Source organism: Lissotriton helveticus, chromosome 4_1, assembly GCF_964261635.1.
Source record: "Lissotriton helveticus chromosome 4_1, aLisHel1.1, whole genome shotgun sequence".
Lineage (NCBI taxonomy): Eukaryota > Metazoa > Chordata > Amphibia > Caudata > Salamandridae > Lissotriton > Lissotriton helveticus.
In genome coordinates, this window is record NC_136063.1 from 606,123,837 (window position 1) to 606,195,925 (window position 72,089).

Sequence of the window (72,089 nt, forward strand, 5' to 3'; positions counted from 1 at the left end):
TATTTAACAGGACTTTCAGAATGATTTTGGCGGAAGTGTTCTGCGGAGTTTAGAGTCGCCGAAGGACATGGGCTGGGATTCTGATGTAGAGAGCATTTCCATAATCAAGGCTACTTGTGATAAGAGCTTTGGTGACCATTTGTCGGGTCCTCAGTGGGATTTACTTGAAAATCTTGTGTAGCATTTGCAGGATTTGAAAGCATGTTGAGAACAAGGCAATGATCTGTCCGCTCATGGAGAGGTTGCTGTCCAGGATTATCCTAACATTCTTGGCATGGTTTGTGGGGTGGGTGGAGGGCCAACTTCGGAGGGCCACCAAGAGGAGTCCCAAGGAGAGTGGTTGTTGCTGGATGGGACTTCAGGTTTGTCTGTGTCGAGCTGGGAGGAGCTGCTTTTCATTGAGTAGTGACATTGCTCATGCACTTAGGCGAAGTTTGCTTTGCCTGCATTGGTTGAGTTGATATTGGAGAGGATGAGCTGTGTGTCATCGGTGTAGGATACTATGTTGATGCCATGGAATCTGATGATGTACACAAGTGGTGTCATGTAGATTTTCAACAGTGTTGGGCTAAACAGCGATCCTTTGATTAACTCCGCAGATGAGTTTATTGGGTACTGCGATGTAGAGGGGAAGTCTAACTTGTTGAGTTCTGTCTGTAAAACAGGAAGATATCCACTTGAGGGTCGGTCCGCAAATACCCAAGTGCTGAAGCTCTTGGATGAGTGACTTGTGGGAGACAGTATCAAAAGCTGCAGAATGGTCAAGGATTATGAGTGTGGCCATTTCCCCACAGTTGAGAATGCTTTCGATGTCATCGGTGAGCGATGATAAAGGCTATCTCTGTGTTTTGTTTGGTGTGAAAGACTGATTGAGAGGTGTCTAGGAGTTGATGGAGTGTTAGGTGGTTTGCAAGTTGTTTATTGATGACTTTCTCTTTGACTTTAGCTGGAAAAAGCAGGAGCGAGATGGGTCTGTAGCTGCTGAGGGTGTTGAGGTCCACTGTTGGTTTCTTTAATAGTGCATTGACTTCTCCATTTTTTCAGTAAAACAGGAAGGTGGCAGTGGTTATGGAGATGTTGATGATAGCGGTGAGTGCGGTGGAGATGATGTTTCTTCCAAAGTTGTATATTAAGAGGGGGCAGGGGCCCGAGGGGGGCTCCAAAGTGGTTGGTATTCATCAGGTTGGTGGTTTCTTTCTTCGAGAGGGGCTTCCAATTGCTTAGCTACTGTTTGGTTATAAAGGAGATGACCGGCTGGTTTGAGGAGTTTGTATAGGTATGCTGTGATTTGCATGTGCTGTAGATCATGCCAATCTTCTGTTCAAAGATGTTTGAGAGATCATTGCAGAGTACTTGGGACGTTGGCAGCTGCAGGTTTGGAGAAGTCCTTGACGATGATGAAGAGTTCTTTGCCATTGTTGGGGCTGTCTTCGAGTTTGAGACTTAGGGCCTTTTTCTTTGTGTCTCGGGGTTGTTTGTGGTAGAAGTAGGGGTTGAGGATTATTTTTTATGTGGATCTTGCAGTGGTGTATTTGTCGAGTCTCCATTTTTTTCCAAGTTGTTTGCAGTAGGACCTGGACTTCCTGAGGTTGTTTGTGCATCAGCTGGGCCATTTGTGGTTTTTGTAGGTTTTTTTTTGGTGGGAGCAGTGGAGTTGGCGCAGTTGACTAGCCATTTATTGAAGAGCTTGGTGTCAACATCAAGGTCCTTGGTGTGGTTGTGTCGGCATTCCTGAAGGGTCTTGGTCCACTTTTCTTTGGATATTTTGCCCAGGTCTTGATGGTGCTTTGGGTTTACCTGGTGCAGTGGCTTGGGGGTAAGGTATCTTGAAATGTATGATGTAGTGGCCGGACCATGTGAGGCTGGTCATGTAGGTGGTGGTGATCCTGTTGCTGGAGGGGAAAATAGGGTCAAGGATGCGAACTGCTTTGTGGGTTGATCCTTGGATGAGCTGGGTGAGTCTGAGGTTGCTGAAGAGGTTGAGAAAGGTAGTGAAGTTAAGGTCTGTGGTGTCTTCCAGGTGGAAATTGAGGTCCCCAACGATGATGTAGTTCAATTATCTGATAGAGAGGGGAGCGATGAAGTCTGCAATGTGGTTACAGAATTTTGATAGGGTTGAGTAAGGAAGGATTCCCTTAAGGCTTGTGTTGTCTGTATTTTAAATTGAAGGTGTTCCATGAACTTGGTATCCGAGTCCTTGGAGGTGGTGCATTCAATCGTGTTTTTGTAGATGAGTGCGAGTCCTCTGCCTGGTTTGTGGGTTGAGAATAGTCTATGAGTAGTCTTATCTATTTGCAATTATCTTTGCAATATGTTGGTCCTCAATCCTTGCTGACTCCTGGACACTTGTTCTCATCCTAATTACTCTTCCAATTGTAATGCAATGTCCTGCGATCTGCCTTCATCGACATAAAAAGATGAAAGAGCCCTGACAGTCAGAAAAAATCAAACTACCTTTTCCCACTTTAAGACTGGTCACAATGTCCCGGCCTAGCCTTGCTAATTCGTTGGCCCTTGGTCCCATTCTATTATCCTTTCACTTGCTAAGATTGACCTTGAATCTGCAGGTATTGGTGTTAGAAGATGAACTTTTTTTTTAGATCTGCTAATCAGGAAAAAGATCAGACTTCTTACTTTACTGCTGATTTCACTGTCTTGGGCTATGCTTGTTGATTCCTGGGCACTTGGTCCCAGTCTGCTGATCCACAGCAGTGCAGAGATGTCAACCGAAACAAGCCGTTAGCAGCATTTGAAGGTGAAGTATTTTGTGCCCTTACCAGTAGTAATTTTATACACCTCTGACTTTGACCAGAAATGTCTTGTCGCAAGGGTGTCTATTGGTGCATTCTTCATGTCTTGCCTTTAGGAGAGGAGCATTTTGCTTACTTGCAGTTTTTGATTAACATGTAAGAAAAATAGAAACTTCGAACAACTCTGAGCATGAAGAAATCATGATTTTTTTATTTTATAACATTAAAATAATGTTTATAACATTTTTATTTGACCTTTTTGTACAGCTTGTGCAACATTGATAAAAGGAAATTTTAAATTTAATTGTACAGAGGTCAATTAGGGGAGAGGAGTTGGTCTAACAGCTAAGGCAGTCTACCGCTATTCTGGGGAGGCTTCACATCTAACATGGGCTTCGATAGGAATTCATAGAGCATATTATCAAGCCCATTATCGCCGCTTTATCGTCAGTTTCCTGCCGATAAAAGCGGCGATAATGTATCGCCCGTCCTTGATAATATGCTCCATAATTCTTTACAAGCATCTCACTATCCATGCTGTCAAATACCATGTTTATGCTTTGTAAGATCAAGCAAGGAAAAGATCTTTCATAGAGCAGAGAGTAAGCTATCCAGAGAATTCTAAAGATTACTTCAATGCTCATTCCAAGGCCGTAATACAAGTAGGCAGATAGGCAAATTATATGAAACACATTTTGTAAGTATCCTACCTAAAAAAGGCAATTTGTTAGAGGCCTGTAATTGCCTGAGAGTTGGGTGTCCTAATAGACACACGTTGAATTGCAGTTTACCGTTTCTTCTAAATTACAATGAAACAGATCCAGGAAACAGGAAATAACAGACTTACAGGCAGCACTAAAAAGCATTGACAAATGCAATAGCATGAAAAGTGGTACAATTAAGCATTACTGTGTTTGCATGTTTTACGTTATGAGTACATAAAGCCAGATTCGAAGCAGGAAACGCAAAAGTAAAACAGAGAAATGCTGGAAACTTTTTTTTAACACTTTGTAATTAAAATGTGCATTTTCACCATGCACAGTTGTGTGCTAGTCGTACTGTGCATTGGGCAGAGCATGTCTTTGAACGGAATAAGAAGGGTCATGTAGTCTGAAATACACTATTTCCTGAAAATGTAGGAAAGTAAGTCAGCATTACATATAAAAGCGAGCATACCTACATTTCTTTTTCAAGACCAACTGGGACATGTTTTCCCATTGTTACTAATGAGTGCATTCCCAGTTGTGTACATCCACAATAACAGTCTAACCACAATTTGATTTCATCACGTGGGCCGGTCCTATATCTGCTTTCTGCAAGATGGCAGGTGATGGACACTGGGGCACTGCTAAATAGCTAAGAGCAGAATATCACTTTGATAAACGTGATTTGCATATTTATTATTTAGATTTGCATTCAAGCACTTTTTAAGCAGCTAATCTAGGACACGACATTGCGCACATTACCCCCGTCTTGCATTATCTCTCTTAACCAATTTTTCAATAATACATTTCATTATTAAGTACCAGCATTACACAGGAACATCGGAGTAATCAGGGTAAAGCAGGAAATCATAGTTGAGAGTTGAGTGGTGATGGAGCGAGATAGAAAACAAAATTTTGTTTAAACTCGCAAAGTCACATTTCCATAACATGAATAAAATTATTAATGATTTGTGATATGTCGTGCTAATACAACCTAGATTAAACTTTACACGTGGGGGGACTAACATGTGTGCTCATAAACGTGCATAAATGTTGCATCTTTTTGTTCGTGCAAAATAATAAAATAATTTATTGTTTTCGTTTTTGTCATTACTAACTGCTGCATATTTAAAATAAGCATGTGCTTGTTTTGCTTATTCTTGTCTGTGTGATGTCATTTCTACTATTCTAGGTGCATATGGGTCTCATAGAATAACGGAGACTGGTAAATATAAACGCTGCTTTATTTGTTTGCAATGGCTAGGTAACATTTGATTAATCGGGTGGGTTAATTAATTAGTAAACCATGGGGTGGATACAGAATATACTTTATTTCTTACATTAATACTTTTCTTGTGTTTGTTTTATACTAGAAATCATAAGTTGCCTGCTTTTGAGGCCTAGCTATTTGAGCCGCAAAATAAAAGCTGACCTATAATTCTGCAGAAAGTCACTAGACGCCCATTCTGAATTAAAACGTTTATTGAAGCTGCATTCACAAAGCAAGAACTGATGAGCTGACATCATTCTGTCGGACATGGCCAAGGTCGAAAGTGAACTTTTTGTCAGTCCTTAACTTGGCATCCGCGGAAGTTGCACTGTAAGACTATGGAAGCTGCGAGGATGACTTAAAACAAAGTTGCAATCGCAGGAAGCCTCTGGCTTCACGTGGAAGAGACAATGGTCTTTGTAAGACATGATTTTGTGGAACTTTTTAAGAATCGGGTGACATGTCACTTGTCACTCTCAGCCAATGGGACGTCGAGTATTTCTGAAAATTTTCCTTCGCTAGTTTAGTTAGCGTAGAAAAGTATAAAAAGTCATGCCCTTAGGGTTGGGCTGGCTGCTGCTTTCTGACTTTCCGATGAGGGTGATGTGCTGCTGGACTTTGCGTGGAGCACGTAAGAATCCTCAAAGAACTTTACTTTAATTTCTGTCTATTTAGCTCAGTTAGGGAAATAGGTTTTAGAAATGCTAAACTTTATATAATTTCTTTAAATTGATTCAATTGCTTAAATTGTAATTTTCTTATTTCTTACCATCATGCTTGCTTTATTGCTAATAAAATTCATTTATAAAACTTACAACTTATATACCATAATTTAGAAAATAAAATCTTACTTTTGACAAACAAGCTGGTCTTGGTTATTTAGAAGTATAGGTTACCTTTAGCTAGATCACGTCGCCTATAGTGGTCATTTAAATGATTGGGTTTTATTCTAATGACTATATTCTTTCTGCAAATGTATAAAATGTTTATAGTTTGTAAATAATGTGTATATAGATTTATTTGACCACCTGATTCAGTAGGCCCAAAAATATATCAGGTTCATAAATGGGTCCATGTATAGTTTAGAATTTTGTTTATAGGTTATGAAATTGGGTAGCGTAGTTTATGATATATTTTCTATAGCCCGCTGGATCAATTATCTGGTAGCAGAAATTGATGGTTGCTAAGCGGTAACCAAGGTAACATGTTGGTTGCTAAGGATTGCGTCATGGTATGCAAATAGGATTAATGTTTTAACACTCGTTAAGTTCGTTTTTCGTGCCTATCTGTAAGCTATACCGGTATAGATTGTGTGGCGAGAAATTAGTCACGCAAGCCATCTGTTCGTTTGTAGTGATATCGCCGAGTATCACAAGAGGTATCGCCGTGTACCATAGTGTTGTCGCCGAGCAGCACAGTTTTAGGGCTAGGTCTGAATCTTGTATAGTGAGGATTTTCTAAGAAATCAAAGCAGCATGAGAATAGGGACAAAGCGCCTTCCATAAAACTCACTGTGATGAGAGTATTAGTTATATCCGAGCTTGAGTGAAGGGTAAAATTTAACGTCGGTGCATGATTATCTATAAACAGGTTAGAGTCCTGTACGGGTACATGTTTCATATCTATAAACAGGTGAGAGCCCTGTACGGATAACGTCGTTATTTTGCTAACGGTGCATGATTTCTATAAACAGGTGAGAGTCCTGTACGGATTTCGTGTGTGTTTGAATTTAAGGAATTTTCCGTGTAAAAGTGCGAGTTTGAATTGTATTTTATGTTCAAGTGGAACTCTTAGAACTTTCACTTCGCGGTGGGTTCAGAGCAAAGCGAGTTCATAATTATACGTGTTAGAAGGGTGGGGTAAGGTTACTCTACTGACAATTGAATATTATCCTTAGTGTGAATAGCGCCGTCTATTCCGAAGTGTGGATACTTGAATGTATGTAAACTATCCTAATTAGTGAAACGAACAGATGTTGTCTTTATAAGTCATTGTTAAGAATTAATTTACACTGAAAAGTGTTCTTAAAATGGCGCTGTGAAAAGATTCTGTGAAGGAGGGGTAAGCGCCAGGAGTGAGAAGCGAGAAACCGCAGCTGCTGTGTACGTCACAGAGCCGCGCTGAGATTGGGTGACCTACGTCACAAGCTGTATTCTGATTGGCTCCTGAGTCTCTGACGGCCTGTGAGCTGATTGGTCCTTAGGAAAATCTCAAAAATTATTGGTTGAGCAGGAAACTGACGTAGCTCAACTGCCATTGGCTTGTTGGTGTGTTTCGCGCACGGATTGGTTGTTTTGCGGAACATCCCGGAAATATTTTACGAACGATTTTGTGAATTAAATTTAACTTTTAAAAATGAGTTATCATTTTAAACATGTTGAGAAAAAGACAACATTATTTCAGAAATTTAAGAATTTATTTTCACCTGACAAGAAAATCGAAACGCGAGGTGGTAAACTACTTCATAAGTATAAAACACCTGCAGCGTACATGGAAGGTGAATACGGATATCATACTGTCTTATGGTTCGACAGTTGGAAACGTTATACTAAAAACGATGGTGTTTTGGCTTGGCCTGATGATGGTTCATTTAATGTAAGAGTTTTAAGAAACTTACGAGAGAAAATGAATGCTCTTATTCCAAAACCGAGACCAACTCAATTTGAAGCTTTAGTTGAGTGGGAAGATGAGATGTATCAGTTACAAAGAGAAGCTAGTGGAATTAAAAGACCTTCTAAAAATCCATCATGGAAAAGAGAAACTCATGAAGATAGATTACGAATGTGGAGACAGGGAAACATGAGTGAAGGATTGTATTTAATTCATGAAATGGTAATGGGTTCTCCTACAGGAAAATCTATGGAAAGTGAATCTGAGGATGCAATTATGGAAGAAATATATACAACTGCTAAAAATAAACAGCCTAATCAGCCTTTGAGACCTCCTAGATCATGGTCTACTCCGGTGGTTTCTACTGAAACTTCACCGAGTGCACCTCCAATTAATGAAGCTCCTAAACTTTATCCAAATAATTGTGAAATCACTGAAACTCCTAGAAGACCAGAATTTGAGAATGCTCGAAATGAGGGTAGACATTTTTCAATGACTCCAAGAGCAAGGGAACCTCCAAAAGATTATACAAGAGAGACAAGAAATGTTGAGGATGATGATTATAATGAATACTTAAGGTCTAAAGAAGAATTAATTAAAAGAATGACAAAAGGCATGGAAGCTGTCACAGTTCCAGTAACAATAGGTCCTGTTCAACCTGTATTTGATCAAAGAAATACAAACAAAACTGGATTAACTATTCCTTTAAATACAGAAATTCAAAAGCCTGCTGAAAAATTTTATTCAGACTTGACAGAATTAAACACTTCTAGATCGAGAATGCCTGATTTAACCTTTAATGAGGATTTATCTCCAAAAACACCAATGGGTGCTATGTCAGATGTAGGAAGTCCTGAAGTTAGGGTAACCACACCAAAGCTTGATGTGGCCAAATTAAAAGCAAATATTGAAGAATTAATAATTGGAACAATTGGCCCAGATAGTTTAAATTACTATCGGGATGATGAACTATTATTCATTTGCAAAAGTATTCAATGGAAAACGAAAAATAAATATGATCAATTAGAGGATCTAGCTGCAGAACTTGAAATTGATGTGAGTAAACAAAAGAATTTTGCAAAACATTACAGATTAGATTTTTCAGAAAGTGACATTGAGAGTTTGAACTCAATGGGAAGAATAGTTCACATTAAAGATTTGATTGTCTATATCAAAAAGCTAGGAGAACTGAACAAATGGAGAGTGAAATGGACTAAAAGGAAGGAAGATGAAAGATTAGAAAGAATGTCAAAACAATTTCCAATGAGAGAAGTTGCAGGTGGAGGATATGTTCATGTCCCATGGTCGAGACAGGACATTCTGTTATTCACAAATGACTTTCCAAAATTAAGAGAGAAACCTGTTGAGTGGTACAGGCAAGTCGATAGATTTATCAAAGTGTCAAAAGTTCTGTGGATTGATTTGGATGGATTTTTTGACATTGTTGTTCCATCTGATCTTTGGACAGAATGTAAAATTTCTATTAGTTGGCCAAAAACAGAACCTGAGCGAATTAAAGAAACAGGTGCCCCAAATCCACTTGTAATGGATTTTTATGAGAAAGTAATTGTTTGGATGAAAAACAAAATTCCACCCAAAGAAGTTGATTGGGTTAAAATAGAAAGAACAGAGCAGGAAACAAAAGAATCAGTTCATTCTTTTTATGAAAGACTACTGTTAATCTTTAAACAATACAGTGGTTATGAAAAATTAGATGAGAAAGACATGAGTCATTTTATCTATAGATTTGTTTATGGACTAAAACCTGAAATTGGAGAAATGATCAGAACTAGTATTGTCGGATGGCAAGCACTATCTATTGATGATATTCTGAGAAAGGCAAAATATTGTAGCGATGAATTAGAAGTAAAACAGAAGAAGCTGAAGGAGAAAGCCATGTGGGCACAGGTAAAAGTGGCTGAGCAACAGATTGCCAGCATGGGAAATAAGAACACTAATTTTGTTCAAACTGGAAATACGAACCAGATACAAGGAAAGTTTAAAGGTAATAATTTCCAAAAGAAATTTAGCCCAAAGATAGAAGAGCTGAAACAAAGATTACCTTGTTTTAATTGTGGCGAAATTGGACATTGGAGGGACGAGTGTCCTCATCCTCCTAGAAATTTAAAGAATCCCTTATTGAATCCACAGATGCAGAATGGTGTTAACGTGCAGCAACAGCTACAGATGCAACAGGGGTTAAATGAATTTAATATTCAGCGACAATTACAACAACAGCCACAACAACAGGTGAATAATCGTCAGGACCAGTTGCCACAACCACCTTTTCCGAATTGTGGGGGAGTTCAAAAATATAATCCAAACGTGGGATTTCAGGGATGTGAACAGGTAATAAAACCACAAAAACAGCAAAAGCAGCAAAGGGTTCAAATGCAAAATGCTTCACAACAATTTTTATTAACAGAAAGCCAAGACAGTGATTCTGATGATTATTGCTGACGGTGCCCGAGAGAGGAGGAAGAGTGTGTTGTTGGAGCCACTCTTGAGGTTGACCAGTCTGGTCCTTATGTAAACGGGAAAGTTAATGATGTAGACATCACTTTTCTAGTGGACACTGGTGCTACCCGTTCTACTGTTAGATCAGTGGAAATTGAAAACCTACCTCTCTCTGGGGATACCATCCAAGTTGTCGGAGTAAGTAATCAGCAAATTAAAACAGACTTAACTGATCCAGTACCAGTTGAAATTGGAAATTACAGAGACAAACACAGATTTGTGGTTTGTAATAGTAGTCCAGTAAATCTATTAGGTAGAGACATCCTATGTAAAATGAATTGCAGAATATATTGTTCTCCTGAAGGAGTTGAATTACAAACAATGGAGGAAGATGGTTTGTACAGAATGACAATGATGATGATGGAAGCAGAAGAAACAAAATTGTTTCCTGCATTTGAAGAAAAAGATTTACCTGAAGAGCTAAAAGAAACAGTGAAATCTGAAATATGGGATTTTACTGGGAATGAGATGGGTCTGATGAAAAACGTAGATCCTGTTAAAATTGCATTGAAGCAGGGAATAGAATTTCCAAACACTCCACAATATAAAATGAAAACAGAGACAATTGAAGGTATTACACCTGTAATTGAAAAATTAATCAAGCAAGGTGTATTGGAAGAAATGAAGAGTAGCTCTTGTAATTCACCAATTATGGGAGTTAAAAAGGCTAACGGAACATTTAGGATCGTACAAGATTTGAGAAAGGTTAATCAAATTGTTATTCCATGTTGTCCTGTGGTTCCAAATCCAGCAGTGATTCTATTTCAGATTCCATATGATGCTGAATGGTACACAGTCATTGACCTTTGCAATGCATTCTTTACTGTTCCTCTACACCCAGACAGTTATGAAATCTTTGCTTTCAGATTCCAAGGTAAGACCCTTGGATGGACAAGAATCCCTCAGGGCTATACAGAAAGTCCTTCAATCTTTAACGAACTGTTAAAAAGATCATTAGAAGATTTAGACTTACCAGGTAGGTCTACGTTGGTGCAGTATATTGATGATTTGTTAATAGCTGCAAAGACAAGAGAAAATTGTGTAACAGACACAATAATTCTGTTAAATCGCCTTGCAGAAGAAGGACATAAAGTGTCCCCAGCAAAACTACAGTTTTGCAAACAAGAAGTGAAATATCTTGGCCACAGAATTGCAAAAGGAAAAAGACAAGTAACAATAGAGAGAATAAAAATGATTCAAGCAATGTTACCACCAAGAACACAAAGACAGGTCAGAATGTTCCTGGGAATGGTAGGTTACTGTCGACAATGGATAAGTGGATTTTCAGTAATTGCGAAACCACTACAAAGACTGACCAAATCAGATGTAAAAGATCCAATTATTCTCAATGATGTTGAGATGGAATCTTTTGAGAACCTGAAAAAGAGCTTATGCCAAGCTCCTGCTTTGGGTATGCCAAATTATGAGAAAGATTTTGAACTGTATTGCAGTGAGAGAGAAGGATGTGCATTATCTGTGTTAATTCAGAGACATGGAAACCTAAAGAAACCTATTGCATATTTCTCTGCAGTTCTTGATCCAATTGCAAAAGCATTACCAGGTTGTTTAAAAGCAGTTGCAGCTACAAGTATCAGCCTTGAACAAAGTGAAGGAATCATTATGGGATTTCCTGTCAAAGTTTTTGTGCCTCATTCAGTTGAAATATTACTGACAAGAGGTAAGACTCAACATTTAACAAGTAGCAGATTGACAAAGTATGAGAAAATCATACTAGGAGCAGATAATGTTTCGATTTCAAGATGTTTGAATCTGAATCCTTCTACATTACTGCCTGATTCTGAAATCGTTAATGACATTGAGACAGAACATGAATGTTTAGATGTCATGGAATTCTGCACAAAACCAAGAAAAGACATCAAAGACAGACCTTTGCCTGAATCGGATTTTGTCTATTTTGTAGATGGCTCATGCTTAAGATCCGAAGGTGGTGTCTTGAAAGCTTCATACTCAGTTTGTACAGTTGAAAACATTAAAGAAGCATCATGTCTTGAAGGAGTTCGTTCAGCTCAAGTAGCTGAAATGATTGCTTTAATTCGTGCATGTGAAGTATCAAAGGATATAAGAGTTACCATCATTACTGATAGTCAGTATGGGTACGGAGTTGTGCATGATTATGGACAACTCTGGTCACAGAGAGGATACATGACATCAACAGGGTCACCAATTAAAAATGCAGTTTTCATTAGAAGATTAATTGAAGCAATACAATTGCCAAAAGAAATTGCCATAGTCAAGTGTGCAGCACACACTAGAGGAACTGATTATATTTCCAAAGGAAATGCCTTCGCAGATGAAACAGCAAAGTACTGCGCAAGGAAAAATTATTCTTACAATCGGAATAGAAGTACAGAAACTGATTCAAATTCATTAATGCTAACAACTATTGTAGAAACATGGAATGAGATTAGAGATTTACAAAACGAAGCAGATGATGAAGAAAAAGATCAGTGGTTAAGATCAGATTGTAGACAACGTGATGAAGATGGAGTGTGGGTTTACAAAGATGGGAGAGTAGTTTTACCAAATTGCATGATTTCTGACATGGCCAGATTATATCATGGTCCTGCACATTTAGGAAGAGATTCTATGGTCAGACTGTTTAAAGAAACATGGTTCAATACCAAATTTAGAACCATTGCAGAATCTTTTTGTCAAAGGTGTTTATCATGCCAACAAATGAATCCTAACAGAAAATCAGTGGTGGGGACAGGAATAATTGGTCGAGAAGGTGGTCCCTTTACCAGGTTACAAATAGATTTCATTGAAATGCCATTACACAACTGTTTGAAATATGTACTTGTAATTGTATGCTTGTTCTCAAGGTGGGTAGAGGCTTTTCCTACACGACATTGTGATTCAATTACAGTAGCAAAATTAATGCTCAGAGAAATTATCCCAAGGTACGGTTTTCCAGTCACTATTGAGAGTGATGGAGGAAGCCATTTTGATAACAAACTGTTGAAATTAATTTGCGAAGCTATGAGTATTGAGCAGAAAATACACTGTGCATACAGACCAGAGGCATCAGGTGTAGTTGAACAAATAAATGGAACTATCAAAAACAGAATTGGAAAAATGTGTCTAGAGACAGGAGTTAAGTGGACTGATGCTCTTCCACTTGTTTTGATGTCAATAAGAAGTACACCAGATAAAAAGACAGGTTTGAGTCCTCATGAAATTTTGATGGGAAGAGTTATGAGGCAAGCTTTTGTACCTGTAGGTAAACTGTTGAGCATAAATGACAGTGCAATTTTGGATTACTGTAAAAGGTTATCTGATATGGTAACTTCTGTGTCTAATCAGGTGGGAACTGAAGCACAATCAAATGACAAAGTTTTGACACATGATCTGAGACCTGGAGACTGGGTCAGAACGAAAGTACATCGGAGGAGGAATTGTCTATCTCCTAGATGGCAGAAACCTAGGCAGGTAATCTTGATCACTACTAATGCTGTAAAGTGCAGAGGATTGAAGCGCTGGATTCATCCAAGTCATACTATTCCAATACCAACTCCTGAGAGTTCTGATGTTGAAAGTGATACCACAGATGACTCTGATTCTGAAGCAGAAGACAGAACAGAAGGTGAAGTAATTCCAGATTCTGAAGATCGACAAGAAAGTCGACATCTGGAAACTGTGCCAGTGAATGGAAATCTGACAAGAAAAGACTTAGAAATAATTGAAATAGATTCTGAAGGTGAAGAGAATCTGTTAAAAGGAAAGATAACTGAGGATTCGGTTGTCTATATTGAAGACAGAGAAGCTGAACCAAAAGAAGTTTCAGACCAGGAGAGTATCGAAAGGCAGAGAACAAGCTCTGAAGTAAGGAACAAAAATCCGAAATCTGGGAAGCTAGAGGTAATTGAGGAAGAGGAGGAGAACGAATTACCGAGTACCAGTGATGGAAGACAAAGTGAAGTTCCTGAAGGAGTGAAATTGCCATATAGAGAAGTTCCTGAGTCAATTGAAATTTCAGACTACGAAACTGAGGAAAGTGACGTGGAAGGTGGAAGTGAAAGCAGAAAGAAAAGGACTTGGAAATCAGAATCGAATAATTCTGAACCAAAGAAAAAGTACGTGAGAAAAGCAGACTACTGGCCTGGTGGAAGATTGAGAGTCAGATTGATTAAAAAGCCAATAGAACAAGTTGAAGAAATCAGTAGTCAAAAGAGTCCTGGAAAAGAGGTTGGAGTTGGAAGGAAAATAGAAGTGATATCAAGAAAAGGGAAGAGAATAATTAGACCAAACCAAAAATACAAGTCTCCTGAGTGGACTTACTTAGTAATTCCACCTGTAATTGACATATATGATAGTAGTGAAGAAGAAAACGAAATCCAAGAAATTAGTGACAATGATTGAAGTACAAAATTATTAAATTGGCATAAGGCTGAAGAAATCCTGTTAGTTGACACAAGGTCGAAGAAAAACTGTTTAGTAGAAGAAAAACTTATGTATGACATAAGGTCGAAGAAATCTTGTTTAGGGTTATAAAAAGAAAAATATTTTAAAAGGGGGGTGTATATAAATTTTAAAATTTATTTTTATTTTTAATTTTATTTTTGAGGCTAAAACTAACCTGAGAATGCCTTACATTAAGGAGAGCACTTCAAAATGCTCTGTTTTTAAAAGATGCTGTAAGATGACTCTGGTGTGTCTGCTCATTTTAGTTCTGCTCTGGTTGGTACTAGCTGTGATTATACCTTTAGAAATGAATAGAGAATTACACAAAGTTAACATAACAAGCAAAGCTCTGATTAGCCAAACTAAACATAGTGCATCTGCAAAAGTAATTGATCATCAGCCTAACATTCATCAAGATAAATCAATAGGTGATTTTTCAAGCAATACATTCACAAAGCTTTTGAGTGAATATGTAAAGGTAATGGATGCAAAGGATTGTTATGTATGCGTTAAGTTGCCCGCTTCTGTTTCTGAGGGAGTAACATATAATATGCTTCCTCTCACTTATGCTGTTACATGTAGTGTATTAACTAGTTTATTTTATCAAACTGGTCGTTTAGAATATTACTATTCAAATTATGATGAGATTTTTGCTAATGTCAAGATTGATAATGCTTTAAATAAGCATAAGAAAGCTAAACAAATGAGAGAATATTTCCTTGTTACTAACGAACTCACTTATGAGTATGCTTACAAGAATAATCTAACATGTAAATTAAGTGCTGAAGGGAAGAAATTTCTGAATATGGTTGAGGAGAGAAGAGCAATTTATAAGAGAAATGAATTAGTCAAGCAGACTAAGTCATCATTCTGGCAAAAAGAGGATGAGAAACTAAATGGCAAAATGCTTGAAAATATTGCAATTCATATAGACAAACCTGTTAGTGGAAAGCTTTGCATTAGAAGAGATAACACACTTTTTGATAATTATTTTGTAGGTGCAAGCAACTGTGAAGATACTTATCAGATTATGGGAGGTTGGGGATTTAAAGGTGGAAAAGATCCTATCTTTCCTGGAATTTATTTTGTTTGTGGTGACAAAGCCTACTACAACCTTCCAGACCATTGGTATGGAACTTGTTATGTGGGAATTGTTTTTCCTAAAGTGTTTCATGTTGACAGAGATTCAGAAGGATTATTTAAAATCCATAATTATGTAAATAGAGCTAAAAGAGAAACTTTTACTGAAGTTCTGGGAGATATTTTCCAAGCTGTAATACCTTTTGTTGGTATAACCCTAAATGCAGGGAGAATCAGAAAATTGTCCACTATAGTTGATAGATTATCAACTGACACTGCTGATGGGTTTCAATTAGTGAATGTTGAAGTTATTGCAATTAGATCCATGGTAATTCAAGACCGTCTTGCTTTAGACATACTCCTAGCAAAAGAGGGAGGAGTCTGTGGCATTTTACATGTCCAACATTGCTGTACATATATACCGGATGAAAGTAAAAATATTGAAATGTATATTAAGAATATTACACAAATGCATTCTGAAATAATTCCTTTAGAAGAAGAAGATTTTACTGGGAAACTTTCAAATAGGTTTCAAGCAATTAAAAACTGGTTTCATAATATCGGAAGTTCAATTCTTGGCAAGATTCTGGCACCTTTGATTATAATTATATTCATTTTTATTTTGACTAAAATAGGTTGTCTGTTGCATAAAAGAAAGAAGCATTTAAGAGAAAAGAAGAGAATTTATAAACTCAGAAAAGAAGAGGAAAGGGAGATTGAATTGCAGGAGTTACATAGAGAGCGTCATGTTAATTGCAAGGATTATGCTGAAACAGACTTTTAGGTTTACTAATACAATGAATTTGAATCGATTTCTTATAAAATAAATTTACCAAAATTTTGAGTGCTGGTGTGGTGATTTGTTAATCACCAGATGAGGGAGTTGATGGAGCGAGATAGAAAACAAAATTTTGTTTAAACTCGCAAAGTCACATTTCCATAACATGAATAAAATTATTAATGATTTGTGATATGTCGTGCTAATACAACCTAGATTAAACTTTACACGTGGGGGGACTAACATGTGTGCTCATAAACGTGCATAAATGTTGCATCTTTTTGTTCGTGCAAAATAATAAAATAATTTATTGTTTTCGTTTTTGTCATTACTAACTGCTGCATATTTAAAATAAGCATGTGCTTGTTTTGCTTATTCTTGTCTGTGTGATGTCATTTCTACTATTCTAGGTGCATATGGGTCTCATAGAATAACGGAGACTGGTAAATATAAACGCTGCTTTATTTGTTTGCAATGGCTAGGTAACATTTGATTAATCGGGTGGGTTAATTAATTAGTAAACCATGGGGTGGATACAGAATATACTTTATTTCTTACATTAATACTTTTCTTGTGTTTGTTTTATACTAGAAATCATAAGTTGCCTGCTTTTGAGGCCTAGCTATTTGAGCCGCAAAATAAAAGCTGACCTATAATTCTGCAGAAAGTCACTAGACGCCCATTCTGAATTAAAACGTTTATTGAAGCTGCATTCACAAAGCAAGAACTGATGAGCTGACATCATTCTGTCGGACATGGCCAAGGTCGAAAGTGAACTTTTTGTCAGTCCTTAACTTGGCATCCGCGGAAGTTGCACTGTAAGACTATGGAAGCTGCGAGGATGACTTAAAACAAAGTTGCAATCGCAGGAAGCCTCTGGCTTCACGTGGAAGAGACAATGGTCTTTGTAAGACATGATTTTGTGGAACTTTTTAAGAATCGGGTGACATGTCACTTGTCACTCTCAGCCAATGGGACGTCGAGTATTTCTGAAAATTTTCCTTCGCTAGTTTAGTTAGCGTAGAAAAGTATAAAAAGTCATGCCCTTAGGGTTGGGCTGGCTGCTGCTTTCTGACTTTCCGATGAGGGTGATGTGCTGCTGGACTTTGCGTGGAGCACGTAAGAATCCTCAAAGAACTTTACTTTAATTTCTGTCTATTTAGCTCAGTTAGGGAAATAGGTTTTAGAAATGCTAAACTTTATATAATTTCTTTAAATTGATTCAATTGCTTAAATTGTAATTTTCTTATTTCTTACCATCATGCTTGCTTTATTGCTAATAAAATTCATTTATAAAACTTACAACTTATATACCATAATTTAGAAAATAAAATCTTACTTTTGACAAACAAGCTGGTCTTGGTTATTTAGAAGTATAGGTTACCTTTAGCTAGATCACGTCGCCTATAGTGGTCATTTAAATGATTGGGTTTTATTCTAATGACTATATTCTTTCTGCAAATGTATAAAATGTTTATAGTTTGTAAATAATGTGTATATAGATTTATTTGACCACCTGATTCAGTAGGCCCAAAAATATATCAGGTTCATAAATGGGTCCATGTATAGTTTAGAATTTTGTTTATAGGTTATGAAATTGGGTAGCGTAGTTTATGATATATTTTCTATAGCCCGCTGGATCAGTGGCAGTCAGCTCTAGGTAAGAGCGAAAAAAAGAAAGCCAGGTACGGCCACCCACATCAGAATCATGCAATGCAAATCATACCCTTCCTCCGTGGGTTGACAAAGAATATTACTGTATTAAGAAAATACCCCAAAGCAAGCTAAGTAAGCTAGTGATGCAGCGGAATTCTAATGCAGAATTTTACCTGTGCCCATCATTTTCTTATTAATTAATCTAACTATCTTATTTAGTGTAGGCTTTCCTTCATTTGGTCCGCCGATGGATCTTGCTCATCTCATTGAGGGGTGATGAAAATAGGGTGTCAACTATTGGTCACTCACTGAGGACCATGAGTTGGTAACCAACTTATAAATTAGTGATCAAGTTCAAATACACCACACTCAATGCCATGCTGTAAATGTATAGGATGGCAACTGGAAGTTCAAATCTCCTGAAGAAGTTAGTTGGGTCAAAATCGCACAGATTAGCAGTTCAGCTACTGTCGTACAGAACAATAGCAATAGGACTTGCTGTTCTGAAAACAATCTGTGACTATCTTTGCTATACAGTAGAATCTAGATATATTATGCACAGTTTCTGAGGAAAGAACATTAGTAAATTTAAAAGACTCTGACGTTTAATATTTCAATTAGTGTTGTATTAAGCAGTAATATAAATCAAGGCAATAATCAGCATTCAAAAGGTTCAGTCAAGAATCTCAGAATACAATTACAATTATACATTGAATAAGGGAGCAATTCCCAAAGTCCATATGGAAAGTACTCTAGAAAAAACACATTTATGGGGAAATCTCACAAGGCATTTGTAAAGGTATGGTACGGCAAAGGAGTTCAAGGAAAGTCCCCTAGTCAAGGAGTTCCTGCCACCAACAAGGGCAGGAGAAAGTTTGCAAAGTTCTTTCAGTGGGCATAGAGTCTGGTCAGAGGCAAGGCATGAGGGAACTAGAAAGCTAGCAAGTCTGCCAGCATGAGTCCAAGTGGTAGGCGAACCAAAAGGAACAGCAACTGCTCCGATTTCCAAACTTAAAATGTGCCCATCCGCCTCCCTCCAGGAAAGTAGTCAATAATATAGTTCAGCAAGTCCAGCGATGACGTCAGCTGTGTCATCATTAACGTCAGGTACTCATAAAGTCATCACTGCTCACAAGATCAAAAAATGGCAATATTAGCATTCTTTTCCATGGGAATCAGTCGTCCATCTTGGGCACACAGGTTCGTCCACATAGAACAATTCATTACTGAACCTTCTCATTTGCTAGTAGCAAGAGTTCTTGTCACATGGTAGTATGCATATACAATTTGTAATATGTGTCACTTTGGTTCAGAATGCCGTGGAAAAGCAGAAGAAAGGTATATGAGTGTGGACTGAAGTAAGATTCTTTCTCATCCTCATGAGAAAGTACAGGCCTAAAGAAATTAAGTCAAGTTAATGGATTAAAGTCAGTATATGAAATATATATATGCATATTAGATATAAGCAAATGTGATTCAATTAATACATTAGTCAAGGAATCACGTGTAATAAATCATTTCATGAAAGCATTCTTTAGCGAATGTGGCCTACTATTACATTTTCAAAGTGTATACATGCAAACCATACCCATATTTTAATATACATTTTTAATTTTAGGAAATCAAAGCCTCTATTGTTATAAAGGTTAATTGTGGAGAATTCAGCTTTCCAACACTTGGGGATATACTTTGCATCAACTTTTCAAAGTCAATTGTGCATTAAAATGAGAAGAAAAAAAGACGGTTTCTTGAGCATCATAAATTCATAGTCGTTATAAGAATTCAAACGTTTGCAATTGAAACTCAATAATGCATCAATGATTACTTGGCATATATTAATTTCTTAATAATTCCATAGGTGCAAAAAAAATTTCATGAATTTTTATTTCAATATGGTTAAAATATTCTACAAATTATTTTTTAACATTTTTTTTTTGATAGAATAAAAAAAATCATACAAGAAGGCAGTTAAAAAAAAAAATATATACTGATACACTTCGTACTATGAATCCTTTTCATTAAAGAGAAAATGTAATCATCACAAATGTTATGTATTAGAAAGCGATCATTTCATATAGACTAAATTGTAAGTGCTAAAGTGCCATAAATCCAACGGATATATTTACCCCTAAAAATCCTTTACCATTTGATCAAAATACAATTCGTACTATACTATCCTTATCATTAAAGGAAAATGTAATCATCACAGATATTATGCATTAGAAAAAGATCATTTCATATAGACCAAGGTGCAAGTGCCATAGATCTGACAGATATGTTGCCCCTGGAAATCCTTTTCTATTTGATCAAAGTACAATTCATTCTATACAATCCTTTTCATTAAAGAGAAAATGTAATCATCATAAATATTATGTATTTGAAAAAGATCATTTCATATAGATTAAAGTGCAAGTGCTAGCATGCCATAGATCCGACGGATATGTTACCCCTAGAAATCCTTTTCCATTTGATCAAAATAAAATTCGTACTATACAATCCTTTTCATTAAAGGGAAAATGTAATCATCACAAATAGTATGTATTAGAAAAAGATCATTTCATAAAGACTACGGCGCAAGTGCTAAAGTGCCATAGATCTGACAGATATGATACCACTGGAAATCCTTTTTTCAATTTGATCAAAATACAATCTCTTTCATTACAGAGAAAATGTAATCATCACAGATATTATACATTAAAAAAAGATTGTTTCATGTAGACTAAAGTGCCAGTGCTAAAGTGCCATAAATCCAAAAGATATGTAACCCCTGGAGATCCCTTTCCATTTGATCAAAATACTTCCAGACTGAAATAAATTTTCTAGTAGCTATCACCCTTTTCGCATAAGCTTCTTCATAAGTTCTTACTCGTTTAATTTGGTACACCATTCGAGAAAGGTTGGAGCTTTAGTTTTTTTCCAATTCTGGAGAATCAGTGAACGTGCGACCAAGAAAGAGATTGATACAAACATTCCCCCCCCTTGTTAAAACCTGGATGGCACTGTTTGTAAACCAAACAATGCCAACTCCGGCTCAGGTTGTATCTTACTCCCGAGGGTATGACTAAGGTCAGCACACATTTTCACCCAAAACTGGCTCAACCTTGAGCATGTGCAAGAAACATGTAACCAGCCACCCTCCCCAACCTGCTGGCAGGGAAAACTCCTATTTTCAACCTCAGGATATATTTTATGCAAAGCATATAGTGTGTAATAAGCCGTCCATCGGGACAGAAACGGCATTCTTTTAAAGTTTGCGGCTCTCAGTGCCTTACTGCCGTGTTGGGAAATAGTTTGCCACTCTCTGATTGAAAAATTGCAAGACAATTCTTATTTTATTTTTTCCAGATAATTGGTAACGACTAGGGGCTCCCCTTGATTTCGAAAAACTCCATACTAATTCCCTATACCTCACCGTTTAGTGCTAAACATAGCAGCAAGGATCTAAGGGTTACCCATATTTCCTGGGGGTATATATTTATTTATCAGTGACCTAACCTAGAGGAAGCTAAAAAAGAGTAGCCTGCCCTGTGTACCGCATCTAGCCTGAACTACCTCCCAGTTAACACATCTACCTCCTATTATAAAGTGACTTTGCTTCTTAAAGCCTTTTAATTCCCAAAGTTTAACATGGCTATTGCGAATGTAAAGGCCCAAACTTCTTGCCACTGTCAAGCCCAGATATTCAAATCCCGAAGACTGGGCCTTTTGAGAATAACTTTTCTGAAGTTTACTAGCGGGGGCTTGAAGCATCTTGTATCTTACTTTTGTAGGAAGTTTTGATGGTTTTAAGAAGACCGGAAGATGAGTTCCAGCTTCATGGACCATCTTACTGAGGATAAAGCTATCCAGAGATCCCTTATTATCAAGCAGCCGAACCACTATATCCATAAACGCTGCTTCATAATAAGTACGAATATGAGGGACTGCCAGCCCACCCCAGCTAGTATCCAGTTGAAGGATTGATAGTTTTAACCTTGACGCTTTTTTATTCCAAATAAACTGGCAAAATAATTTTTCCAATCCTCTAAAATAAGCTGCATTGACTTTGATCGGGATATTTGAGAAAATAAAGAATAATAAGGGTAGCACTAACATCTTTATCAGAGCAACACACCCTATCAAAGTAAGAAGAAGTATCCACTTTTCCAATAAATCTTTAATTTTACTCAATGTTGCTTCATAACTTAACCTAAATAAATCCACATATTGGTTTGAGACGTAAAGTCCCAGATAACGAATGGGCTCAGGAGAATAAGCTTGTTGTTTTCAATTATCTGGGAGAAAATTGCAGCAGACATTTAACGCCAATACTTCAGCTTTTTTATGATTGATTTCAGATACCCAATTGCCTCAAACTCAGGGAATTCCCTTAAAATCCTATCAATATTTTGTTTTTCCGGTTTAAGATAAAGTATGACGTCATCTTTGAATAATTTTACTTTTGACATCTCCTCTATTGGAGTTTTAATATCTATATTATCCCGAATCCTAACGGCCAGAGGTTCAATGAAGAAGGTAAATAAAACTGGTGACAAGGGGCAGCCCTGCCGGGTCCCCTGTCTAATATTTATTGTGCCTGCCAATTTTAACTTTATCCTAATCTGAGCCTGAGCTCCTTGCTATATATTCTGTAGCATAGCAATAGTTTGCGCCGGAAACCCAAACCTTTCAAGGCCATAAAATAGCGCACCCCAATTCACAAGGTTGAATGCCTTCTCGGCATCGACCATCATTAATAAGGCGGAAGTTTGATGGGTGTTAAAATAGTTAATTGCTTGAATTAAATAACCAGTGTTTGTCGACATTGACCAGCCTACCATAAACCCAGTTTGATCTGTATGTATTGCATATTGTGCCACTGAGGTGAATCGATTGGCCCATATTTTCATCAGTAATATATAGTCTACATTCAAGAGGCTGATTAGCCAATAAGAGCCAACCTCCCTAGTACTTTTGCCCTTCTTAACAAAACTAACTATCGAGGATTCTTTAAAGACCGATGGAACGTCACCTCCCACTTTTACATGATTGAAAAGCTTGAGCAGGAATGGTATTAGCTCTTTCGAAAAAGCCTTATAAAATTCAATTGGGAGACCGTCATTTCCACAGGCCTTACCTCCAGGCATTGAGGCCAGAGCCCTGGAGATTTCTTCTGCTGAAATATCGGCCATTAAAGCATCTTTCTGCCCTGTAGAAAGCTGAGGGAGAACCAGATCATCAAAATAGCACTGAATAGACAACGCAAGAAATCTCGCCATCATCTTGGACGCCTCGCTCACCAGGAATCGCCAGATCAATGCCGCCTCATCATCCTGCATCCACGTGTTACGCCTGCTCCAAAAGTTCTTAAAGTGAGTCCAGAAAGACAGTTATCCAGGCACTCATCAGCAGCAGACTCAACAACAGCAATTCTGCCAGCATCACCCAGAAACTCCTCAAGAAAGTGCAAAGCATCCAGAAAGCCTCCGCCAGACTCATCATAAATATCCCCTGCCGCAGCCACATCACCAGCCACCTGAGAGATCTCCACTGTCTCCTAGTCAACAAAATAATGAACTTCAAACTCCTCACACACCTACAAAGCCCTACATGACACAGGACCTGCATACCTCAACTACGACCTCGCATTCCACAGAACCCAGATGAGATCTCTGCTCCGCCCATCTGGACCTGGCCACCATCCCACATATCTGCAAGACATAACGGGCCAGATGTATGACCATTTTGTGCAGTTGCAAAGGGGCATTTGGCCCATTTGCGACTGCAAAAAACAGATGCGCAATGTACTAACCCTATTTTGCAAGTCGATAATCTATTAGCGACTTGCAAAATTGGGTTAGCGACTATTAGGAAGGGCTGTGCCAAGGGCATCCCTTCCTAATAGCGAGTGCTAATGCAATGTATGAGTGTTTTGCAACCGCATTGCATAAAACTCGCAGTTTACCACCATCTTCAAGTAGGTGGTAAACCATTTGCTAACAGGAAGGGGTCACCCGGGTGCGCAAATGTTTTACAAGAGCAGGCAGTGGTCCCAGAGACCACTGCCTACCCTTAAAAAAATTTAACTGAAAAGGTTAATTTTTTTTAATGCATCCCCTTTTTCTTTAAGGAAAACAGGTTGCATTTTTTTTTTTAAAACTACTGTATTGACAAAGCAGTTCCAGAGAAGGTGGTCTGCTGACCCCTGCAGGCCACCATTCATGGAAGTGCTAGCCATTCTTAATGGGGCCACAAATTACAACAGCCTCATTAATAATCATGAGCATAGTTCCTGTTGGACTTGGCCCTTTTGGCAGGTTTACCCCGTAACTTTTACCATTTGCCTAGCCTGTTTCAGTAACCTGGTGTTGGTGATTTTAGGCCTCTGCGCACTTTTTTCACTGTGGTCCAGTGTAAAGTGCGTGCGCTCTCTGTGTATGTGGGTGAAAGAGGCCTGCCCTCCCATAGGAATGCATGGGGATATGTGTGTCCATGGTAGTTCCTGATGTATGGGGAGTGCAGGGTCGGGTTTGGTATGTGCGAACTTGTGAAATTGAATGCTACGCAATGATGTGTGCGGATTTAATGTGTCTAGTATGGAAGTGCCACTTCTAGAAGTTGGCATGTCTGTGCAGTAAATGTGAATTGACTGTCTGGCTTGTGATTGGCTGGAGCTGGCTGGTGTGCCTGGCTCCAGGAGTCAGGATGGGTCTGCCCTGGTGGTGAATGGAGAGATCTGCATGTTGATGGGAGGGAGGAGTGCACTTGGAACCTGAATAGGACTGGGCCTTCCCTCCACAATGCTGGCTTCACCCCCTGTGGTGTATCTGATGTCCCTGGCCCATCATGTGAATAGGCAGAGGGACTGAGCAAAACAAAGTGCTCAAGTACCAGTTGCATCTTGTTCGCCCCTTGCCTGCACCTTTGGAAACAAGGGAAATGGTGTATAAAAGAGGGACTGTGACCCCATGAGAAGGTTCTTGTTTCCACTTGAATGTATGTATGTATGTAAGTATTTGACATTTATAAAGCGTGTGGCTACCCGGGGGAGTCCCAGCGCTGAATCTGCCAGGGGCATGCTGCTGCTGGGGCCCAGGGGAAGGCTTGCCTCTCTGGGCCCTGCCCAGCCCCTGGATGCCTGGAGGACTTCTTTCTGGGACCCTTTGGCGCTATTTTGCCATTTAGGGGCTGGGTTGCTGTACCTTTAGAGCCTGGGGCACTTTCCCTGCATTATATCCGCCTTTACTTTCATTTAGCAGTTCTTGCAGGTGCCCACCCTGCTTTATAGCCGCTTGCCTTTTATTTAAGGGAGCAGGTGCCCACCCTGCATTTTGCCAGTTTATTTTTGCTTCTCCTAAGAAGGTGCCTACCCTGCTTTATGGCCACCGTGCCGATGCTTATGTAAATTACGCGGGTGCCCACCCCGCGACTTCATCCTATTTACATTTGTCATTATGTCAGGTGCCCACCCCGATGTTTACTTTTGTTTACGAGGGAGTCTACCCCTCATTGTGCCCCGAGAAGTCACCGCCGCAGCCCGCGGCAAAACAGGAAGTCAGGCACTACGGTGCCTGACGGCGGGCGGTACTTCCAGTTTCTAAAGGAAGTCCGACACCCAACGCCGGAAGTGGCGTTTCGAGGGAGAAGGTCGGGAGCCCAGCCCGCCTCCTCGAATGCCGGGTCCCGGGGCTCCCAGGAGGGGGCCCGGGTGAAGAACTAAGGCGGCTGTGGCCGCCAACGGCAGAGCGAGGATCCCAGGAGCGCAAGTGCCTCTGCTGGTGTGCGGTACTCTCCTAGTGAGGAGAGAGCCCAGCAGATGCCCGACACAAGCGAGAGGAGCCCCGCCGCCTTACGAGAAGTCCTGGCCCTCGGGAGAGGGGCCGTGTGAAGAAAAAGTCCTCCACTCCAGCTAGTGAGTGTCTGAAGGAGCCTGGGGGGAGAGAGAGACGGACTCAGAGCGGCCCTGTATGCTCAGAGAGCCGCTCCAACGTGGTGACATAGTTTTGAAGACCCCCATGGGGGTCCCAAGGCCTCGTGGGCCCATGCTGCCCATGGTGGGCACTTTCCTCCGATATTTGGGGGCCCATGTTCTTTCCACATTTTTGGGGGCATATGATTATTTTCAGAGCCCGTGCGGTGCTCCAACGATTGGGCATGATAATTCTAAGGGCCCTGTGTGGTCCTATGTTTGGGGGCATGTTTGCTTCAGGACCCCTAGGTGGCTCCCCCACCCCCATTAGTTTTCCAGAGCCTAGAGGGTTCCAGATTTAGGCGCAGTTTTGTTCCTAAAGGCCTGTGAGGGCCCATGCCGCAGATTTGATTTACAGTTGCCCAGCAAGTAGTGGGCAGCTGCACCGTTTAGGCTTTTCTTTCAGGAGACCTGTTCTTGGTGAACCTAGGAGAGAGTCGCACTCCTTCGCCCTACCTTGGCCTTCCACAGCTGCGGAGCACTTAGTGCCGGCTGCTGCGTTTAGGCCCTGTTATTGCTCTCAGCTGCCCAGCAAGCAGTGGGCAGCTGCACCGTTTAGGTTTGCGCAGATGGCGCACCCCTGTCTGGCGCTGCATTGGCAGCGCGCCCTGACATTTTGGACACAGGGCATTTGAGCCCCTTCTTGAGGTGGCCAGTTGGCCAGGGGGGCTGGTACGTGTATAGGGCGCAAGGCACTAATCTTATTTATGTGCGCTAAATGTGGTGCTAGGAAATGTAATACATTTAGTATGTTTTACGCACCCTGTGTTTGATACCTCTAGAGATGGTTTTACCTCTGGAGGTTTGTTAGTGAGATTGTACTTCACTGTGATTTACGCCCCTAAATGTGAGTTATACTTAGGAGGTAGGGTCTAATGTGTTTAGACTAGTGAGAAGAGTACATAATGTAGTTTATGTTACAGGTTGAGGTGGAGTACAGTGATTACCAGTAGTTGCTGGCTGTAGGTTTATGATTTATTTTTACTTGTACCAATTTCTGCTAAGTGTTGATCCTGACAGTGGCCCACGTGGCCCTGTCCGGTGTAAATAATCCCTTGTGAATATTGCCCATGCCAGTTGGCACAATGTATATTGTGTGATTACTATCTGATGTCTTTTGACAATACAAAAGTTATTTTTATATAACCTTGTGTGGAGTTCCTTTTGTAGTGTGCCTGGGATGTTGCTGCTATGTGCGTGCGCAAATGCTTTACACATTGCCTCCGGGATAAGCCTGTCTGCTCGTGCCAAGCTACCAAGGGGGTGAGCTGGGGTTATCTTTGGTGTGTAACTCCCTTGCCCTGACTAGAGTGGTGGTTTCTGCCTGGCTTTGGCGCAAGCCTTAGCCAACCAGAAATCCCAGTTCTAACAGTTCCCTTTAAGCTGCTCACCTGAGCACGGGCGCACACTTGCATTTTTCTCCGCGCAGAGACCTTCAAACACTGCGCACCACAAAGGATTCCTTTGCACTTTTAAAGTGCTTAATTCAAGCCTTTGAAATGCGGCCATAGTGATTGAACTGCGCTGCTGAATGCATTTTTAAAGACGTGTTTTTGTCTTTTAAAATGCTAATAGAGACGTTTCAACACCTGCAGTGACGGGCAGTCCTGAAGCAGCAGGAGAGCAGCCACAGAGCCTTCAGTGCGGCCCAAGAGTCCAATCTAAAGCATAAATTGGGAATTGTGCCAGTTCACAGATATTAACATACTCCGGAAGTTGGGGCACACATCACCTTTCAGGTGTCAGCCACCAGTAACATTCCAGAGGCTGACACTTCACAACTTATTGAGAGCCATCAGTTTTGGACGCTTATAGTGTTAAACCTCACTAGCTCACAGAACTGTGTATTTTCATTGCTCAAACTTCTTTTAAAGAGCGACATGGATAGAAATTGTGAAGCAGGTGCAGTGGCACCAGGTACCAAGTCTGCAAAGTGCCATCTTGTAGCTCTTTGGTTAATATGTGATTACAAACTCCTCAGATTTTCACTGCTGCAGATTTTCATAGATTTCAAAATAATCAGTAACATTAATCCTCACAATCCTATTAGGTAATTTTGTTTTCATGGCCTTTTTTGGCCTTTTATCCAAACTCACAGACAGGTTACAGAGAGGAGTACCACATTACTATTTTCTTATAGTCAGGGCAACTGGAATTGAGGCCAAGGAAGACCAAAATATGTGTCCGGGTTGACTAAATTATGAGGCAATAAAGGCAAAATATGCTGTACAATGCAGCAGATTTAGTGATAATATTGCTTCATATTCTGGCATTTTTTCACAGGTTACCACTATCTTGAAAAAGGGATCACCTTATCAGTAACAGTTCAGCACCCAAACACAGCAATAAACAACAGAAGAGGACCAACAGAAAAAGACGAGTCCACCTTTGCAAAGGTCCCTCTGCTGTGTGACAATGTGCGGTGTCGCATTTTTAGTAACTTATTATCTGTTTGCGCTAGAAACAATGGTCTTTCTGATTTCTAATGAAATTTACTACTGTGAGAGAGAATCAAACATTTTATTCTCATTTATAATTCTATAACTTTATGCACACTGGGTATGTGAGCTTTTGCGCAATGTAACGGCTATGGCGTGAAGCCAAGGGAAATGACTATGGGCCAGATGTAGGCAATTTTAATTTACCACCTCTTAAATACCGAAGCATACCGAATCGGTATTTAAGAGGTGGTAAAATAGAGGGGGGGAGATGTAGGTATTTCAGATTCGGTAAATACCGAATCGTTAAGATTCGGTATTTACCGATTCTGTAAATACCGATTCGGTATTGCCCATTGATTCCTATGGGCCTTGCAGCCCATAGGAATCAATGGGCAATACCGAATCGGTATTTACAGAATCGGTAAATACCGATTTTAGCAAGGGTGCAGGGGGTGTCACTTTGACACCCTCTGGCACCCCAAAAATAGGCATGTGCGCCATGTGGCACACAGACATGCCCTAAGGGCATGTCTGTTTGTCACATGGCACAGATGTGCATGCACACATGTGCATGCACACCTGGATTCTGTATTTTACCACCCAATTGGATTGGGTGGTAAAATACCGAATCTTAAAGCCCTGTGGCACTCTGACATGTGCCAGCTACATCTGCATTTACAGAATCGGTATTTTACCGAGTCTGTATTTACCGATTCGGTAATTTTACCGAATCGGTAAATACAGAATCGGTAAAATACCGATTCTGTAAATGCATGCCCTACATCTCAAAATCCAATTACCGGTCGGTAACGGCCGAATTCGGCCGTTACCGACCGGTAATTGGCCACCTACATCTGGCCCTATAGACGGTAAACATCGTTTACAAGGCAGTGTTTACACCGCAGTGCTTTTACAACGCAAGTCGTTACTACGACTTGCGCTGGATGGCGCTGTTGGACAAGGAATGTTGTAATTTTATATTTCAACACCTTCCCTACTGTTACGTGGACTGGTGTTGGAATATAAAATTATAATATTCCACAATCCGCGCCCTCCAACGCAAGTCGTTGTAACAACTTGCGTTGTAATGCCCGCGTTGTCAAGTACCGCGATCTAAAAGATCGCGTTCTACTGACATACATCCCTATAGACCTGATTCTTGTACTGGGACACGTTATGTCTGATGCCATACGTCTGATCTGTTTATTATAAAAAGATATGACAAAGGCAGTAGGCCTAGCTTGATTATTGTGAAAAGCATGTTTTAAAGTCAGTAGGCTTATACTGGGGATTGTTATAGTACTTACATGGAATTTAACAGAATACTGTAGTAGGCAAGGTTTTTGGTATTCTCCTCACTCGGTTGCGCACACAAGCTAGAAATGTGTACACACAATCATTCTGTTACCGCACATAAGGAAGAATAATTAGAGGGAACATTGTTCATGAGGCATGCAATTTGAGACCCCATTGGAAATCGCAAACAGAGTCTGAGACACTGTTGTTCATTGACGTTTTGGCAATTTGCGGGTCACAAAATTCAATGGTCGTACATCTGGTCTGAAGATCTTTCTCCGACCTGGAACACTTTGCCTCTCCACCTAAGGCAATCACTGTCACTGCCCCAATTCAGGGAGGACCTCAAGACCTGGCTCTTCGAATGAACAACAGTGCCTGTAACAGATCAGCAGTCCTACCCACCCCCCCCCCCATCACCTTGAGACCCTTACTGGTGAGTAGTCCTGCTTTACAAGTCTCTTGATTGATTGATATGTGTCAGGACGAATGTGCCATGGCCAGATGAGATTGGGGATGAGGAAATGCCAGATGATGATGAGGAGCCTCGGCAACCTGGAGCATCAGTTGCAGCAATAAGGCAGAGGGAAAATATCATCAACTATTTACTAAAGCATGATTGTCCAACATCATAGGAAACATTGATGAACAATAAGACATTGTACATCTATCTGTAAATTAAATGTCAGAGCACTAACACTGTATAAGCATTTGTATTCGATACTCACACTGTATATCAAATTGTTTCCACTAATATATTTCATACAGATTATGTATGTAGTAATGTGTATGAAACAGCCTTGGACTCCATCTGGTACAAGTCAAATAGTGTGCATGCCCACTACCTGTAGCAGATAGTCCTCCATTGCCAGCCACAATTACCATGGTATGGTAACTTAGATGGTGGGCAATGACTGTGTGTGTGTCTATCCTGATGCTAGGAATGTGATAGGCCGTATACTTGTGGCTGACCATAGAGGCCACTCTTCATAAGATGACTTTGCAGTGTTCCACATGTGCATTGAAACACACTACCAAAACTACAGTCTACATATGACACAACAACAAACTTACCCACATGTCACATTCAAAAAGTTGCCTCAATTAACACATACAAAATTTACATATCATTCTTTGCCAGTGACACAGTGTTGCATGTGTACCCAATGCACACCAAAGCATGACTTGTGACCTACCATAACACAATCACCAAGATTGAGGATCATGGTGGCCACAAATGATCCCACTGTTACTGTCCTGTGTGGTATGGCCCTTGTATACGAATGGACTTATGCAAACTATTGACTAGCACCATCCATACATCCCCATCCAGGTGTCTGCAGGCAATAGCTGCACATCTCCACATTTTAACTACAACCTGATGCTTCCACTGTGCTCCACAGCGCAATTTGGTTGTAGGATGAGTAATCGTAGATGTGGTTTCACTGACCCTATGGCAGTGGTAGGCTCTGGCATCCATGGGGGAATCTGATGCAATGTCAATGGGTAACATTAAGAACTTAGCACATAGAGTGCCTCTTTGAAGGAGTGCCATTGTGCTATCACAGTGTTTGCACACTATGCATAGTATGATCCATTAACCCGATAATCCCACACACATGTATCCTTCCCTAAACACATATGCCACATGTGCAAACAGTGTAAACAGGTCAGTTCTACCCATCACACACAAAACAGCATGCACTGTCAATATTTACATGGCTAAAAATCCCAAAGCATAACAAAACATAATGTAGACATCTGACGTAATAAAAAATAATACGCTACACTGTTTAGCGTGAAATATTTCTGCTGCTGCATTAGTAAAAAAATGAAGCTTCCCCATGGACCTGAGATGGACATTTTTTTTACATAGCTAGGCCTTTAGTGAAATAGACGCATTGAGCAGTAGAGTAAAAAAACGAGGCAAAGCCATAAAATGTGCTGCAGCTGCCCAGGAAGTGAAGTAATGGATTAAGGTAAGTGATATAATAATCCTGAATGCTGCAAACCAGGAACTGTGAAGTTACTTTCGCTTTCACAATAAGTCACGGTTTTACTGTCTGTGCTTGGGAGTTGTGGTGTATTAATTGTGCTGGACAGTGGTTTGGGAGTATTTGCACTTTGCGTGTTTTGTCTGCTGTCCCAGTTCTGTCCATTAAGACCTTTTTCTGTGTTTTAGTGGGATATTGTTGCTTATTGTCCTGTGTGCTGTCGGGTGTTTGTCTCTTGAGGTATATTTGCTTAAGGAATATTATGGTGGTTTTTTTGTAGTGGTAGGATTGTTGGTGGTTGGTGGGATAATGCAGGAGCATAGCCGTAGTCGCCCCATGAATTTGCAGGAGTTAGGGGCATTCATGTGGCTGGTCTGCCATTATCTTCCAAGCACGATAGCTCATGCGGGCCGTGTGCTCATGGGCTACCCTGTCAAAATCAGGAATCAGAGATTGTAGAGCATATGGCAAAAAATGCTGCACATCCATGGAGTTGACCATGACATGCCTCAATTGAAACATCGCTGAGCATAAGTGGTTGGCAGAGGAGTCCGACTTACTACAGTGCATGGGCATCGAAGTTGGCGGACCAACATGTAACTACACATAATCTTTCTGTTCTCATATGTTTTTCATGTGCACATAGATGTTGTTTTGAACCATTCAGTATGGCTCACAATAATGCTTTGATCTAATTAGGCATGCCCCCATGCAAAATGTGCAAATGCCATGCATATAGTGCTGGCACAATATGTGTACCAGTGCCTTCTGTGACACTGTCTGTCTATTGTCACTGTTACCATATGTGACAGAGATGAGTCCCAGGGAAGCATGGAGTTGATGTACATTGCCATAGCCAATCCAGACAACTCATGTGATGACCAGGCAGGTAGTGCAGATGTGCTTCACAGCTGCTAATTTCTCAGTAGGCATTTGTCATGAGCAGTTGTGATGGCGCTTCACGGATGATACCTCATACATAAAGGGGCTCATTTACAAGGTTTTTGCACTGCTGGCATTTTACTTCTGATAACGTCAAAAGAGATTCAACGGCTGCACAAGAGCCTTGTAAAGAAGCCCCAAAGTGATGTGCAAATGATACTCCTTGGCATACCTCCCCTGAGTTGTCTATTATCAATGAGGCCTGCCATGTCTTACTCTGCTTAGCTCACCTCTGAATGTAATATGTAGTAATCTGTTTGGGGATGCATTGAACATAAGTTTACAATATGATGCACTCAGCAGTACTGCCAGCTACAGCGCTCATATTACTGAGTGGACCAGTACCACAGCATCATCCAAGTCAACTAGCTTTGTGTAGTTAGGTAGTGATGAGGGCCAGCACATGGTTCTGCTACATGGCCAAAAGGTGCATGTGTAAGGCATTCACATGTATGTTTGACTCAGCCAGCCTTGCCAATGTGTATCCTCTAGGCATAATCTTAACAAAAAGAGAAACAGGTCTAGGATGCACTCCTCTTCCCCAAAATAAGATACTTTTCACAATAAAGGAGTGACCATAGGTGCCAAAACACCAGAAGGGGACTAGTGTTTGCAACCTGAAACTAAAGCAAAACAAAATAAAGACAGTGTGTAATGTGATATTAGTAAAAAAGCATTTAAGTTTTTAACCTCTTCCATTCTCATGACGAGCTGAGCTCGTCATGAGGCACGCCGCTCCGGTGCTCATGATGAGCTCAGCTCGTCATGAGCCGTGGAACGCTCACACGCGGGGATAATTCCAACGCTGTGCTGAGCGTTCCATGGGAACGGGTGTGATCATGACGAGCTGAGCTCGTCATGAGCACATGAGCGCCGTGCCTCATGACAAGCTCAGCTCGTCATGAGCACCGGGGCGCTACGTGCGCCCCCCCTGCCCGCCCAGCACAGCGGGGGAATTACCTCCGAACGGAAGGGGTTAAAAGAACCGTCACTCAACAACCTGGTTGGTGACATGCTTCATCATCGGGTTCCCACCGAGAAGACCGAATGTCTTCCCGGTGTGCTACAACACCTATAATTACAGTGGAGCTGTTTTTTTTGTGTGACGCGAGGTTGTGAATAGTGTAATAAAAGAGAGCAAAATGTTCCAAAGATTAATTTTAATAAAAGGAAAAAGTAAGCAATTGTTAAAAACAAGTGAAGCGGACACAAGTAGGCTATTAAACTGAGCCCACTATGTCCTCAATGTGCAATAGGTCATCATGTTTCTGCTCTTGCATGCCCATTAGGCTGAGCTTTAATTAAGACTAAAAAGGGGGAACAACCACCCGGCGGTATACACATGCTGAGGGTATTCTAACCTCGGGGGTGTAGGTGTATCATAAGATAGAACTTACGATTTTAACCGGACATTCCTGGCATTTCCAGGCGTCCAGGCCTGTAAGGATAAAAAAAGGACATACAGACATAACACATTTTTTATTTACATTTGTAGCAAGCGCCCTCTTACCATTTGCTACCACTTGTGTACTGTCGTGGACCAGCTTACAATTCACCACACCGTATGCACCCATTAGTGCTCACAATAATCGCCTGTTATTTGCAAAGTACAAAATATTTTTTATTTGAGAAATGATTATAAAATGCCTGTCTTAATCAAGCATGTTCGTCATGCATGGGGAACCAATTCAGTAAATCCCACCGTTATTGCATGCCCTCTTTGGTGTAGTGCACGAGTAAACCTATTTGCTCTCGTGTCTTATAATTTTTATCTACTAAGGATGTGCTTTGGCCAAAAAAAATGCCTGTAATGTTCTGTAACAAGCTATTAACAATCTGTTTAAAAACCACCCAAGCATGGAAGACAAAGGAAACTTCAAAAATAAGAATATAATGAAAATTACGTGAAAGCACGTAGCCATTATATTTCTTAAGTCTATTTGGATATCCAGGGGCAGATTTATGTTGGGAATGCGCCACGTTTGCGTCACGCAACTGCGGCGTAAACGTGGCGCATCCCTACGACCCATTTACAACGTGACGCATCTAGGCAGATGCGTCACTTTGTAAAGCCCTGCGCCACTTGTGGGTGTTCCGGCGCAGGGTGGGCGTTCCGGGGCAGGTGCGCCTCGCAAAAGTGGCTGAGTGAAATCTATAAGATTTCACTCAGTCACTTTCTGGCCAATGCTGCGTCAAAACCCTGCGCCTGCTTGAAGCAGGCGTAGGTCTTGACGCAGCATTGTAAAGATGGGGCACCCCCGAGCCTTGCTGGAGCTGCGTCGCGCTTGCGACTCAACTCCAGCAATGCGTCACCTTTACGGCACAGATGCGTCACGCATCTGTGCCGTTTTTGCCCCATGGTGCGCCGCATTGTAAATGCAGCGCACCATGGGTGGCGGAGCAGCGGCGCAATATAACTGGCGCATCCCTGGGGATGCGCCAGTTGTCATAAATCTGCCCCCCAGTTTGTCTGACTGCATTACAAGTGCCTTTGTTCTGGCTTGTAAAGTATGTAGTAACGAAATGTAGAGACCATGCTCACTGCACAAATCTCCTGCTGAATGCTCTTTTGCTGTTTCTATACTAAGCTTTGGTCTTGGTTCTGTTGCTTCTGTATCTTAATGCGGGCGGTCCAAGGCAGTATCTAGCAGTGTTTGAGTGGATTTACTAGTGATATCGCTCTTCCCGTGTGGTTCCACATCGTCCTTTAATATTACTGTGCATTAATTTGATGTTAAAATACGATTGGCGTTTTGTTTTCCCTGTCCTTTAGTTATCCACTCCTGATTGATCGTTTTTTTCTTCCATAGCCTGTAAGAGTTCACCGTTACCTGTAAGAATGATAGATCTCAACCAGGAGTTTTCTATGTCATCCGATTGTACAGTAGCATCTGTATTTAACCCCTGGGAGATCTACTGATTTACGGTTACTCTTGGCCTGGGTTTTATCCTGTCAAGTTGAGACCTGTTTTTTGCATTTTTGTCAAGCTCCGTGTTTTCCAATTATCCACTTTTGAGTGTATTTTTTAAGTGTATCTGTTTTTATTGTTTCAGCGATAATTGTGTCTTCTATGACCAGAGGGAATCCTGAAGCGTGTATTTGCGCCTTTGTGATTATTAGGGGCTTATTTACAAGCCTCTTGCGCCACCCGTACGTCATGTTTCCCATGTTAAAAATGACGTAAAAGTGGCGCAAGAGGCTTGTAAATAAGCCCCTTGGTTGTTTTGGGATCTCACTGACTGCCTTGGTGTCCCTGTTATTTGTTAATAGGGTGTCTAATCCCTCTATCGTCTCTGCCCCGTGGCAGCTTCCACTACCCGCTTGATATTTTGGTGTGGCATATATTATTTCTGATGATAACTGTTTCGCTTGCAGACTTACTTTATGTGGGGCCAGAGGTGTCAAGAAACCTGTTACATTTTCCGGCATCAAATAAATGATGGCTCCTGGATCTTTAAGGAAGCTAAACTTGAAGCATGTGTTATATTTTCCAAACACAGTTAATAGTGGTGATATGGGAGGGCTCATTTGAGTATCACTTGCCTCACACGTTTGGATTTTATTTGTAATCATATTCTCTTTTATTCTTCAATGTGCCCACTTCTAGTTGGAATTCTTCTGCCCAGGCGTCGGTCTTATTTTTCCTGAACTCATTCTTTTGTAGTTCTCTTGACGCCTCTCCTACTATGTTTCTGGAGTTTTCTAGTCGAGCCCCTGCTACTTGTGCTTGGTCCTTTAACTAATTTCTGTGTTTACCTGCTGCAAGGGGTTTTCTAGCTGGAGCATGGCTCCCCAGAGGGTCCACAGGCCAAACCCAATCCTGGCTGCGTCCTTGCTCCTCGAGCTTGGTTCTTTTACTGCTTTCAGTGTTTACCTGCTGCAGGGGGCTTTTTGGGCTGGAGCAGAGCTCACAAGAGGGTCCCCGGGCCACTGGCTGTCACTTCCGTATCCACCTGGGTGCCCAGTCAGGGGCTGACTACAGCTGCAGCGCTAGTTATTTTCTGCTAAGCCCCTGTTAAATTCCTGTTTGCGTTGTTGCCTCGAGGTAATCTGGTCTGGTGGGAGAGGGGTGACAAAGGAGGGAGAAATAGACATGAGGGGGTCAAGAGATGTGGTGAGCGGGCCCTCCTTCCCAGGGGCAAGCTGCACCTGCATCAGCACCCGATGGGGAATCCGCACCTCTGTACCTCAAAGGAGCATGAGGCGGACGCTGCCCTCATCAGCCCTCTCCTCAGGCAGCTGCAGGTGTAGTCTGGTGATAGTGATGGTATTGGCTGCCGGCCACACTGGGTTGAGGGCACGCTGATCTCTCGCTTCCTGTGTTCCTAATTTCTGGCTTCAGAGTCGGGAGCCAGGGGGCTGATTACTGACCGCCATGACTGGACCAACTCCACGACCGTGTCCGCGCTAAAAAAACATGACTTTGTTTAATAATTTGTACATTTATGAAAGAAGCGGCATTATAAAAAAAATATCTAATGTTGCTGTGCTGCATTTTAATCCCTTTTCTACTATTTAGCATTAAACTGTGAATAGGCTTACCATTCGAGGGGACTAGTAGACTGGATCTAATGTGGTAGCCTGAGATGTTAACCTCAGACTGGAAGGTATTATGATAAGGAAGTATAAAGCCATTTTACCATAACACTCTTTGGATTATTTGGGCCAGTAGATCGAAACCAAAGAGGTAACTTGAGAGTCAACATTAGTGGGTACTCCACTCTGACATGGGAGGGTCAATACCACACAGCACAATGCACTTTGGGCTATTTTGGTCACCCATGGGAATGTTGTAGCGGAAGTAACAAAGCCACATGTATAACATTTTCTTCAAAGAGCACTTTGTTACATGGAGCACTTTTTCCCTCTCAAGGCTCTCAAGAGAATAGAGGACCTACAAGTAAAATGGGTGGTGTCATAAAAATGGCCTTATTTATGGACACAAAAATTGAAGGTCAGGTAAAACCCAGAGGCACAGTTTTGTTGCATGAAGCACTTGAGGTGAGTACTTCCGGCTCTCATGGTCATTGCGGAAATGGCATTCACAGTGGTCCGGCAATGGTTAAGGTAGTTACATATCTTTGGAAGTTTGCAGGGGGAGGTGGGCAGAACATATCGTTTTGTGGTGTCCAGGTTCAGTTTGAAGTGATGATTTTTAAGCATATATATGGATGATGTGATGTAATGATTTTAATGAATTGAAGATCATGCCCAGGTTCTTGCTTGGATGAATTTTTTTTATTAGAATTATGTGTGAATTGATGCAATGATTTTAATTACTCGAACATCAATATGTGGTTTGCAAAACTTGACTTTAACATATTTGAATTTTAACATTATTTCTTGTCCACCAGCAAACAGTAAACTATTCTAGAAATGCCATATCAAAACCAAATTCATGACTTTATCAAATTTACACTTTTAAAGGGCACATAAACAGATGCGATGAAAATGTTGTTTTGGGTCTGATGGTACACTCAGCAGCGTATAAGTATGTAGTAGCACTGTTGTTAAAGTTTGCATTGTTTCAATTAATTTGTTTACAGTACAGTGTTACTCCTAGGTGACTAAAGTATGCAATGAAGAGAGCTTTACTTGGGAACAAAACATGAGGCAAGATATTTTCTACATTTTATGGGAACAATAGTAAGTATACTTACTTGCAATTGGCTAAAGTTCCAGAATACATACTGTGAGAAATCGGTCAAGCCACAAAAGTCACTAAATTAACCTGTTCTTAATCGTCTGGTAGCTTGGAATAAAAGCGGTCAGGCTTAGGTTAGAGGCAAAGTCTAAAGTATTGATGCAGCTCACAAACAGAAATAAAGTTAAAACGCAGCACAAGAAAATCCCAAACCAATCTAGAACAATAGAGTGAATTTTAATAAAGAAAATGATTCCAGAACAAGAAATATCCAACCAGTGGAGCCAGAGATATTCAATTAAAAAATTTAAGTGACAATAGCATATAGAAGCACAAAGCACCAACTGTGGTTATCTGGTCACGCCAAACCGGGACAAAGTCACAAGTTCAGTCAGACTGCAATGGAGTGCAGGCCAGATACAGGGACCCCATTAGTCCCACTGAGAGTTGTACTGTATGTCCTTGATATCAGGCTTTGCATTGTTTTGCATTGGTGCCTATCGAGAACTGCACAGTGCTAAATATGAAGTCCTGTGTTGAGTTGCATCGCACTGCGTCAGTTTCGATGAGGAGCTAGGGGGCTGCAATGTGCGGTTCTGTGTCAAGTTGCATCACACTGTGTCTGTTCAGATGAGGATCTGCAAGGGCTGCGAGGGCTGCGACATGAGTTCCTGTGTCGAGCTGTTTTGGGCAATGGCAGATAATAGGGCAAACCCAATAATCCCCAAGGGCACTGTGTACAGATATATACCAAGACACAATTCCCTCTGTAGGAGGATACATGTTTTTTCTTAGGTTTGATTACTCTAGGCAAGGGATTTAGTGTTAAGCAACATCCAATCGACATACAAATGCAACACTAGTATTATAAGAAGTGTTTCTATATAATCCTATTTCTTTTTTAATTGCCAATACTTCACACATAACATGATTTCCAGAATTCAGAATAATCCTTCTTGTTTAAATAGGTAGATTCGTACTCACATATCCAAGATTCATTAAGACCTTTTGTGGTCAGATTGAGGATTTGTTGACAGATAGAAGCAGTGGGGGCAGCAGACAGTTTGTATTGCTTAGTTCACACATAATTTCTGGAACGTAGCCAGTTTTGTTTTGTAGCAATGCTTTTTCCCTTGTCTTACGGTTTTAAAATGACATTCTCTAGTGATGTGAGATTCTTTGAGGGCTCTGTTGCTTAACACTAACATCCTTGACAAGTGTCATCAAATCTAAGAAAAAACATATTTCCTCCTTCAGGGGGCAATTTGTGTTGAGTTGCATCATGCTGCATCTCTTCAAATGGAGCTCACAATCAGGCAGAGACAAATACACTCTGATGGCAACCAAGGGTCCAGGACCTGGGGAGGCACCTCTTATAATCAGGAGCCCACTCCAGCAGAGGCTAACAGGGCTTATGCAGGTCCAGTTACAGGTCTAAGAAGGTCCAGCGTAGCAGTACAGCTGGGCAGTTGTACAGAGACCTATCCTTGTGTTCCTGTAGCTCACACAGGAGGACATCCAACCAACCCTTGGAGTCACCCAGGTTAGCGTTTGATGAAGGGAGCTGGTCCAGACTTCCTTCTCAGAGAGCAAAGCAGTCAGCAAGCACCAGGCAAGTCCTCTGGTAGCAGCAGCGCAGTTGTCTGGTGGCACAGCAGCCATTCTGAAATGTCCACAGGTTCCAGGAGTGTAGAGGTGTGTACTGATAAATATCTCAGGAGGCCCAATATTTATACTTCCTTAGAAGACAGTAGAGAGCTGATGTGCTGGGGATCCTTGAAGAGAATGTTTGTTAGAACTTCTGTAGACTGGCACTCTTTAGGGTGTGCCTGGAGTGGAACTCCTTACTCCTGCTGGACACACAGATGTTCTGCAAGTGACCATGAGTCAGTAGGGATTGGAGAGTGCATGCAGGGAGTTTAATCTGCCTTGAGGGCAATAGGGCACTGCTGAAAAAAGACCCTGGGACAAGGAGATTACATTCTACTTCTGCAAGGGTGCATCTCCCTGCTGGAGATGCAAAGAAGCAGGCTATGAGGAACTAAAAGGGCAGAAGGACAGGACTTGAGCTTTCCTTCATTGAAGGGAGAATAGATAAGAAATCAGCTGTAAGAAATGTTGCAAAATCCTAGGGGTCTAACCGCCTCAAACTATCTCCTGGTGGCTGGAGCACACCTCGAGGAACAAAATGCAGTAACCCTCATTATGAATAGCCTAACAATCCTGAGATTAAATCATTTAAATGGGCCACTTTTGTATGGGATTTATGAGCCCCACAAGGCCGGAGAAAAACCTTAAAACATTGAATGGTTTTAGAGCTAAGCCCACAGGGAGTACCAGGGCTCCAGCTATAGAAGGCAACACCAATTCATAGCGTAGTTTGCAAATGACAATTCCGGGCAGGACCAGTAGTGATCCCTGAGAAAGGCCGATGCCCCATGGGAAATGAAAACTTGCTAGTGCAGCACCGCCACTACTGTGTCTGCAGATCCCCAGGAACAGCTAGAATGCCAGGAGTTTGTGGAGGTCTGCTGTGCTACCTTTGTAAGAGTTCCTGAGAAGCACCACAGGCTCTGAAGCATTGCTATGCATCTCTCTTGATTCCTATGGCCATGTCTGAAGGTATTGGTAAGCACACTGCTCTACCATTCTCTACAGCAGTGACCGCAAATGGGAGAATGAATAAGTAGCTGGCTCCCCCACCAGTAATGAGAACAGTGCCACACAAGCAGGGAACAAGTAGAGACTGCACGAGCTGTGGAAGCTCCTTCAAATCCCGGAACATGAGTGGGCTGGTGCCGGGGTGCCTAGAAACACAAAAAAAAAAAAGATCACATTAAGAGTGCTTTTCAGAAACAAGAACTAGACAGGTTACATGACTGTAGCTGTCATATCATAGGAATGAATCCCCAGTCACAGAACATCCTCGAATCCTGAGTGGGGACTCTTAAATTTGGGTATCTTTTTTGTTGCTACCTGAAGGAGGTCAGGTGCACCATCAAGGATATTACTGTAAGTTTGGAGCTACAAAGAAAGCTGCAACTGCACAGAGCCTCAAACCCTCCCCCTCACAGCCATTGCTCAGGTTGTCAAGATAAGTCTAGTTTGCCACATCCCCTGTTTTGTATCATGCAACTCTATGTCTTTCAGGTGTTTCTCCTCATTCCTGCCTCAACCCGGTTCTCCAGCTCCTAAGGGCCGTCCTCTCCATGTTCTTGCTCTATACCTCCCTCTTGGTCATGTCTCAAGGGGCTCCCCTGCCGTGAGGGCACTATAGGGGTGGTTGTTCTGGATCCCTGATCATTGCGTTTCATCTCCTCCACCAGGATCTCCCATGCCTGAACTCTCTCCATTTTACCCAGGTACCTCCTCGCATCCTTGAGTAAAATGCTGCCCTCGCAAACCGCCCATTTATCCAGCTCCAGCTCCCACCTACCAATGCTGAGGCCATTCAGTGCCTTCAATTTACTAGTGATGTTGTGCTTTGCTAAAATGAAGGCCAGATCCTGGAATTTTAAGGTGACCTTAGTCTTTGCTGTGTGAGGTGAACAGGTTAAGCAGACAGTGCATGGCGTACAATGCACTACTGAGTCAGTTATTCGGGCCGTCTAATTCATCACCTCCTGCCAGCAATGTGTTAGAGACTAGCAATTCCACATCATGTGGATGAAAATCACCCACCCCCTCTACATCTCGGGCATTCTGCATCGTCTCTGTGGAAGAATTGATTGATTTGATCCGGGGTGATGTATGCCCGATGCAGTGTATAGAAGCTAATCAGGCAAAGTGCGCATTTCAGGAAACCTTAAGTGTCCCTGTGGTATATTCTCCTAATCCTTATCTTCCAGAGGCCTACCTAAATCTTCTACCCAACGATTCCTCAGTGTGTCAAGGGGCTTTATAGAGTCCCAACCTATTGCCCTATATAAGCATGTGACTGCCTTTATGGTGCCGCCGCCAATCCTATGTATTTGCAAGTGGCATGTTGCGGTGGCTCTATCGTGCCTGTACCCCAGCGTCTTCGTATTGCTCCCGTGACTGCCCTATGGAGCAGAAACTGGCCCTGCGGGATATTCCAGTCTGTGCTGAACTCTTCAAAGGTAAGTAATTCTCGGTCTCTGTACAGGTCACTCACTCTTATCACCCCTGCCTGTTCCCATTCATCCAGCCCCCCTCCATTGTGCCCTATGTGGGAGTGCCCTAAGTGCTATCAGCAGTAATTCTGGCGGGTATGGGCGGCTTGTCCTAGTTCTCTGTAGACACCTATTCCAACACCTCTGAATCAGCCTATGTTAATTGGTGTGGACATGATGTGTCTTCGCGGTCCCCAGGAGGGTGCTGAGCAATTCGTCCCTTTCCGGGGTTAATGAAGGCATCCCCCTGTCCGGCGTCAATTCACCTGCCACCCATTGCGTGAATATATGAAGTTGCCCTGCTAAGTAATATGCCTCCATCTCAGGCAATGCCAGTCCTCCTTCTGTCAGTGGTTGTTTTAACATAGTCAGGGACACTCTCCGTCTTCCCGTCCCCCATATGAAGGCTGAAATGCATCATTGGTAAAATTGTTATAGTATTCCCTTGCGTGCATTGTGTGGAAAAAAGTGCCTTTGAGAAATCAGGACCTGTTTGCAGGGTCCCACCTCACTACCTAAACTGAAAAGGGAGGGAGAAAATGATAATGCTGAGATGAGGTTTCAGTTTAAAATTGGTTCTGTTACTGTAGAGATGGGCCAGTTTCCCAGAGGAAGTGACCTTAGCAGGAGGATGTAAGGCAGAGTAGGCCCTGTTGTTGTACAGCCTGATTTCTTCCCTTTGTTCCTTGCCTTACAGACCAGGGAAACTCTCCTAGGGTTGGGCTAAGTCTCCTGGGCTGTTGCCTGGGAGGGGGTTGTGTGAGAAATTAGGACATGTTCGCAGTGTCCCCCCAATGTTTGCCCTAATTTTGACTACTAGGTGCTGGTTTTCTGACTCAGATTGTGCCCTAGGCCTGCTATCCAGACTCAGGACCTGTACTCTGATTTAACGTACATGGTTAGGTATACTTATATTTGGCAATGACAGACCCCTATAAGTACCTAGCATATTATAACGTAAGGGGGATTTAAACTACCTGTAAGTCCCTAATACATTTTAGGGAAGGTAGGTTTAGAGGCTCAGTAGATTTTCTGCACTAGAGTGTCCACTACAGTGATGCCTGCTGTAATTTTAAAGGCAGCCCTATTTTGCAGACCATTTAAAAAAATAAATTACATGTAAATTCGTCTTTGGAATTAAAGGTCCTTCCAAAGTAGTAATTTACCATATTTGTACATACAGTCACCCCTAAGGTCTCCCCTAGGTGCCCCAGGGGTAAGGGCCATGCAACTATAAGCAGGGATATTATAAAATATGTTTTAAAATCCGTGGTGAGGGAAAACCTGCTGAATTTGGAATCCCCACTGTAGATAATTCACTCTATAGGCAAACATTGGAATCCTTTTTTTAGTTTTCAAATATATATTACACAACAGTGCAGTCATTAAGCAGAACATCCGATAATTTAAAGTATAGTTATACATCACATTAGCCATTGTCACACTCTTACATTCAACATCACATTATATTGCAAACCCACAGGGCCTTGAGTTAGTTCATTTCTGAGATTTTTGCTTAATTCATGGTCACGGGTGACATGAGGTAGGCTGTAACTGGTGCCCATATGTTCTTCATATGTGTCTAATTGATCTCTACAATATGCCACATCCTGTAGCCGATGATTTATTTAGGGACTGCTTTTACCCCCCAGTGCAGTGCAACTTGTCGTTTGGCCAGTAGTGTAGTAAAGGACACAAGCTTGCAATTGCATGGCTGTAAAGATTTAACAAGACCAAGAAGGCATATTTGGTGGGTGCATTCTACCCTTTCCAATACCATGTCTTTCAGCACCTGGGCTACCTGTGTCCAGAATCGGTATATTGATGGACAGGTCCAGGCCAAGTGTATAAACTCTGCATCAGTTTCTTATCTGACACACTGGTAATAGGCACTCAGCCCATCTTTGTGTAGTTGAAGAGGTGTGCAGTATATTTGATGCAAATATTTAAAGTGAATTAGTCTTTGATTACAGTTGGATGTGAGTCTCCCCGTGAGTGTGCAATATTCCCTCCAGCCCTTTTGTGTTAGCGGCATGTCTCGCATTGCGTTCCATCTGTATAGGGGTGTAGTCGGGCTATCAGGTATTTCCCTCGGTGAAGCATTATACAATTGTGTTATGAGGCCTTTATGTGAGCTACATGCTGTCATCGCCTGCAGTGCACCTATTGGTGTCAGTTCTTCCAGGAAAAGTGGATAGAGAGATCTCATAGCTTCCCTTGAGCCTTAACTATGTAAATACCACTAATGGGGTGCAAGGTTGGGTTGAGGAGAATGCTTCTAGCGTCAGGAACGTTCCCTCATGGTATAGGTCTCCCAGTGTTGCAAGCCCCACTCTTGTTATTATGGCTGATGCTTTAGGCTCTTGGGTGACGGAGATGGCCCGGTGGCACTTCAGGAGCAGTACTGATGCATATAACGGGAACATATCTGCCCTTACACTCAACATATGCCAGGCTTTTGGGGTGTTGTGTATGGTGTTAATTTCTAGTTGTGTAATCTCTGGTCGTGAGAGGTATTGGGTGGGCATCATCATATTCTGTCACTAGGTGTGCTAGATACTATGTCGGAATGTACTAATAATGTGCATACTGCACCTGTGCACACAAACAATATAGGTACATATCCGGGCAACATAACCCACCTTCTTCATAGGGTTTAGTTAGTTAGATTGCTTTCCAGTGTAAGACAATGCTATCATGCAAGTTTTGAGGGTGTTAAAAAATTCATTCGTTAACAGGATAGGAAAGTTAAGAAATAAATACAGAAAGTGGGGCAATGTAACCATTTTCAAACTGCCCCTCTGTCTGCCAGACACTGAGGTATTCCAATCAATCTAGCTACATGTTCTTCCAATTTTGTAATTGCCCACACATAATTCTCATTCATATCTAACATATTTACATATAAGAGGTGCCAGAAGAACTTCAGGGTTGTGTACAAGTAGCACCAAGGGGGCATTAACAGAATTGTAGTGCGGCTGCTGCATGTCTCTGCGTAATCACGCACTCCAATGATTCTAAGGCAAGGGCAAATAGAATCGGTGACAATGGCCAGCTCTGTCTTGTGCCCATACATAATCTTGACCACGTCAGAGACACAGCCGTTGATGCGCACTTTAGCTTCTGGGGCTGTATATAACAGGCGCATCTATCACAAAAATGCTGGCAGCATTCACATGCGATGCATCACTGTGAACATATACTCCCAGGATATAGAATCGAAAGCCTTTGCCCTATCTAGTAACACAGCTGCTGCCTTAATCTCCGGGTCCAGTAAATGTAAAACTGCAAAATAATGTTCGCTTGTTGTGTGAGGTGGAGTGCACAGGTACAAATTCTGATTGGTCTGGCAATACGAAGCTTGGGAGAAGAGTCTGCAGCTTAGCAGCTATTATGTTTGCCAATATTGTGGTGTCTACATTGATAAGGGATAACAGTCTGTAGGATTTGCAACTCTCTTGTGCCTTATCTAGTTTCAATAGCATTATTATCAATGCGTCGAAGAGTTTCAAAGGCAGCACCAGCTTTATATGAGCTTCCACGCACAGTGCAGGTATGGTGCCAACAGGTCTGCATACATCTTGTAGAATTAACTAGATCACCTGATCCTTTCCCATCTAGTAAATAGCCTCTTTCACCTCATCTATTGTGATTGGTTTTGAGAGAGCGCAAACTGACTTAAATGTATGAGTGCACCACACTTACCTGTAGTAAGCACAAATCATGAAGAGAAATGCCATGAGTGCTAATAGTACCTGCAATTATATTCTAAATGTATAGCTAATGTAGAGATTTAAGTAGAAGTGGAACTAATACAGAAATGTGTGACATTATATGATTTTATTAGATGTGATTACTTTTGAATCTATGTCGTGTAGCTGTTAAAATGTAAGATGGTCTGTGGTTAAACGCAGAATGTGGTAGGCCTCAGGGCCAGAGCTGGAGCTAAAAGGGAAGGTGGTTCTTTTCACGACACAGATTGCATTAACGTTTGGTCATTGCATTAATGGGCCATGATTTATAGAAATGTTTACTGAGTAGTAGAATAAGAGTATTAACATGCTTTAATTAAATGAAGAAGTTGAATGCTATAATCATAATGAGAAATATTGTAGGCCTGAAATGTTTTAACGTTGATTTACACGTACATGTCTGGGCTGAGAAATGTTGCAAGCCTTTTTAGAAGTCTATGAGAGTTGGGTTCTTGGCGGCAGATATCTGTCTGCAACAGGAAAGGGGGGATCCAATTATAAATGAATGAATAGAGGTCTGTTCAGTGGACGGCCCAGACATGGAGGAGGGTTCTGGAATGTTTAAGGGGTATCAGCGGGCCGGAGAAGAGCCTGAGAAGCAAGGTCAACTCTAACGTCTGAGGCCCAATACAAAGCATCATGGAAAAAGCCTGAAGCTACACCACGTGAGAGGCGTTTCGCAAGGGGCGTCTCAAATGTTGTTGACTGTTTTGTATTAGGGACAGCACCCCTGGGTGGAGTTAGAGCAGATACCTGAGGACCCTTTAGAGAGCGGATGGGTAGGCAGAGAGGGGTCATGACTGGAGAACTATAGGTTTTCACCAAGAGACTTAGAGTGGGTGACTTCCCTTGGGGGTCATTCACTGCTGACACCTTTGTTAGGTTGGGATTTGGTTAAGTAGGGATACCATCTAGAACAGGGTAGGGACGCCTAACCTGTGTGTTTTCCTCCAACCTAAATGAAGGAGAGATATGCGTCTATGCTAATAGCTTTATTATTCTTAGAACTTGTGTTAGTGATTTCTGTTGCTCGTCTGAGGGCTTTTCGAGAGCACATGTATGTAATTGGACCTGTGTATCTCGTGAATCTCATTCTGAGATGCCTGTATTTGCAGCTTATCATTTCCTTACAATAAACTTTTGAAAGCTAGAAGTTGTCTGTGATCTTTGGGAGTAGAGTCCTTTATTGGGTGAACTAACTTGCAGATGGGTGTACTGTTTTCCTCCAAGACAGGCAACAAAGGTTCAGTCGACCAGATCGAGGTTTAGATCAATAGTGCTAAGTTATCGATCAAAATCTCGCCCTTTCAGTTGGTAGCTATAGAGGATGGTTGCCTTCTTGAGGACGGTGACCTAGGCCAGGTTAGCTTACCCCAAGGCCCCTAGAATTCGATGATTGGAAGAACAGCCCGCTGAAGAAGATCCGGATGACGTGAGACAGAAAAAGCAGCAGTATCGGTCGAGAGTGAGTATAAAGGGTTATGCGTGTTAGATTGCGGTGTTTTGTATTGCATCTATGTTGTAATGTTTGGCGGAGTTGAATGTCTGTAGAGTGACTGTGGAACAGGTTGTGAGCGCGCGCAACCGGTGGAAATCTTAAGTTCAAGGAGAGCTTAAGTGGTTCGGGTGTATCGGACACCCAGAGTAATTGTCAACTAGTGTGAAGGGGGTCATGAGGTACCATTGATCACCCGAAAGACCGAGATAGGGGGAACGTAAGAGTGAGTGCGTGAGTAACGGACGCTGGTCGGAAGTTACTGTGTGTGTAAGCAACCTATCAGAGGGACGATAGACATCTCGTCAGTTGTGTTGACAATTACAGATAGACTGTGGACGTACAGTCGTGAGAAGTGACCGCTTGGTCGGAAGTAGTCATTTTTCGGTGTATGAATGGGACGCATGCATAACCGGGAGACGAGTTGAGAAAGGAGGGGTGCTGCTGCGAAGCGGAGAAAAGTGACGTCAGGTAGTGTCGCGCAGTGATTGGCCGACCGGAGAAAGACCGCGCTGTGATAGGCCAGCTAGCAAACACGTCAGACAGGGTCGCGACGTGATTGGCTGACCGGAGAAAGACCGCGCTGCGATAGGCCAACCTAGCAAAGCCGCGACAGGATTGGTGGATTGTCATCAGGAAGTAAACAGAGTAGCGAGGCTGGATTTTGTGCGCATAATTATGAAGTGTTTTAAGTGGCTGAAAGCGGTGTTTAAAAAAGAGAAGCGGGGATCGTATGAAGGGGAAGAAGCCCCGCCGGAGGGTACGCCAGCTCGTTATATGGCAGTGAATGTTGGGCTGCATACGATCCTTTGGATATCAGAGTGGAGTAAGATTACTGAAGGAAATGAGGAACTGACGTTCCCGAAGTACGGGACGTTCAGATTAGAGGTGTTACATCGATTGAAATCAGTCATGACCTCAAAGAGACCCTTGCCTAGACCAACCCAGTTTGAAGCCCTAGATGCATGGATTAGGGCAGCGCATGAAAAGAATATGAACAGACGACAAGAAAGGGTGAAACGATCGGTAAGGGCAGTGCAAGATGCCAGGTGGGATGCGGATGCTAAAAGATGGAGAGTGCATAACATGGAAGTAAATAAACTGTACCCAGTGTTAGAGGCGCCAGTAAATAAGAGTCCCCTAGAAGAAGATGAAGAGAGCGAAACAGAGGACAGCCTGATAAACAGATTATTGACAGACAGGCCACCCCCGTATAATAGAGCAGGGGGAGAGGTCGGGCATACTGAAGGAGAAAAGGGGGGCAATGCAGGAGAGCATAGACCGCTTCCCAGTTCAGAGTGGGATCCTGAGCCAAAGAAAGAGCTGTCTCAGCCTAGTCAGGTGCAACAGGTGGTCGGTAGGTTTGTGGTACAAAGAGCGCCGGAAACGGAAAGCGCCACATCCTACCCATTACCAGATGCACTACAGGTACCTGTTACCATAGGTCCTATAATATCGATATATGACCAAGAAAGAGCAAGAGGGGAAGAACGGGTACGGAAAGACAGAGAAAGAGCAGAGATGGCAAGGAGGAACGATACCACTAATTCCCCAAGTCAGATGCCGATACCCAGAGAGTGGAGCACCCCGATGCACGCAGCAGGGGACCCAGGAGGAGATCCCGGAGGCCCTAGATGGCCAATGGATCTGAGGGGATCTGGACGAAAATCCTTTCAGGAGCTAAATGAGTACATGAAGCAGTGGGATGAGGCAGTGAAGGCTCAAAAGAGCATCAATGCTGCGGAAGCTGAAAGAGAAAGTCAGGACAGCAGAGCACGGACTCACTGCGGGGCTGGGGAGAGTAGCCCGGAGTGGGACTGTAGAGGGAGTAGGGGAGTCACCCATTGGGCCCGGAGTGGAGGTAGAACAGACCTGGAAAACGGGGGCCCCGGGAGTGGAGGGGTGGCGTGCCCAATACTCAGTGAAGGGGAGAGGAGAGCGCAAGAGTACAGGAACAGCTTTAAGTGTCCACACTGTGTACCTGGCACCGGAGAACTGAGTGGGAGTTGTGAGAGGTCGTACCATAGTCCCTGTGATGACAGAAATGAGCGCAGCCCAGGGAATATGGGGAACCAGGAAGGATCGTATCGGATATTGAGCGATACGAGGCAAAGGGAGAGTAGCGACCAGAGGGAAAATAACAGAGAGGTGTGCAGTGAGAGGAGAGAAGAAGAAGAGAATGGGCAGAGCCAGAGTAGGGGTAACAGGCCCGTGTTCCATCACCTTCCAAGATCGGATGGCCGAGCATGGGACCTGGAGAGATGGGAGCAAGGGAGGCCACCCATTAACTCTCCCGAGCCCAAACGCAGAGCTCGAAGTTGGGATGGTAGGGAGACCAGTGAGCCCCCTTCGAAAGACATATTGCGAGCTGAGATAAAAGCCAAGAGACTCGATGTCTCCAGCTTAAGGTCAGATCTGGATGACATGGTAGATGGTACCCTGCCTTTAGAAAGAATGGAAATGTATGAACAGGATGAAATACTGTATATGGCAAAGGACATTACTCGAAAAGCGAGAGCAGTCCATGAGAAGTTAGTCGAATTAGCAGGCAAATATATGGTGGACTTGTCAAGAACCAAAGCATTACAGGGTAACCACAGGCTGCATTACACAGATCGAGACCTAGATGAGAGGAGAACGATTGGGCTGAAAACACACATAAGGGAACTGATTGCTGGAATAAGGACATGGAGGGCACTAGATAAGTGGGAAGAGAGGTGGTCCAAGAAAGGGACCGGCAGAAGAAGCATGATTGGTATGACACCAGGACAGCAGGGAATAGAAGCTTACCCTTTGCGTGAAGTTGCAAATGGGAACTATGTACATGTCCCTTGGAGTAGGGGAGATTTAGCTGCTTTTACCACCTCTTTCCCCAAGTTACGAGAGAACCCTGTGGAGTGGTACAAGCAAGTCGAGAGATTTGTAAAAATCTCCAAGGTCCTATGGATAGATCTGAACACGCTGTTTGACATTGTAGTACCAGGCGATCTGTGGACAGCATGCAAGGTTAGCGCTGAGTGGCCCACAACAGAGCCAGAGAGAGATGCTAAAACTAATGGGCCGTCCGAGATTGTGATGGCAAAATTCGAGAGAGTGATGACTTGGCTGAAAGAAAAAGTGCCAATGCAAGACATAGATTGGGTCAGAATAGACCGAACAAGACAGGAACCCAAAGAGACAGTCCACGAATATTACGAGAGATTGCTGAAGGCGTTTAAACAGTATAGCGGCTTGGATGTAATGGATCCAAAAGACATAGGGCAATTTGTGTCCAAGTTCGTCCTGGGACTGAGACCGGATATTAGTTTAATGATTCAGCAACACTCGATTTGTTGGCAAACTAAACCCCTAGATGAAATACTGAGATATGCCAGGTACTGCTGTGATGAGATAGACTCTAAGGCTAAGAAACTAAAAGAAAAGTTGATGGTGGTACAGATGCAGGCAGCAGGGAAAGGGGGACAACAGCAACAGCAGCAGGGAACAGGTACAGGAGGAAAGAAGCAGTACAGTCAGAACAAGGGCAATGAGGAAAGTTCCACCTTTAGACCCAGGATAGACATAGCTACCTTGAAGAAAACGACTAGGTGCCACCAGTGTAACGAGCTGGGGCATTGGAAACGCGAGTGCCCTTACAATGTAGAGATAGGAGAGCAAGAGATAGAGGAGGAAGAGGTTCAGAGCGCGCCTACGAGAGGGGTAACGCCATACCAAGGAAAGGTGCTCAAAGGGGGGGGGGCTCCTCCCCGAGCCCAGTTCCCGCAACCTCCTCGAGTAGGGAGTATGGGTAAGACCTATAGACAAATGCCCCTGTTTGTGGAAGGGGAAGAGTGCTATTATGTGGACCCATTAACCGGACAGAGAGTGGAAAGAGAAGACTGCACCCTCGGGGCAGCCTTGGAGGTGGACCAGAGGGGACCCTATGTGGAAGCAGAAGTAGCAGGGTGCCCTACGACATTTCTGGTGGACACAGGAGCCACTAGATCCACGATCAGATCAGCTGCAGTTCCAGACCTGCCCATGTCTGGAGAGACCATACAAGTGGTAGGGGTCGCAAACAGGAGAATAACCAGCCAATTGACAGAACCGGTACAGGTGAAAATAGGGAAGTACAGCGATGAGCACCAGTTTGTGGTTTGCGATTCAAGCCCTGTGTGTCTGCTAGGAAGAGACCTGTTGTGTAAATTGAATTGTACTATATATTGTACACCTCAGGGAGTGGAGGTATTGACCAATGATGATGACGCAGATTTCAAAGTTGCAAACTCAAGAATATGCGTGGAACTGTACCCTACTTTGACAGTAGATGAGCTTCCCTGGGACTTGAGAGAGACAGTGGCATCAGAAGTATGGGATTTCACTGGGGAAGAGATTGGATTGGTCAAAGGGGTGGACCCAGTGAAAATTGTAGTAAAACCGCATGCTGAGTTCCCAAGAACACCCCAATATAAATTGACTCCAGAAACGATTGCAGGCATAAAACCCGTGATCGAGTCCATGATTAAACAGGGAATACTGAAAGAAATCGTGGGTAGTCCATGCAACTCCCCGATTATGGGTCTGCAGAAACCAAATGGGAAATTTCGGATAGTGCAGGACCTTCGAAAGATTAATAACATAGTCGTTTCGTGTTGTCCAGTGGTACCAAATCCATCAGTGATACTATTTCAGATTCCATTCCAAGCTGAGTGGTTCACTGTGATCGATCTTTGTCAGGCTTTCTTTTCGATCCCTCTGGACGAAGAAAGCCATTTTCTTTTCGCATTTAAGCTGGAAAATCGCGTCCTAACATGGTGTCGTATCCCTCAGGGGTATACAGAGAGTCCATCGATCTTTAACCAGCTTTTGAAGAAAAATCTTGAAAGTCTAGTGCTGCCCCAGAAGTCAGTTCTGGTCCAGTACATAGACGACCTTCTTGTGGCGTCAGAAACAGAAGAAGCTTGCAGGGAAGACTCCATTGCTTTGTTAAATCACCTAGCTGCCAATGGGCACAAGGTGTCCCCGGGAAAATTGCAGTACTGCCTGACAGAAGTGCAGTACTTGGGACACAGAATAGAGAAAGGCAAACGAAAAGTGTCACCAGACAGGATAGAGGCGATCATGAAAATGAATGCGCCTAGGACACAGAGAGAGGTCAGGATGTTCCTAGGGATGGTGGGTTATTGCCGACAGTGGATCGTGAACTTTTCACTGAAAGCAAAGCCCTTGCAAAAACTGACGCACAAGGAGGTGAGTGATCCGGTACCATGGGACAAAGACTGTTTGATGGCATTCTTACAGCTGCGAGAGGACCTGTGTCGTGCTCCGGCATTGGGAATGCCTGATTACAATAAACAATTTTTTCTTTACTGTTGTGAGAGGGAAGGTTGTGCGTTGTCTGTGTTGGTCCAAATCCATGGGAATGCCCGTAGACCAGTTGCTTATTTCTCGGCTACTTTAGACCCAGTAGCCGCAGCGTTGCCCGGATGTCTCAAATCCGTTGCTGCAACGGGTGTCAGCATTGAGAGATGTGAAAATATCGTCATGGGGCACCCGTTAGAGGTGTGCGTGCCCCATTCTGTTGAACTGTTGATGACCAGGACCAAAACTCAGCATCTGACCAACAGCAGGCTCACGCGCTATGAGCAAGTTATTCTTGCTGCAGAGAACGTGACCCTCAAGAGATGCTCTGTTTTGAACCCTGCCACCCTAATGCCACTTCCAAATGATATCGATGATGATGATGAATGTACAGACCATGACTGCCTCGATGTGACTGAACTATGCACCAAACCCAGACCCGACATCGTAGATGAGCCACTGACTAACCCAGACGAAGTTTTCTTTGTCGATGGCTCATGTGTAAGAGACGAGGTTGGGCAGTTGAGAGCAGCTTATGCTGTTTGTACAATTGAAGGAGTTGTGGAAGCTGGGTGCCTGGAAGGAGTACACTCCGCTCAGGTAGCCGAGATTATTGCCCTGACACGTGCTTGCTTAGCAGGCAATCAAATTCGAGTCACCATATACACCGACAGCCAGTATGGGTATGGGGTAGTTCATGATTACGGGCAGTTATGGTCTCAAAGAGGGTTCATGACCTCTTCAGGCTCTCCCATTCGCAATGGAGAGTTTGTGCGCTTGTTGTTAGAAGCATTGCAATGCCCAGCAAGTATCGCAGTTGTAAAGTGCACCGCACACACCAGAAATGAGGACTTTGTTTCGAAAGGCAATAGATATGCAGATGAAGTTGCACGGTATTGTGCGGAGCAAGGGTACTCTTTCACAGAGGTGGATGTGGGTGGAATAAATGTAAGAACTGAATTAGCCATGATACTGGAAACTGTTGATACTTGGGATGAACTGTCAACCATGCAAGAAAATGCTCCTGATTCTGAAAAAGAAACATGGGAAAAGGCAGGATGTGTAATGGGTGAGACCCATTTTTGGGTCTCAGCAGACGGCAGAGCAGTGTTGCCCAATGAGATGGTGAGTCCAATGGCTAGACTCATACATGGTCCCGTACACTTAGGGAGAGATGCTATGCTGAGAGTGTTTAGACAGACTTGGTACAATCCTAAGTTTAGAATAGCAGCAGAAGCAGTGTGCCAGCGTTGTGTGACCTGTCAGCAGCTGAACGTAGGAAAAAGAACACCAGTTGCACTAAGTCACATAGGAAGGTCTGGAGGTCCATTCAATCGAATGCAGATAGATTTCATTGAAATGCCAAGGTGCAACCGCCTCCGCTATGTCCTGGTGGTTGTTTGTGTGTTCTCCAGATGGGTTGAGGCATACCCTACACGTAGGTGCGACACCCTCACAGTGGCCAAGTTACTGCTTAGAGAACTCATTCCTCGCTTCGGGGTGCCGGCCTTTTTGGAATCAGATAGGGGAACACATTTTAACAGCGAGCTTGTGAAGATGATTTGTGTTGCGCTAAATATTGACCAAAAGTTACATTGCAGTTACCGACCAGAAGCCTCAGGGATTGTGGAGCAGATCAATGGCACGATCAAGAGCAGGATAGCAAAGGTGTGCTCCTCAACGACCCTGAGTTGGCCTGATGCCCTGCCATTGGTTCTTATGAGCCTTCGTAGTACCCCAGACAGAAGAACAGGGTTGTCACCACATGAGGTGTTAATGGGGAGAGCAATGAGGCTGCCATCTATTCCAGCTACTGCACTGTTAAATATCACAGATGATATGATCCTGGACTATTGTAAGGGGCTGTCTGACGCCATGCGTTCTGTGTCCCTTCAGGTGCAGGCTGCCGAGGTTCCAGCGTGCCAGGGCCCGTGCCATGACCTGTCTCCTGGGGACTGGGTCCTGGTAAGAAAACACGTGAGAAGAAGCTGTCTGGATATTCGTTGGCGTGGACCCTTCCAGGTCATCCTGATCACAAACACAGCTGTAAAGGTGGGAGGCCTGCCCAATTGGATCCACGCGTCACATACGAAAAGGGTTCCAGCACCTCTGGAAACAGCTCCTCTCTCGGATAGACGTCCAGCAGAGGACCGAGAAGCCATAGAGGGGGCTAGCCAAGCTGTAGAGGTGCCAGCGGAAGCAGGGAACGAGTCTGACCAAGCTGAGGACGGTCAGTACAACAGCGAAACTGAAGACGCTACAGAAGGAGAAAGTAGCTGGGAGTACGAGTCAGACCCTGACAGGTCTGAGAGAGAGCGGGAACAGACAAGAAGAAGAAGGAGTAGAAGGGCACGTGGAGAAGCAAATTGGCCGCAAAGAAGGAGTTCTAGCCTGAGGTCAACTCCAGAAGCAACCCTTCCTCCGATATCAGAAGACTCAGACCCCGAAGAAGGTGCTCAGGGCGCTGAAGCACCCGACCGAAGAAGGTCAAGAAGAGTGCGAGTGCCTAACAGAAGATACTCCACACCTGAGTGGACATATCTGGCGACAAATGTCTGTGAAACCGGAGACAGGGAGGATCCGAGCGGTGGTGGTGTCCAGTTCTGAGCCCATTATCACCGTGGAAATACGACTGTTGGTACCCGGTGTCGAACAAGAAGGGTCACTAACATTCATGCTCCCCAGACCTCCCCGCCTCAGCAAGTTAAAACACATGTTTCTTACAGAATTGCAATTCCCCGACTTTGGTACAACGATAACAGCACATGAAGAGCACAATCTTCGCTTGGAAATATTGAACTATGCTATTGAAGCTGCAACCACAAATCTGATAGTAGACTGTTAAAGGACTTTGTAAATAAAGCAAACAGAAAAAAAGAAGATTACCTAGCGCCAAGGAAGCAGAGAATTTTAGGGAATTTCCCTTGAGTTGATGGAGAAGGGCTAGGGTTGTCTTTTTTGAACTGTTAAAGGACTTTTGCGAAGAAGGCTGTCAGCCTCCAGCTGTGTGGATTCTAAAGACAAAAGGATTGAAAAGAGACTGTAAAGGAACGAGAGGAAAAGAACTTTTTGCTAAAGATAAAGAGAGAGCTATATTGTCTGACGAAATGGAGGCCGGCACCCCGAACCGCAGAGCTAAATGTATAATAGGTACACTAATAGTAGGAGTGATAATATTAATAGCTTTAGTGGTAACAATTTCTTATGTAAAGGGACATGAGGAAGAGGCAAAGGTAACTGATGTGAAATCTGTAGAAACGCTTACACCTACTGTTGCTGGTGAGAAAAGGGAAAACACTCAAGAGAAAGCGTTATTAGCTGCAGAAGCCCGCAGGTTACACGTAGACGAGTCCCAAGGAGACTTTAGGTCAAATGCTTATGCTAAACTTTTATATGAATACGTGGATGCCATGGAGGTTAAGGATTGCTACGTCTGCATGCAGTTGCCGGCGTCTGTAGACGAGGGTATTAGATACCATCACCTCCCTCTGACATATGGCATTACATGTAGCTTATTGCTTAGTATATTTTATGAGAGAGATAGTTTTGAATACTATTTCTCAAATTATGATTCAGTGTTGCCAGAAGTCCCAAATTATAAGCAGATGAACAAATGGGACTACTGGAAGAGTGAAGACAGATTGGCCAAGTTCTTCATTCCTTGGATTACCTTAGATACTTCACATGCCCGTAGAAATAACCTGACATGTAAGGTGTCAGAAGTCGAGAAGAAGTTCATAGGGCAGGTGGATGATCGTTACAGGAGACAAAAGATTTTGAAAAAATCAGGACAGGGGAAAATAGATTGGACCGAGGAAGAGAAGTCACACAAGAGAAAGGGTAGTAGTGGTCCAATAGCTTTAGATAAAGCGCAGAGAGGAAAGTTATGTCTTCACAGAGCCAAAACGTATTATGAAAATGTATACGTTGGAGAAGTTGACTGTGAACATGCTTTTAATTTAGAGTACTACACTAAGGATTTCCTGAAGGGAATGCAAGTGATTCCAAATGTGTATTTTGTATGTGGTAGAAATGCTTATGTGAGACTACCTGACAACTGGTATGGATCATGTTACTTGGCAATTGTCTTCCCCAAAATATATCATGCACAAGACTTAGTGATCATTGAGGGTCAGACATCATCGAGGGGAAGGAGAGATGTAGGTGATGCCGAAATGGTTGGAGATGTCTTTGGAGCTATGTTCCCTCTTTTGGGAATAATCCTTAATGATGTTAAAATTAGACGACTGGCAACAGTTGTCGACAGGTTGTCTGCCAGCACTGCTCAGTCCTTAATGCTGGTAGAAGGAGAGATGCAATCGATAAGGGCTATGGTTCTTCAAAATCGTCTTGCATTAGATGTCCTACTAGCAAAAGAGGGCGGAGTCTGTAAGGCTTTGAAGGTCCAGGAATGTTGCACTTACATTCCGGACAATTCGAAACCCCTTGAGAAGGTTATTAGGAACATAACTGATATTCACAAGGAGATCGAAGACTTGAGTAGAGAAAATGTCTGGGAAAAGGTGGGCCACGGAATGAGTGCAGTTGGTGGGTGGTTTTCCACCTTAGGCAAAAGCTTTGTTTGGTATATCCTAAAGCCTATCATCATAATATTGATCTGTGGGATAATATTGTGGGGATTGGTGAGGGTATTCAAATGGTACAGAGCAAGAAGGTCAGAAAGGGCCCAAAGAGAACAGCTGCAGAGATTGGCTGCCATACAAGATAATCAGTACAGGAGTCTGAGGGCTCTGGAAGCGCAGAGAATGCCAGCAATAACGTCAGTTTAAAATGTTAGTGATGACCCCGAGAGGTCATCAAAGGGGGGAACTGAGAGAGCGCAAACTGACTTAAATGTATGAGTGCACCACACTTACCTGTAGTAAGCACAAATCATGAAGAGAAATGCCATGAGTGCTAATAGTACCTGCAATTATATTCTAAATGTATAGCTAATGTAGAGATTTAAGTAGAAGTGGAACTAATACAGAAATGTGTGACATTATATGATTTTATTAGATGTGATTACTTTTGAATCTATGTCGTGTAGCTGTTAAAATGTAAGATGGTCTGTGGTTAAACGCAGAATGTGGTAGGCCTCAGGGCCAGAGCTGGAGCTAAAAGGGAAGGTGGTTCTTTTCACGACACAGATTGCATTAACGTTTGGTCATTGCATTAATGGGCCATGATTTATAGAAATGTTTACTGAGTAGTAGAATAAGAGTATTAACATGCTTTAATTAAATGAAGAAGTTGAATGCTATAATCATAATGAGAAATATTGTAGGCCTGAAATGTTTTAACGTTGATTTACACGTACATGTCTGGGCTGAGAAATGTTGCAAGCCTTTTTAGAAGTCTATGAGAGTTGGGTTCTTGGCGGCAGATATCTGTCTGCAACAGGAAAGGGGGGATCCAATTATAAATGAATGAATAGAGGTCTGTTCAGTGGACGGCCCAGACATGGAGGAGGGTTCTGGAATGTTTAAGGGGTATCAGCGGGCCGGAGAAGAGCCTGAGAAGCAAGGTCAACTCTAACGTCTGAGGCCCAATACAAAGCATCATGGAAAAAGCCTGAAGCTACACCACGTGAGAGGCGTTTCGCAAGGGGCGTCTCAAATGTTGTTGACTGTTTTGTATTAGGGACAGCACCCCTGGGTGGAGTTAGAGCAGATACCTGAGGACCCTTTAGAGAGCGGATGGGTAGGCAGAGAGGGGTCATGACTGGAGAACTATAGGTTTTCACCAAGAGACTTAGAGTGGGTGACTTCCCTTGGGGGTCATTCACTGCTGACACCTTTGTTAGGTTGGGATTTGGTTAAGTAGGGATACCATCTAGAACAGGGTAGGGACGCCTAACCTGTGTGTTTTCCTCCAACCTAAATGAAGGAGAGATATGCGTCTATGCTAATAGCTTTATTATTCTTAGAACTTGTGTTAGGGATTTCTGTTGCTCGTCTGAGGGCTTTTCGAGAGCACATGTATGTAATTGGACCTGTGTATCTCGTGAATCTCATTCTGAGATGCCTGTATTTGCAGCTTATCATTTCCTTACAATAAACTTTTGAAAGCTAGAAGTTGTCTGTGATCTTTGGGAGTAGAGTCCTTTATTGGGTGAACTAACTTGCAGATGGGTGTACTGTTTTCCTCCAAGACAGGCAACAAAGGTTCAGTCGACCAGATCGAGGTTTAGATCAATAGTGCTAAGTTATCGATCAAAATCTCGCCCTTTCAGTTTCACAAGAAATATCCACTGTCCTGTGGAGAGCCATGCTAATGTCACATCATCAAGAAATGCAGCTGTGTCTGTCACCGCTGCAGCATTGTGTGGTCCATATAGATGTGAGTAGAAATCCATAAACTGTGCTGCAATGGCTGGGGTGTCATGACACTTATCTCCATTCTGGGTCTCTATTTCTTTTATTTTGGAGGGCAGTGCAAGCCCTAGACTTCCACCCTCCCCATAGGATCTCACTATCCACCTTCCCGACATATGTCGTTTTTCCTGCACAGCTGTTTCAGTGTACTCAGTGAGATGTTTTCATGTTTCTGCTAAGGTACTTGGGTCAGGTCATATATCATATCTTCTCTCCAAGGTTTTTAGTTTGCTCGCTATAGCCTTTAGTTCAGAATTGATAGACCTCAGAAATCCATCCTGTAATCTCATACACTTCCCCGAATAGTAATCTTGAATGCCTTCCATAGTGTTCCAACCTCCTAATTTTCCCAAAACTAATGTATAATCGCTGTGCGTATAACCTCCCTAAATATTGGATCCAGTAAGGAGGTGGCTTGAAGTCACCATTGATACAGTGTGTGCGTGTGTGTGGGGAAATACAAATTCAAACAGGACTGAAGCATGATCTGACAATGTCCTAGCGAGATGCTTCACTGCAGTTGTCCATGTGCACACCACCTGTGAGACCAATATATAATCTAACCTAGGCCACATGTTATGTACTGGGGATATAAACGCCCATTCTCTCACTTTTGGGTGCCGTACCCTCTATATTTCCACCATCCCTTAGTCTTCAATATTGCCCCGTATGACCTTGGCAGACTGTTTACCATGCCATTCTGTGGATGCAGAATGGATTAGAATTGGTTTGATGTATGTGTTAAGGTCTCCTCCCCAGATTTCCACTGTAGGATGCAGGTCATAGAGACGTCCCTAGACTCTAGTATATAACTGGGGATCATCAAGATTGTGGCCATATATGTCGGTGATTGTCACCATGGTACCCCAGGGGCACCCCTGCACTAAGCGGTACCTACCCTGGTCATCTGTTTTGATGTGTTTTAATGTGTGTACTGCCACCCATCTCAAACCTCTTTTGAACTCTGTGGATCACATTAGATGCACTTCTTGCAACAGCACCACTTGTACATGATGACGGTCAAGGTATGCCAATACAGGGCTTGTTTTTTGGGGGTTATTCAGTCCTCTGACGTTCCGTGTTAGGAACCTAGTGTGACCCACAGGTTGCGTTAATTTAGCTTGATGTGCATGTGTAGTCTGTGACATAGTGATTGTATTGCATTATAAGATTACATACTCTATGATGATCTAGTGATGTACTGCAACTGTGGCAAACAGCAAACAAAGCCCCCCAATCTCCTTCATAACTCCAAACATGCTAACGCCATCCCAAACAAAGTCAGGAAACAAGTTCCAACAATCAAATCTAGAAACAACATACAATTATACTTTTGAATTCGTATTGTGTGACTTTTTGTGGGCTATACCCACATGGGGCAGCTAGAGGTCAGTTATTCCACCTGGTGTACGGGGGGCTGGGATCAATGGGAGCCATCTGGTTTAACGCCTACCTCCAAAACTCCAAGCATACCTGCAGAAGACTCGAGAAACATTGGCACAATGACCAGACACCAGCCAAATATGCAGCCCTCATAAACCCCAGACGTAAACACCACCAACTCACCCGATCCACCAAAACAACTTCCTTCAAAGAACGCACACAACAGCAAAGTGCTCTTTGTTAGGAATCGGTCACAGTCCTCCTTCAGTGACCATGCCCTGTTGACACATGATCAGCCGAGGGTGGTATAAAGGTCAGTCCTACCTTGATGTCGGGGCTTGTTATTGCTCACCTGTGGGTTCCTGTTGCTGGTAGCTGTGTTCTTGACCTTGTGGTGTCGATTTTCACGGGCTCGTGAGAATTGTGTTTCTTCTTTTTGTTCCCTTTTTGTCAAAATCCCCTTTTTTGAGTCTGGCCCTTTTGTCCTTTCTTAGTCCCCTAGGTTCCTTATCCCTGCTTAGTGAGTTAGTCCTTTTTCCCTCCCCGCTCTTGTTTTGGTCCCGTTTTTGGCTTAGTACATATTGGGTTTTTTATGTACTTCGTTGTCCTGGGTTTTTGGGATTTATTTTGTTCTCCCTCAGGGATCGGCACTTGATTCTGTTGGTTACCGAGGAGAACGCGGTGAGAGTCGGCGCCTTTCTTCACTTTTGCGCGGCTCTCGGTTTCACCGCTCCATGTCATTGTAAGGCGGAAATGACGTTTTAGGTCATTCCGCGAGTGCAAAACAAACTCGGTTGCATTCATAATACTTCCCTGTCCTACTGAACTAGTATTCCCGTTTCGGTTTACACGCTGTTACTGAAGCGTGAGTGGGGTTTTTTGTCCTTCTGGAGTTTTTTCCCCCACTATCCCCCACTATACATACATGTGAGACACTTTGCTTTGTTTTGTTAGTCCAGCTTTAATATCGGCTCCAAGAGACGTATCTTGGGGAAGAGCTGGCTGTCTCCACGATACAAAACCTGTGCTTCTAACTGGTAAGCCTTTATGATTGTGGGAACAGGACATGGTCACTGATGTTGGGTTTTCAGGTAGGGCATGTATTATGAAGTGTGTGTTCTTTGTGTTTCTGTAGGTGCAGACGCGTGGAGGAAGGAGCAGTTTGTTCTTCGCTCTATAGGGGTGGTAGACTTGGTGTCTCCCCGTAATCCACCCCCTTTTCTGGGTCTTCAGTCTACTCATTTAATACCTCTTGTGAGTGGCTGGTGAGTCGGGGAAATGGTGGGTGCATACGTCATTCCTGCAGTGTGTGGGCCGAGTGGGAACCTAACACTCTTCAACATCGAGAAAGAACTCGTCACCCCCAGCTCCTGCTCCAATGACATGCCGCCATCCCAAGAACTCTGCAACTCCCTGGCAACCGTCTTCCACCGCAAGTCGCAGACATTCACAACAGCTTCGACACTCAGACACCGACAACAGGCGCCATCACCCCCGATTCTACACCCACCAAGCACATCGGCCTTCTACTCTCCTGGCACAACATCAACAATGAAGACACCATCAAAATCATGAACACCATCCACTCCGGCTCACCTACCAACCCATGCCCCCATCACATCTTCAACAAGGCAAGCGCCATCATCGCACCCCAACTCCGAAAGATCATCAACAACTCCTAACAAGACCACCACCTTCCCAGATAGCTGGAAGCATGTCGAGATCAACGCCCTTCTCAAAAAACTCAAGGCGGACCCAAAGGACCTCAAGAACTTCCGACCCATCTCCCTGCTCCCGTTCTCAGCGAAAGTCATTGAGAAGACCGCCAACAGACAACTGACCCACTTCCTGGAGGAGAACAACATCCTGGACTCCTCCCAATCCAACTTACGCAGCAATCACAGCACCAAAACCGCCCTCATCGTCTCCACCGACGTCATCAGGGCCATACAGGGCAATGGAGAAACTGTGGCCCTCATCCTTCTGGACCTCTCGGCAGCCTTCGACACCGTCTGTCACCACACCCTGCGCACACGCCTCCAAGACACAGGGATCCAAGACAAAGCCCTGGACTGGATCACTTCCTTCCTCACCGGCAGAACTCAGAGAGTCCACCTCCCCCCCTTCAGGTCCGAAGCCACCACAAACAACTGTGAGGTACCCCAAGGATCATCCCTCAGCCCGACCCTTTTTAGCATCTACATGGCACCGCTCACCAACATTGTCCGAACGCGCCACCTCAACATTGTCTCATATGCCAACGGCACCCAGCTGATCCTCTCCATCACCAAGGACCCGGCCACCACCATTCAAACCTACATGAGGGAATGAAGGCCGTCGTAGAGGGGATAAAGACTAGCCGGCTGAAACTGAACTCTGACAAGACGGAGGTCCTCATCCTTGGCTCCACCCCCACCGCATGGGACGACTCCTGGTGGCCGGCCATGCTGGGAGCTGCCCAACTCCCATCAACAACGCATGCAACCTGGGAGTCATCCTGGTCTGAACGCTCTCTATAACCCAGCAAGTTAACACGGTTTTACCCTCCTATTTCAACACCCTCCGCATGCTCTGCAAGATTTACAGATGGATCCCCACCGTAACCAGAAGCACTCTTCAGCAGCAGGCTGGACTATGGCAATGACCACTACGCAGGAACCACGGCCACACTCCAGAAGAGACTCCACCGCATACAAAACGCCTCTGCACGCCTCATCCTCAGACTCCCTTGCCACAGCCACATCAACACCTACATGAGAGATCTGCATTGGCTCCCAGTCAACAAGAGGATCACCTTCAAGCTCCTCTCCCACGCTCACAAAGCACTCCACAATTCCGGACTGGCATACCTCAACGAACAGTGTCCTTCTACATCCTAAAGCACCAGCTCCGCTCCGCCGTCCTCGCCACCTTCCCACACATCGCCGAACAACCACCGGTGGAAGATCATTCTCCCACCTCGCTGCCAAGACATGGAACACCCTCCCAATCCAACTGCGTCAGACGCAGGACCTGCTGACCTTAGGAGATGTCTCAAGACCTGGCTGTTCGACCAGTAGCTGCTCCACCCTCCCCTCAGCGCCATGAGACCCTCACGGGTGAGTAGCGTGCTCTACAAATGTTGGATTGATTGAATGATTGATTGAAGTGCATCGTATAGTTCATCACCACTTAGTGGCTGTCTAAATGACAGCCTTCAGTAGGGGCAGAGCTGTGTATCTACGGTCTATTGCTTTGTGCACCTTACTTGTCTGCCACGGGCAGTACAATATCAGCCTAAAGCTGTATCATCCAGTATGCAGCATCAGCCCAGAGTCTCTCCTCTGGACACAATCACTCTCCAGTTCATATTTACAGGTGCTTGTGTCCCAATCTACCTCATACTCACAGTCTGCAATGTGTTTTTGCCTTCACCTTTAAGCATCTTGGGATGAAAAGAGATATCGTGATGGACTCTTGTGTGGGCACTGGATTGATTTAAGAAAACGTCAACACGAGAATTCCCCTTTGGGTGACTATTTCTCAAAGTACACAATCACATACACTACATTCACATCAAACTGGAGCAAAGAGGAAAATATAAAAATTATAATGACTTCATAAAAAGTATACAGTTTATTCAGATGTCAATAAAAACAAGTTATACAATACAATCTAATAAAAAGTACAATAATGCGCCAAATAATACATCAGTGGGAGACAGAAAAAGAAGGAAGATATAATTCCTATTTGACTGAGGTAGATACAATAATCCAAAGGAAAATACAATAGCACTCTAACACATGTAATACTATCTTGGTCAGAGTTGTTGCTTCACGGATTTAGCATATCACTACTCAGAAATTGCATCGACGCGTTTCGGTGGGCATCTTCTTTAGAGCCAACACCTTCTTCAGGATAAAATGAATGAATCCCACAATTTTAAAAATATCTTGAGTAAGGGTTTCAACAGAAACTCCAAATAATTTACATAGGTCGTCACAGTATCCTAACGGATTTGTAAAGTGGTATACCTTGTTAATATAGTAGTAACTCCCATAGCTTGTCTCAGAGAATGTCAGCTGTTCCCAATATAGCCGCTCAGCGATCCACCAATATTAGCTTTTTAACAGATCTGAAAATAGACAGTCAATATGCACAACCCGTGTGCAGCACACGTCCAAATCAGCGTGTTCTAAGCGGCTCAGTGTCTTTTTGGGTTCCTTGAGGGTCCCGTTCTTACAGATAACGCAAGACCGCCAGCAGCCTGCTCGTACATAAAAAAGCGGGTAATCCGGATAGACGCCTCGTTCCATCTGTGACACAGATCGATCTATTTTCAGATCTGTTAAAAAGCAAACAACACTTATCCCTGCTCTCCATCATCTCGTCATTAAAATTCCTCTTGATAGAGTGCTCAACACTTCAGTCCATTGCCACTCTAAGTTCAGCCTCAACTCTGCCGTCAGGAAGCAGGTAAATGCAGACTATGCCAGTTTGTTGGCCTAATGATGTAGCGCTGTTTAGAAGGTCACGGTTATGCCTCATTCACCGGCAACAGCCCGGGCCTGTCTTCTGTACTGCCAACTGTCAGTCACATTCTCTCTTTTGCGTTCTTTACCATAATCTCAGCTTGTAATTCTGGACTCAAGTGTAAGTCGCTGCCTTCCTTGCCTATCTCTAGACACCTGGGCCTCCGCCGCTGTAAGCTGATGGTGCGCAAAGTGGCCGCAGACCATCAGCACCCACTATCTAGGCCGCCTTTGGCCACAGGCAATAGTTTTCTCCTACCTACGGTGCCGTACCAGGGTCCCCCTGCAGCACCCAGTCCAGTCCTTTGCCTGCAGAACACTGAAAAGGGAGTAGGCTTCATCTGTCTGCTCATCTCGGTCTCCCAGCCCAGATCAGTGCAGCTCTGCCATTTTGTCTGAGGCCCATATTGCCGCAGGAAATCTGTTGCCCTCAAAAGTAAGCCGGTCTAGTAAGGGATTTATTTCAGCCTTGCTTCAGGAAGGATTAGGGCATAGACTCCCTATAAGCTACAGGTTAACAGAGCCAACCAGCATTATATCCATCAAGAAGTTTCCATTCTAGAGTACATCCAGTGGACTTTTACGGATTTGGCCTGTTGAACTATGGGAATTGTTGTCCCAACATCCCAAGGACCATCTCAGAGATTCTAGACCCCTGGATTGGTGTTGTGGACACTTTGAACACTGAAGGGGACCTTCCGAAAGAAGAGCTGGAAGTTTAGGAACTTTTTGGTAAAAAGCCCCAGAAGGTGACCGACTTAAAGTCGAGAGTCAAGCCGGCTATCTTCAACCGTGATCCGGCCTGGATTTCAGGTCCATCCCACTGAAAGCTCTGGTGCTCCAGATTTCTAAGATTTGACTGGGGCCTTGCAGAAAACCAAGCTCATGACGTTGATGTGAATCCGGCCTCAAGAGGAGCCTCGCTCTACGTCATGAGGAAAAGCTCCAGAAAAACGACATAGTGCAAAGGTAACATTTTGACTGAGGCTTTTCGCTTTGTGTATCCAACCAGTGTTCTATCACAGTCGCCTTAAACTTTTACTTTGTCCCTGTCAAGTGCGACCAAATATCCCAATTTGGCGCTATGGGTTTTTAGGCACAAGAAAGTGTTTATTTTAAAAAAAATCATATCTTCGGTTCCCGATATTGCATTTTTGTTGTTTTGGTGTCTATTTGTTCATAAAACTATAACTCAGTTTTATAAATTGGTGTTGGATTTTCATGATGTGTTGTGTCTTACTTACTTAATGTATTGGTATTTTTAAATGCTTTACAAACCTGTTGTCTAAGTTAAGCCCTCCTGCTCGTTGCCTGCTACTAAGGGGTAAGCAAGGGATTATTTTATTGAGACCCCCAACTGAATCTTTTATTGTGTTTGCTGCCTTATTACTAGTGGTAAGTCACTACTTATCAATACTAAGTAACCACTCTCCAACAGTGCCTACTTGGACACAACCCCTGAATAAATCGTCCTCAAATGTTCTCTTGTGGAGTGGGTCCTGTGGAAGTTTTGTAATTGCACACGCCTGAAACCAGCTTTAATCACTACTTCTACAGCCGTCATTGCTCAGTTCATGCAAGGCTGCTGTCCATATTTCTCTCCATGCAGCCAGACAGGTGGCAGATGTTAAGTCTAATGCTTCTGATGGGCATACGACCCGATAGGTCACTATGAACAATGGCATCAATGACCCCTCGTAGGCATGCAGCTTGTACAGTAGCAAATATTTTTTATTTCCACCTTGAAAGGCAATATAGGCCTAAATGGGAACATTCATTTAGGGATTCCCTATTTCGTGTTTTGGAACAATAGTTGCCCTTCACAGGCACAGGGTGGACTGACTTTTTTCCCAGCATCTATGAGCATTTTAAGAAGATGTGCTGTTAATCTAGTTGTTGGTCTGTCATAAAGCTCTATGGGCAAGCCGTTTGGGCCCATAGCTTGGCCTGCCTGCAGATCTTTAATAGCCACCTCAATAATCCTGTTTTCTATTATTTCAACATCTAATGTTAGTGTGGGCAATCACATGTACGTTAGGAATGTCTGTATCTTGTTCATTGTAAGACATAGAGGTGAAATAGAAAATCAATGAGGGTTTATGCAATGCTTAAGTTGTCTTTCACTCTCGTTCCATCTAAACTGATCACCTTCTCAATCCATGTGGTATTTTGATTCCACTTGCCGATCCAAGACGGAAACGTGCCTGCCTTATCACCTATTTCGTGAAGCCTTTAATGGGAGGCCAGGTAGTAATTCTATTCCTCATTAGCTGTTGTGAAATGCTATTCTTGCCTTTTCAATTTTGCTAAATTACCCATTTACTTTTCGTGTGTGTGTAGATGTTGTTCCTAAAGCTCTATGATGTCCTTTTCAAGTTGATTGGCCTCTGCCCATCGCTTCTTTTTTGCGCAACTCTTAATGATATTGATTTACATCTGGTCACTGTTCTCCAGTCTTCCAAGGTTAAAAAAGTCCAATCTTCTAATTCAGAATTTCCCGCAAATTAGTGATCAATTACGATAAGCATTTTTGTCATTACTTCTCTATTCCGTTGTGGCCATTGCTCTAAATTCCACCCTGTTGGAACATTGATCCATACCATGGGTATTGATAGAGCGCGCAGGTCACCCGACTAGGAATTTACCAATACTCGCCTGGCCCATAATTAATTACACGTTTACTTAACCAGGTAACCCACGCTACTACCAGATATTTTATTCTACTAGGTCCTATACCATTGACTTACCACTCCTTGTCATTGGTACCTGTAACCTATTGGATATCTCATATTGGCACTCATATAATAACCACAGACTCGGGAAAGTTTTAAACTCTTTATCTAAATTTCATCATAAGTCATGATCCAGAGATTAAAGGCAATCAAACTATCAATAACTATCATTAGAAACAGTGTATAGCTATGCAAAAAAGAAATATTATGCCAATCATTTAGAATTTTAAAGGGAAGATAAGAACAAGGAACATGCTATTTATATTAACACAGATTTGCACAATTTGTCTAAAGGCGTGTAGAAAGAAGAAACATACTAAATATCATAACTTTAAGCAATTGTCAAAGGGTGGGTGAGAAAAGCGAACATAATATGCAATTACGAAAATATCTGAGCATCTAACTACAGGGAAGGTAGAAAAATGAAACACGCTATTAAATCTAATAACCAAACTTCTCGAAAGGGAGGGTTTTGGAAAATGGATCAAGTATCATATACTATGCAATCATGAGAACATTTCAGCAAAATCTATAGGAGGGTAAGAGAATGGAACATACTATTAAATCAATTAGCGATTTCGATTATTCAAAAGGAAGGGTAAGGAAAAGAAACATATGCAATCAAAGCTTTTATCGATTTAGGGAAGGTAAAGCATAAGACGCAAAGTATAATGACACTTACCCACACAGATATATATTTACCTAGAATGGTGTGAAGACCAACCATGGCCGCGGGTCAGTTAAGGACAGAAAAGAACCCCAAAGGTTGCAGTCGCCTGTAGGCCAGCAGGTGCAGATCAGAATCAGGACAGGATGAACCAGATTTGGATGAGGACCGGACCACCAAAGGTTAAGACCAGCACCCGCAGTTCAGTTGCAACGCCTGCGCTACTCCCGCTCTGCAAGGAATCAGTCAGAACCCCGATTTGGGTTACAACATTTACTGACAAAGTGCTCCGCCAGCACTTCAGCTTCCCGAACCCCGATTGGGTCAGCAAAATCTTTTGACAGAGTGCTCCGCAGCCCTCTGCTCTCAGTCACCTATTGAGTGCGTTGGATCAGTGACAGGTCAGCTATTCCGACAAGTCGGACAATTTCTCTAGCTAAACCTAGGCTACCTATACTGTTATCCAGGTCAGTGTACCACCCCCCAAATGTTGCAAGTGTAAGGATCCCCAATTTCGATTGGTCAAAGGAAGAGGAGAGGTTGTCACACTGTAGTGTAGTTCCTATTATCCCAATAGGCTCTGCGCATTGGAATAATATCTTCAACAGTATAGACATAGGACTGTGGTTAACTAGGTCTTCTACTGACGATATTAGACTTAAAGTTATGTGGGCCAGCTAGCTCAGAGTTCACTAGAAACTTTCTCGAATAGGCAAGGAGGAGTTTAACCTCCCTGGATAGACAAGAAGGGATTTAGTTTCTGACAACCATAGAACATGACAACTTTGCTCCCCCCTAATCAAGAGTATATCTCTAGAGTCGTGTGAAAACAAAAGACAATCATTTTACTCAGTCAGTACGTGCATACTTAGTTCCACCAGTTTGTAGAGATAGAAGAGATGGGCGTGTTCAAAAAAAGGTGTTATTTATTGATCAGTCTCTTTTTCTCATACAAGAGAAATGAATTGCTACAGTAGCAATACTTAAGGTTAAGTAAAGTGCATACAGAAAAAGCAGGATTATAAAATAATACTGTAAAAGCATTGATATGGTTTCTTAGCCATATGATACTTTAAAATGGATAAACGATATACATACATATATACATTGACTAATCGTACTCAACTGGTGCTTTTAACTACGCCTACCCCGGTGTACCTGACCTAAGCCTAATACGTGGGAGGGAGTAAGTAAGTAGCAGTTTAAGTTAAGTTTGTTTTGCCAAGAATCTGACTCAAGAATTCTCTGTAAGGGGTTAGTCAGTTCAGTACCTGGGATTTAGAAGGCTGGAGGGTTGGCATCTCTGTCTCAGGACTCGATATCCCAGTTACCCGCGAGGGCAGCTGGAAATGCCGGAGGCTGGATTTCTCGGCAGGAGAAAAGGCAGCGTCTCTCTCAGCGCGTCAAAAGGGAGGGGCAGCGTCCGTGGGCTTTTCTGCATCAGCCGGGCTCTCCGGCAAGTAGCGCTGCTCCAAGCTCGTCACCACCGTGTCTTTGCTTAGGGCAGCGTTGGTATATTTATACCTGAAAGGTGCCGAGTTTGACGTAAGGATGGACATAAGACGTCAGTAAGAATGTCATAAGGACTGGTCGTTCTTACATTCTTTTCAGGAGTTCTCGAGCGAAATCAAAACATTGGCTGCGGGGGATTTCCCAGGTCTGCTGGAGGTTTGGTTTGTTTTGAGAACTCGGTGTGCTTTCTAGGGGGCTGGAGGGATAGTGCTTGCTTAATGTGACAGCATGCGCTATGACCTAATCTGAAACCAGGTTTCTGTGCCGTTGTATGGACATTAGTGAATTAATAACCGGACAAGGATTAGAAATAGGAGTATCAATATAGGTACCTAGATAAACACACTACCCCCACTCCACGATTTTATGTACATATTTACTAACCTAAGCAATAGTAAACATAACTAACAGTGCATGTGTATACCGAACCACCCCAAAAACATTTTTTTTTTTGTATTTGAAAAATGGCGTATGCGAAATGCACGAAATTAGTATAGGTACTGTATGCATTCAAGCAGTATAATCATTCAAAAAGGGGATGCACATTTTATATTAGCATGAATGATTTGCGAAATTACACATGAAATGGCTCTTGATACAGAAAAAATTGCGAGACCATCTCATCACATATAAACACAGTGAATTGCATATAACCTAGAGGTTGAGATAATGCAACGTTTCTAGAATTCCTAAGAATAGAAGCTCTGTTCTCTAAGAATAGTTTTACTTTAAGCAGAAGATAAGTGCAAAAAGGTAAATATTTTGGAATTAGAAAAAAAGTTTTCGCTTTTCGGGGGAGAAGAGAAAAATACTTCACAGTCACTTTGTTTTCAAAAGACTGAAGGCCAAATTCAGAGTTCAGGGAACGCCGTGTGCAAGTTTGTTTAAAGTCATTCTCTCTGTTCCGGTGAAAACATCATTTCAGACAGACTCTCGAAAAAACAGTCTACAGCTTCTGGTGAAAGTTCGACTAGATTGGAAAATGTCGCTACCATGCAGTCATGCGCATGATTGCTTTCAATGATGGTTCGATCAGAACTGCTTATAGAAGGTCGTACCTGGTCGATGCTGCTTTCATCTTGTACGTCACTACCCTTCAATCGTAGTGGTGAAGTCTCCACGAATGCCGTCATCAGGATAGGTAGCCGCTGGGGACAGCACAATGCATGAGCCTTTACTGGACCCAACAAAGTATCTGCATCCAATGGTACGTCTGATTGTAGTGTAAGACAGGTGTCCAACACGCATTCTTCGCCGCATAGCATGCACCTTAATACAGGCATAACACAATTCTGCCAGATGAAAGAAACCAGGTCATATTTAGATCTCGTAGCCGGGCTAAGCCAAGGACTTTAGTTATGCGGTCCCGGTAGCGGATAGCTAGGATCGTTTCTTCCATTGTTGCTGGAGTCTTGTCTGTGACATGGCTTGCCATAACGAAGCAAGAGTAGCAAGAATAAAATGCCTGCTACAAGTCCCAACAGGAGTGGAAGTCCGCCAAAGATGGAATGGACGAAATTTGGAAAAAATACCCAGGATCGCTTTGAATGGGGTTAAAGCTCCTGAAAAAACTGTCTTAAATACACTTGCGATACCACTTGTATCAGAAATATTTAAGATTTCGTTCAGCATTTCTGCGAAGTGTAGGGGGCAATTTTTTGATAATATTGAATGAATCTCTGCCGTTGTCCTTGCAACTTGGAGATCATACGTTTCTTTTGATGACGTCAACTGGGTTGGCGTCTGTAGAAGCACAGTCTTCATTCTGCTTAAAGTATCAATTCGAATAGAAGAGATTTTTAAACTGGGCCATAACCTTCCCTCCCTGTCTGGAGCATCATTCGGGAACAATACTCTTTCACAGCACATGACCCTGGAAGTCACGCTTACAAGATAAGGTTTTCCTGGCAGCAAGCCACAACATCTGTGATCCACAATTAGAATGTAACTCCCGTTTGAAAGTCTTCTAAAGAATGGTTCTATTTGTGTTGCAGGTGTGCCTAACTGGTGACACGAAAGGTTATTCGAAGTCCCTTCACAGGCCCCATGCAAACTAATACCCTGACACAGAAGTATGCCACTTAGTGATTTTTCACAATTATTACCACTAAGAAATACACTCTGTCCTTTATTA